General features: G+C 37.8%; 5 protein-coding genes and 1 pseudogene across 7 annotated transcripts; 3 read left to right on the forward strand and 3 right to left on the reverse strand.

The window, feature by feature from the left end:
• The first annotated feature begins 16063 nt into the window (after positions 1 to 16063).
• On the forward strand, positions 16064 to 18008 carry LOC143589825 (uncharacterized). The gene is made up of 3 exons (XM_077070476.1): positions 16064 to 16280; positions 16775 to 17168; positions 17606 to 18008. The coding sequence occupies exons 1-3, from the start codon at positions 16064 to 16066 to the stop codon at positions 18006 to 18008; spliced, it is 1014 nt and encodes a 337-aa protein (XP_076926591.1).
• A 17705-nt stretch (positions 18009 to 35713) lies between these two features.
• On the reverse strand, positions 35714 to 37006 carry LOC143589834 (protein ELF4-LIKE 4 pseudogene; annotated as a pseudogene). The gene is made up of 2 exons (XR_013145357.1): positions 36868 to 37006; positions 35714 to 36238 (listed from the first exon to the last, which is right to left on the reverse strand). The product of XR_013145357.1 is annotated as a protein ELF4-LIKE 4 pseudogene (transcript).
• Positions 37007 to 40794: 3788 nt separating this feature from the next.
• LOC143589370 (putative disease resistance protein RGA3) lies at positions 40795 to 43503 on the forward strand. The gene has a single exon (XM_077070150.1). The coding sequence runs from the start codon at positions 40816 to 40818 to the stop codon at positions 43501 to 43503; it is 2688 nt and encodes an 895-aa protein (XP_076926265.1). The 5' UTR covers positions 40795 to 40815.
• A 349-nt stretch (positions 43504 to 43852) lies between these two features.
• Positions 43853 to 45442, reverse strand: LOC143589379 (exocyst complex component EXO70B1-like). The gene has a single exon (XM_077070155.1). It carries the CDS (start codon positions 45440 to 45442, stop codon positions 43853 to 43855), a length of 1590 nt encoding a protein of 529 aa, XP_076926270.1.
• A 981-nt stretch (positions 45443 to 46423) lies between these two features.
• On the reverse strand, positions 46424 to 49487 carry LOC143589839 (uncharacterized). 2 transcript variants are annotated; one of them, XM_077070488.1, is made up of 7 exons: positions 49167 to 49487; positions 48898 to 49095; positions 48519 to 48791; positions 48329 to 48431; positions 47889 to 48007; positions 47350 to 47526; positions 46424 to 47202 (listed from the first exon to the last, which is right to left on the reverse strand). In XM_077070488.1, the coding sequence occupies exons 1-7, from the start codon at positions 49485 to 49487 to the stop codon at positions 46432 to 46434; spliced, it is 1962 nt and encodes a 653-aa protein (XP_076926603.1). In that variant the 3' UTR covers positions 46424 to 46431. The 2 variants fall into 2 exon arrangements, with proteins under 2 accessions (XP_076926603.1, XP_076926600.1); XM_077070485.1 differs by having other exon boundaries at positions 48519 to 48816; positions 48851 to 49095; positions 49167 to 49481.
• Positions 49488 to 67302: 17815 nt separating this feature from the next.
• Positions 67303 to 68391, forward strand: LOC143589854 (small ribosomal subunit protein uS14z/uS14y/uS14x). The gene is made up of 3 exons (XM_077070497.1): positions 67303 to 67452; positions 68166 to 68265; positions 68366 to 68391. The coding sequence occupies exons 1-3, from the start codon at positions 67391 to 67393 to the stop codon at positions 68372 to 68374; spliced, it is 171 nt and encodes a 56-aa protein (XP_076926612.1). The 5' UTR covers positions 67303 to 67390; the 3' UTR covers positions 68375 to 68391.
• Positions 68392 to 72089: the final 3698 nt, after the last annotated feature.

Raw genomic sequence — 72089 nt, forward strand, 5'->3', positions numbered from 1 at the left:
GAAGTTGCAGTATTCATTCTCAGTTCATAGAGGTTGCCATTTCTTGGAGCCATCATCATAATCATTTCGGTTGGAATCACAAACTCTGGCTTCAAAATCAGGCAATGTTCATCATTGAAGGCAACCTTGTATCCCTTGTCACATACTTGAGAAATGCTCAGCAAATTGTACTGTAGTCCTTCAACATGTAGAACATTCTCAAAGGATACTTTGCCATTTGTGAGTGTTCGTTTTCCAAACAATTTTTCCTCCATTTTCATCACTTTCAAATGCAACTGGTCCATCATATTTCTTCACATAATTAATCAATGCAGTCTTGTCACATGTCATGTGCCTTGAACATCCACTGTCCATATACCATAGATCGTTGCTACTCATGGACTGTTCCTGCACGCACATAAAAGGAGTCAGTATGATTCTGAGTTACAAACTTCATCAGTTTGTAATTCAGAGATAGTGGAAGATGCATCAGAAGTTGGAATTGGAACTTGTAGAGGATCTTCATACACAACTTCACAATTCTCATCAGTGTCTGATTCTGATCCAGAGTACACAGCAGACACCTTAATGCTACTGTCAACTTCCTCAATCACCTTATCCTTCCCTTCTTCTACTTCCTTTTTTGTCTTCCACTTGAATCCTCTTGGTTCAAATCCTTGTTTTAACAGAAACTTCTCATCACCATTCAGAACACCGGGTCTCCTCTTGGCTTTCTCTTCATTTAGTGGCCTTCTGTTCTTATCTGTTCTTGTCAGGATTTGGTCATTTTCTTTGATCTTCAAAATTGTTTTGAGCCTTTGTTCCAACATAGGCTGATGGTTCTTATCTTCAGATGGGTTTTTATTTCCATTCAAGTATCTCTCATATATTTCTTTGTAGCTTTTCATGTCAAAGCCACTAACCACATCTAGAATTTCAAAAATATCCTCAAGAATCCAACAAGAGTCAGTGTGATGCCCGTATGCATCACATTTCTTGCAGAATACTTTAGCAAAGCTTCCCATATCTTCAAGAAGTTTCTTGTCCTTGATCTTGTCACTTAGTTTAGGGAAGTCAAATCCTAAAGATGTCTTTGGATTCAAAGTGTTGGAGAAATCCATCTTGATTGGCTTGCTGATATCAATTGCTTGTGGATATTTTTCCTTGACAAAAACAATGTTCTTCAACTTGGATGGCATTCTTGAAGAGCTTCCCTCTTGTTCTTTTGAATATCTTCTTCTTGGAGCATAATCCACATCACCAATATCAAATAATTCATGATTGGAAAAGACTGGGTAGATTGGTGGATGACTCTGATCATAAGAGGATTTAATTGGTTGTTATGTTCTCTTCTTGATGACTGGCTGTGGTTCTGTTCTCTTCTTAATGACTGGCTGTGGTCTAGCACATATATCAAATGGAACATGTTCTCTTCTCATTCTCTCGTGGTGCTTTCTTACCTTTGATGTCATAGGTGGCAGAAGAGGAATTTTGTCACTATTCTTCTTATTTTTTCTTTTCTTCTTCCCCTTTGATGACTTAGAGCTTCCACAGCTACAATTGCTTTCTTCACTGGAGTATTCACTCCACTTCTTTTTCTCTCCTTGAAGCTATTCATCAATCACAATTTTTTGCTTATCAGTCTGCTTCATCACAAATTCTCCACCCTGATCTACAATCACATCATCATACTGCTTGATAAATTCAGGCTTATCATCAAACACATTTTTGAACTGTTTGAGATACTCACTCCTGCTCTCTTTATCAACTTTTAATGGATAACTGTCACAGAATGGTGGTGGTACCTTCTTGTACTTCTCTTCATCTATCATTTTTTCACTATGACCAACAATGTTTCCAGTAGAGACAAGGTTTTTCTAAAACTCCATTTCAATCGACAACTCTGCATTCTTGAGTTTTTCTTCAGCAAACATTTTCTTTAGTCCTTCTATCTCAATTCTCATTCTGGATTGAGCTTGATATGATACCATACAATCATCCTCCAATCCCTTGATTTGACTTTCATATGTTGCCTCACTAGCCTCATATACATTCAGAAAGACATCCTTCCTTCCACATTCAGTTTTCCATTTTCCAACCTCCTGATTTAATTCATCAATTGTAGCAAGAAGATCAGAAATAGAAGTGTCAGAATGTACCTGAGAGTTGGAAGATTCAGCCTTGTCATGAATTTTGGCCATGAAAGCAACATTTGCTTTCTCCATCTCTGCAGCATGATTACTCTAGTCAAACTCTCCATCCTGAGCCACTCTTGTAACATCTACATTCCCTTGATCCCTTTGCTGGTTCACAACATTTTGAGTTGGTCTGTTTTGGTTTGTGTGAATCTGCATCTGATTATTTCTCTGAGGTTGAAAGGTGTGTTGCTGATTTCTGTTTTGGTGTTGATATGGGTTTTGGTTGGAGATTTGAGTTCTTTGCTGGAAGTTTTGGTTCTGATTTTGGTAGAATTGAGTCTAGTTCAATTGGTTTCCTGCTTGTTTAGGCAAATTACACTCTCTTGCAAAGTGACCGGGCTGTTGACAGTTGTAGCAAATGGCCTTAGATTTATCAAATCCAATTCTCTCATTAGGTCCATTGAAACTTGTCCTACCAGTCCTGTTGTATAATCTTTTGCTTCTTACTGCCAGCATGGCTGCCTGCCACTTGATATCCATATCTTCCAAGTCATCAGCATCAATTTGTTCAAGATCTTTCTGCACAATGCTTGTATTGATGAGATTTTTGGCTACAAATGCATGATATGAATCAGTGAACATTGAAAACGAGGCTTGATAATATGTTCCATTGGCATTGTTGCTGTGTAAGAAAGCAGATTGTCCACCAGCAGTAGATGGAGCCTCATCCTCAATCTATTGGACGTTAAATCTTAACTGTCCACTGCAGGTTGAGCCTGTGTCTGATGGTTCTTCAATGATTGGTTGAGATTTGATTGTGAGGTTTCCCATCGGTGCTACTAGAGAATTGTTCATTTGAAAAATGGGTTTATCCTTCTTAATCATGTGATTCTCAATCATTTCATGCTCAACAGCCTTAAGAAAGGCAATCACATCATCCAGTTTGAAGCTAGGAAAACTTGCCTTTTCCTTGATAAACTTGCTTGCAGTGTACCATTCGCCAGATAGAGATGAAGAAGCTTCTTGTTAAGCTCAAAATCAGAAATCTGCAAATCAGTGGTCCTAATTTCATTCACAATGGTCATAAACCTTTGTAACACTGACTTCAACCTTTCTCCTTCTTTAAACTTAAATCTGTCCAACTGCTGCTTCAGTCGGTCTTTCTTAATATCTCTCAATTCAGTGTTTCCTTCAAACATCCTCCTGAAGTTGATTTTCTACTCATGTTGCAACCATCATAGTCACTATCTGTGTAGACCATCAAGTCAAAGGAAGGGTTCTTTGGATACCAAATCCCCAAATCTGGTTTTCCTTTGAGGTATCTAAAAATCCTCTTTACTGCTAGCATTTGTGAGACCTTGGGGTTAGCTTGGAATCTTGCACAGACACACACAGAAAACACAATATCTGGCCTAGATGCTGTAAGATACATCAGTGATCCTATCTTGGACCTATATTCATGCTGGTCCACTGACTCCCCCTTCTCATCAGGTACCATCTTCTCATGTGTGTCCATTGAACAGACACACAAATTGCATTCTCTTGCGAATTGTCCAGGTTGTTGACAGTTATAGTAGATGGCTTTTGATTTGTCAAAACCTATTTTCTCATTTGGTCCATTGAAGCTTGATCTTCCTGTTCTGTTGTATAACCTCTTGCTTCTTACAGCTAACATGGCAACCTGCCATTTGATGTCCATATCTTTCAAGTCATCAGCATCAATTTGCTCAAGGTCTTCCTGCACAATGCTTGTGTTGATCAAGTTCTTGGCCACAAATGCATGACATGACTCAGTAAACATAGAGAACAATGCTTGGTAATCAGTTCCATGAGTTGTATTGTTCTCCACTTGCTGTTGAGGCTACATCATCTTCTATCAACTGAACATTAAATCTTGGCTGTCTACCACATGTTGAACTTGTCTCAGATGGGTCTTCAATGATTGGCTGCTGATTCTTGATTGAGAGATTTTCCATTGGAGCTACAAGAGCATTGTTCACTTGAAAACTGGGTTATTGACATAGGCTGTCGCGGTCTACTCAAAAACAATTATTTAAAGACTTAAATACCTATAATAAGTACGGGTAAGTAAGGTCGTCTCCACAGGAACTTAAAGAAAGTGCTAATTTTAAAACTACTAAATTAATTATTAAACTAAGGCGGACAGACGATGTCAAGCGGTTTTTAGAAAAGATTTAATTAAAACTAATTATTACTTAAAAAACATTTATAAATAAAATTAATAAAAGCATTCATTCTAGGTTCGGGTAATGTGACATTCAACTTAATCACATATTTACTTGTCTTGATTGCGCAGTAATTACTAGACCTAGTAGTTTAATTGTGATGACAAACGATACCCTAACCGAATTGTTGACATAATTGAACTCTATCTACACAATTACCAATTTATGTTTATGACAACTAATTAAGTAACATGAACTGATGATTATAAGTTCAATGACACAAGAGCCTAACCCTAAGTGTTGATGAACAAAACCAAACAAGTGATGCACTAATCAATAATCGCAAATATAAATTGTTTAAACAACCAAGCAATCAATTAAACAAGATAAAAGCAATAACTCAAATCAAGTTTATAACTTTAAGCATAGCAAATCTGGTCTCAAGAGGAATTACACAAAACCCTAGCCTAGAATAAACAAAGGCCTTAGCCGAACATAATCATAATGTCAAAACACTTATCTTTGATGAACATTCAAACCCGAGATGAACCGGAAGCCTTGGAATGATGGAATATCGTCCTAAGCAGCCTCTTTTGCCCCTAGAAGTCGTCTATACCCGAATGGGGAGGTTAAAGGGTTTATATAAGGCAAAACCTAAATTTTTGGCCGACTTAAGCATCTTCGCGTATCGCGAAGATATCCAGGCATGCTTCTTCGCGTATTGCGAAGGACAAAATAGTCGGTTTCAGATTCTGCAGCTTCGCGTATCGCGAAGCTGCCCTTCTTTGCATCTTCGCGTATCGTGAAGATGTAAAACTTCAAATTTTCATTTTTTTTTCTTGAATGCCTCGTTATGCATGCACGTCCAATCTCTCACTTCTCGATCTTCGTTCCAAGCCGGTAAATATCCTCGTTAAGCTCCATAGCCTCCAATGTCCTGAAACACGTAAACAATGCTTGAAGTACCAATGTTCATTCATTTTATTAATCTAAATATAACTAATTAATATATAAAACTACTAACTTTTACCCAACTATCATTTCCCCACACTTATCCTTTTTCGTCCCGAAAAAGATTTTGCAATGGAATCAGAATCAGAGATCATTCTCAAAATACTTCATAGATTATCTTGATTAAGCACAAAGAACACAAAAACCGCGATTGCGACCCACGCCTTAATACTTACCGGGAAAAATAAGGTGCGACCGTTTATTAGTTCATATGATTAAAATGGAGCCTACACCTCAAAGCCCTGAATCCGCCTTACCATGCTTCATTATAGTTTTACCGAATCAGACCACCCCAATTTGACTTAAACCTTAAGATTAGACGATCAAAATTTTGCACATGTGTACAACTTTTAAGCCCATATGTAATAGCTAAGACAATCTTGGATATTTTTATCGAACCAAAACCCAAACTTAAGCATTAAAGTCTACCAAAATGGCCATTAGATACGTTTAAAGTGCAATTAGGTAACCAACTAGTAAATAGCCCCCACTACATGACATACCCCCGTTATCAAGCAATACCCCGAAGTCCATCACCATACGTGAGTAGGCACGAATTCATCTGTAGGGCCTACATATGACGTGTCCCGTGTGGTGCGTTTCTTAATAGTAATGAGACGCGAGCGTGGATGATCAAGTCAGTAGTGAATTTGTACTTTGAAAGCACTTTTTTTGATCATGTTTATTGACTTATGAATTGGCAGATAAACTGCGGGTTTGCTCTTTTTAAGCTTTTTTAATATGAATAAATCCACTTAGGATTTACGCATACCAGATGATAAACCGCATACCGACCCATGGTCTCCGTTCCCCGGGGCATCCCATCAATACAGGATTTAAGGCCATAAAACCATACGCCTATGAAGTGTTAGCCACTTAACTAGCAGTATTTTCATTTATGTTTATATCACAAGCCATTTAGCATACTCTAATATTAAGCCTATCCAACCATTGCACTATAGACTATTCATATTAAAATATATTTTTAGTGATAAAATCTAATATAAAGGCTTGAGTATGGCCTAATCTTTCATTCCAGTCCTTACACAGGCTTAGCTAAACAAACAAAACCGTGAAGGCGTTTCCCACTAAAAATCAAGCATTTAAAGTTCAATTAAGTCAACAAACCAAATTATCCTTTCATTCTCACGACTGAGCCTACCAATACATCTCAAATTACGTGTGTTCCCGTTTTATTTATCTCTTATTATATAATAATTTTGAAAAATATTCCCCGATTTTTCTATCATTTTCCATTATTGTGCAAACAATCTTAATTCAAGGAACATTAAACTTTTTAAATTTCAATTTCTCCCCAAGCCCCACACTTGAGGCAAACATTGTCCTCAATGTTTAAAATTTAAGACATGAAATAGGGACGGGGTTAAAATTCACTTCAACAATTTTAAAAACCGGGCCTAATGTGATGGTGGTTATTAAATATACAAAAATACAATTACACCTTTAACACAAAAACTAATAAAACAAATAAGGTTATGAAAACGAAATCACCTGATAGAAAAGAAAACTCTCATGTGCAACTCTCGTGCCCTCGATGATGCTCTCGGTGAACCTACCTCTTCAACTCAAAACAAAATCTGCAAACTCTCACACGTGTAGAAGCAAGCTTCTCGTAAATATTAAAAATATAGGTATTTTAAACCGTTTGCAAAACCATTAATTTTAAATTACCAACCGAGCTTAATAAGTTTCATAACCAAATTTGTTAAATGAGCAAAAATGTTAAAAGACCTAACTCACTTTCATAGGAATCACGATTGCATTTAGCGTATGCAACAAGCCCTTTAAACCCCCCGGTAGCCCGTGTGGACGAGTATGGTCTCGTGAGGGTTTATAGTGAACTACACCCACAAAGTTCAACTACAACAAAATATACACATATCTGAATACAAGGCAAGGTTGCTTCCCGGTTAGCGCTAAGTTTTTGTTAAGGTCTTCAGCTAGACCGTTACCTCATTTGGAGTTTATGGTGGTCTAATGGAGTGCTTACCTTCCTCCACCTCGTTCTTCTTACTCCTCCAACATAGTGGTGCACTGTCCATGACACTCCATCTTGGCCCGAAGCATGCCAATCTTCTTTGTTCATTTTCAAACCCCGGTGGCTTCCTCACCTTCTCCTTCTTTGGCGATTCCTTCTTACTTGTCTTACTTGTCTCATCATGAACCACCTTTTTTCTTACAAGTTTGAAATCATCAGCTGACTTTGCCACCTCTTCAACACGTATCTCTACCGCATTTAGCTCCTCTTTTTCTCTCACCCGCTTCGACCTATCAAACACAAAACTTTCTTCTATAGTGTCATCCTCACTTACATGAGGAAGACACATGTTAGTAGCACCTGACCTAAAAGATTTATTTTCACAAGAATAATCAAATGAATTTGAAAAAATATGCAAAACTAACTTACGATTACCAAAGGTCATGCACACTGTTCCGTCTCGGCAATTGATTTGAGCATTTGATGTTGCCAAAAACGGTCTACCCAATATCACTCTCGGCTCTTCTTCATTCTCTACCGGCTCATAATCTAGAACAAGAAAATCTTCAGGATAGTAAAAATCACCAACCTTTACTGCAACTCCAACCAACTTCCCTCGGGGCCATCTTCTAGTGAAATCAGCTAACACCAATGTGGTGTTAACTTCTTGTAAAGGTCCAAACTCAAACCGGTCAAAAACACTCCCCGGTAGAACACTTACACTCACACCATACTCAATTAGCGCCTTGGTGGTCTTGAACTCTCCAATCTGAAAGGGAATAAGTGATGCCCCTGTTTCAAATTCTTCAACTGTGTCGCTCACCCATGATCTTCAATGGTGATTGCACTAATGTGTACGTTTTTACCATTTCATAAACAGCTACTCTGATGGCTCGGGTTCTTCACAATATCACTTGGTAGCTTGGATGGATACCTCTTCAAACTAGCCACTTCCTCAGTTAGCTGGCTCACCTGTTTATCCCTCGCAGCATTGGCTTTCTCTTGGAGCTCTAACCTTTGGTTTACACTTTTATTCTGAGCCTCCTGATCTATCTTCATCTGCTTCAAAAAGTTCATCACATCCTTAATCGACTCTTCCTGATTACCTGAAGAACTTCCTTGACCTTGAGCTGCCCCTTGACTTTGCTGACCTTGCTGATAACTCTTGTTATAACCCCCCGATTCTCTTTGATTGTACCCGCTGTAACCATTACCCCTCTCATTCCCATACTGCCTCTGATTTGATTGATAACCTGCTTTTTGGGAATTACCTTGAAAGTTCGGGTTTTGCTGCTTGCTCGGGTTTCCATAGCTAAAATTGGGGTGGTTTCGGAGGCCCAGGTGATAAGTGTTTGAATTCATATTATTATTGTACCTCTTCTCACCTTGAACAAAGTTCACCTCCTCTTCTTCCTCTTCCTCTTCGTCTTCCAACACGACCCCACAAATAGCCACTACATGGCATATTCCACCACAACCGTCACAAACTGGATACGTCTTTCCTAACTTGCCTTTCTCTTTCACTCCCACACCCATCAATTGATCCAACTTTCTCTCCAACCTAGCCATACGATCATCCGACTCACCACTATCCACGGCTTTCACAACCGCCCTTTTTACCATGCGATTCTACTGAGCTTGCCTCTTTAAGTTCATTGCATGTCTTTCCAAATGTTGCCAATCTTCATTCTCATCATTTATCAGAAACGACCAATTTGTGGTCAACTGAAGATCACGCACATCGTCACTCGACAATCCGTCATGAAAAGCTTTAATCAACTCCCACAATGCAATCCCATGATGCGGACAAGTTCTCAACAACCTCTTGAATCTAGTAAATGCATCATGAAACGTCTCACCCGAACTTTACTGAAAATTTATGATGGAGGTTCGGGCCTCGGAAGTTCTTTGCGGTGTGTAATACTCGTCTAAGAATTACTGAGCCAGGTCTTGCCACATATAGATACTTGCTGACGGTAAGGATAAGAACCACTGCTTTGCTAGATCTTTAAGGCTGAACTGGAACACGACTAGCTTGACTTCATCAGCAGTAAATCCTTAACTCGAGATGGTGGCACAAATCGCATTAAACTCACTCAAGTGCAAGTACGGTTCTTCTGATGCTTTCCCATGAAAAGTAGGCATCCCGGTCAGGTTGCTTTGCCTCACTGAAAACGTTATTCCTTCTCTAACCGGAATCACAATGGGAAGTGGGTTCGTGGCCACTTGTGGAATGAAGTGGCTTTGAACCCCCCGAACGGGCGGTGGAATGAATGCCCTCGGGACTCCATCGTCAAATTCATACTCGGGAAATTGTGGCTCGGAGGGATCTTATCTTCTTCTTTCTCGACGGTTTCCTGGTGGTTGAACGGGCTCGGGTGTTCGGTTTCTGGGAGGTTGTTGTTGTTTTCTTCTATAATACCGATCCCCTTGCACGTCTTCCATCTCCTCTTCATCCTCGAACTCATCAAAATCGTCAAATCCCATCCGCCTATCATACTCGAACTCGACTCTATTGTGCGGTGGTTCAGACTTGATTGAACGATCATCTCTCATTTGATATCTTCTTTGATCTCTCAGGTTTCGGTTTTGGTGAATGGGTGGGTTGAATGGTGGTAGGTCATGAATTGGTGGGTTTTGTGGAATGTTTTGTGGAATGTTTTGTGGGATATTTTGTGGAATGGGTTGTTCTCGATTGTGTGGCGGGTTAAGGTCATCGGGTTGAAACACAGGTGGAACAGGGTAGGGGTTATCTTCTTGATGATTCATGTCTTCTTCTTTCAGTTTTAAAGTTTCACCCCTTCTTTGTTTTGCTCGGTTTCTTCTCGCGGCTTTCTCAATCTCAGGATCAAACTGCAGCACCTCCTTGTCTCGAGCAAAACTCGTATGCATCAACCTGAAAGATTAACTGCACACCACAAACAAGCACACCCCTCGTAAAATCAACAAAGAAAAGAAAATTAAACTAAAATTAAACTAAATTACGCTAATTTAAACTAAACTAAACTAAACTAGCACTAAGCGCGTTGAGTCCCCGGAAACGGCGCCATTTTGAAGTAGGCTATCGCGGTCTACTCAAAAACAATTATTTAAAGACTTAAATACCTATAATAAGTACGGGTAAGTAAGGTCGTCTCCACAGGAACTCAAAGAAAGTGCTAATTTTAATACTACTAAATTAATTATTAAACTAAGACGGACAGACGATGTCAAGCGGTTTTTAGAAAAAGATTTAATTAAAACTAATTATTACTTAAAAACGATTTGAAAATAAAATTAATAAAAGCATTCATTCTAGGTTCGGGTAATGTGACATTCAACTTAATCACAAATTTACTTGTCTTGATTGCGCAGTAATTACTAGACCTAGTAGTTTGATTGTGATGACAAACGATAACCTAACCGAATTGTTGACACAATTGAACTCGATCTACACAATTACCTATTTATGTTTATGACAACTAATTAAGTAACATGAACCGATGATTATAAGTTCAATGACATAAGAGCCTAACCCTAAGTGTTGATGAACAAAACCAAACAACTGATGCACTAATCAATAATCGCAAATATAAATTGTTTAAACAACCAAGCAATCAATTAAACAAGATAAAAACAATAACTCAAATCCAGTTTATAACTTTAAGCATAGCAAATCTGGTCTCAAGAGAAATTACACAAAACCCTAGCCTATAATGAACAAAGGCCTTAGCCGAACATAATCATAATGTCAAAACACTTATCTTTGATGAACATTCAAACCCGAGATGAACCGGAAGCCTTGAATGATGGAAGATCGTCCTAAGCAGCCTATTTTGCCTCCGGAAGTCGTCTATAACCGAATGGGGAGGTTAAAGGGTTTATATAAGGCAAAACCTAAATTTTTGGCCGACTTAAGCATCTTCGCGTATCGCGAAGATGTCCAGGCATGCTTCTTCGCGTATCGCGAAGGACAAAATAGTCGGTTTCAGATTCTATACGCGAAGCTGCCCTTCTTTGCATCTTCGCGTATCGCGAAAATGTAAAACTTCATATTTTCATTTTTTCTTTTCTTGAATGCCTCGTTAAGCGTGCATGTCCAATCTCTCACTTCTCGATCTTCATTCTAAGCCCGTAAATATCCTCGTTAAGCTCCATAGCCTCCAATGTCCTGAAACACGTAAACAATGCTTGAAATACCAATGTTCATTCATTTTATTAATCTAAATATAATTAATTAATATATAAAACTACTAACTTTTACCCAACCATCACTTATCTTCTCTAATCATGTGGTTTTCGATCATTTCATGTTTTGCAGCCTTGAAAAAAGCTATTACATCATCCAACTTAAAGTTGGAAAAGCTTGCCTTTTCCTTGCTAAACTTGCTTGTTGAGTACCATTCACCAAATAAAGATGACAGAAGCTTCTTGTTCAGTTCAAAATCAGAGATTTGGAGGTCAGTTGTTCTTATATCATTCACAATCACCATAAATCTTTGCAGCACTGATTTTAATCTTTCATCATCTTTGAACTTGAATCCATCCAGCTGCTGCTTCAGTCTATCCTTCTTAATGTCTCTCAGTTCTATATTACCCTCTAACATATCAATAGCTGCACCATACATATCTTTAGCAGTTTTGTGATGATTGACAGTTGTCAATATTTACCAAGACCGACCTAGCTTCAGCATAGACAGTGCCTTATCATCCATTTTCTTCATTTTCAACTCAATAGTGGCATTGTTGTTCGGAGCAGTTGAAGGAACGTAATTTCCTCCTGTGATAGATGTCCAAAGTTCTGGGTCGTTATAGTTCACAGCTGCTTCAAAAAGCACCTTCCATTTAATATAGTTCTCTTGTCCCAGAAGTCTTGGAATCTTGTTTGTCGAAACTTCCTAGTCTTCCATTTCAGTAGATCTAAACTTTGATGCAGACAAACAGAGTAAAGCTTCAAGCTTTTTCACAAACCTTCGGTCCCTTGGCCTTCAGCGAGCTTCCACAGCTTTGATACCACTTGTCAGGACCGGGAGTCAGGTGCAAACCTTAGAAAGGTTGACAAGAACACACTGACTCAATAACCCAAAGGCCTATTGAATATCCCGGTGGAATCAGAATATCCAACGGATGGGAACGAAGGTGTGAAATGATAACTAACGAAACAACAATAAATATTCAGTGCAAGCAAATACAAAGAAAAAGATTTACTGTAATAAATGCATCATTCAATGAAACAGTAAAGGAATGTCTAGGGTTTAGTGTATGACCACGGTGGATGTACGAGGAATGTCTAGGGTTTCGTATTCCATGTCACGTCTGCCCTAAATGGAAACCTAAGACCCTATTTATAGACCCTGACATTCCTTCTAGAATCCCTATCTATTACATAATGAAAGACAAAAACAAATACAAGTGTAGGAGTCTTCGAGTAAGGTAAGTATCTTGCTCGAGCAGACTCACTATGCTAGGTATGCTCGATGAGTGTCTTCGAGCATACTTTACTTAGAATATCTTCAGTGAAAATATTCTCCTCCAGCAAGCTTCATTCCTCTTGACCAGTCCTTGCTTTGCTCGAACTGGTCCATCGAGCAAGCTCATTCTTCTTGATGTATCCAGTCTTGTCTAGAGATTAATTGAACAATCTTTAGCATGCTCGGATGTAAATCTTGCTCGAGGAACTGAACTATGCTCGAAGTCCTTGCTTTGAACATGACATCTTCTTATTGCATCCATGCTTGTCCCCATGTGCGCGACCATCATGTGCTCGTAACACTTGGTTGAAACTTGTATGATCAAGTTGTTTCCTCGATTGCAATCCATGCTCGATAAAAGGATACTCTTGCTTGTTGAAGTGTAGCTTGCTCGAAGCCTTAACACTTAGAAGAATCAACCAAAAATGGTTCTGAATACCTTACACTAGGTAGTAAAACCATGCTCAATAGTCTAGGCTTGCTCGAAGTCCATACTTAGCCGTTTCCTGAGAAGGTTGAGAAGATTCCAATCTTTCTTATCAACATTATATTATATTATATTATATTATATTATATTATATTATATTATATTATATTATATTATATTATATTATATTATATTATATTATATTATATTATATTATATTATATTATTTTATATTACACAGGTACCGACACAGGCTGATTACGACGTCCATCGCGGGTCGCAATCAGGGCGCGGAGCACTGCAGCCTACGCGACCTGTTTTTTTTAAGTGTCTGCTGACTCACAGGCACTACAACCTCGCTAGGGGGTTTGCAGACTATTTTGTCACCTACCAGTACAGGCAGGCACAAGGGTCCTTAATGGGTGGCGGGTACATCACCCAGCTTGCAATATCTCTGGGCCATGGAGCCTTGGTGGACGGCCTGGTTATCGAGCCGACCCCTCCGAGCGCGCTGGACCGCAGCCGTTGCGGCAGCATGCACATTGTGCGTACGTTCCCCGGGCCCAACGGCCAGTACGACCGACTGGTGGCCGGGCCGGGGGCACGTGGGCCTTACGTCCTGGTGCCTTTATTCGAGCCTCCCCCGCTCGCGGCACCAGAGGTGCATATTGTCCATGAGCCTGTCGACGCGGGGGAGGAGGCTGGCAGGGATTCAGACAACGATGGTGACGGACGTAAGGATCCGGGCGCACGTCAGGTACGTTTTAATATATTATCGTTTTATTGTTTCTTTTAATTCGTCTTCTTATTAAACGTATTTTTATTGTTTTGTTGCTAGGCGTTGCCGCAACACGTTCCACACACATATCACGCGATGCATCTGAATTCCGCCACCGACGCCAGGTTGCAGGCCCTTAAGTGGGGGATGAGGCAGATGTCGCGCCAGATCAGCTAGCTTGTTTGTAGTCGGGCAGCGGAGCTGTCTGGACAGCAATACCTCGTGCCACCGCCACCCCCTCCCAGTTTTGACCACGAGTCGAGCACGTCTGGCGTGAGACGCGGACGGGCCGACGACGTGGATGCTGCCGGTGATGAGGGTTCGGGGGCTAGGCGCAAGGGAGAGGACGACGCCGACGTTGACGACGTGGCGTTCGAGGGCCACGACGACGACTTGGGCATCGACATGGACTTTCTGTAGATTTTTATGTTTTAGTTGTCGTATTTACTATTTGTATATTTTATCAATATAACACTGATTTTTGGTATATATATATATATATATGTTAGTTGTTTTGACCAAAATAATAATTAATATTTAATAAATAATTAATATTTAATGATTATAATGATAAATAACAATAATAATAATAACAAAATAACAAAGAAAAAAATAAAAAAAAATAATAAGACAAAATTGGTGGTGTTTTCTAGAAACACCAACTCATACGCCGCGTATAGTTCTATACGCGGCGTATGAGTCGGTGTTTTAGCAATTAGAGGGGTGGCTGTAGAATATCCGTAAGGCTATGGTTATTCACACACCCTTGACATATCCACACACCCTTTAACGTGGAGTTCCATACGATCGTATAACCCCTATATGATCGTATGTAAAGTATATGGATAACCAAAGAATATCATATCTAAATTAATACTCAACAATAAAGGATTGTAAAGACAAAAGGTGTCACTTTTGTCAAGTTATAGTGAAAAGGCTGTCTAAAGTGTCCTAAACAAATATACAATGTAAAAGTATCCTTAGTGTGTTCAGAATTTAGGGATGGGCGTTTTATGATACCAATCTCATCCATGATTTAATTAATTGAGTATGAGAATGAATATTTGTTTTAAAACTAGCTAGGCGGAACATTCCCTTAATAAACCCTAACCACAAATACAACTTTATTTTAACGTCTTGTCTTATTATGGCTATGACACATTTTCTTTAAATTTTCACTATAGACTTGATAGTAAGTATGCATTATGACACTACATAATTTTATTTCATCTGTATATAAATGGCTTAGAGAGAACGGAGCGGGTGCGGGATGCCAGAAAGCCAGAGCGGTGTTCAAGTCCTCACAATCCCGTTCTAACTTTCAATTGCATTTTTTTCATCCCAATCCTCTCTCATCCAATTTGTCTACGTGACACATCATCCCGAACCATCTTTCTTCCACTCCCACCACCCTTATGTACACAAACACACACCTAATTATTCTGTAACTGTATCAAACGCTCAAACACTCGAATCCCTGCACATATATCTTTACCGTATGCATTAGGGCTCATATAAACACTGGCCAAGTACATATAACTTATTAAAGTGGAAGCTTGCTTTTTTCTTGGTGATGATCAATAAATCTGTATACAAAAAGTTGTCGTATGTAGTTATTATCTTACTAGAGAATCAATAAATCTTAAGTGGGTGTATGTATAATAAGTTAATAACTTCAACGCCATACTATAATATATTAATAGTTATTATATATAAATAAAAGTAAATAAATAAATAAAATGTATGTATGTGTGTTTGTACATGTGTTATATGGATTTCCGTAAAGGTGGCAGAAATATAGAGAGATGTAAGGCAGGCAAACAATGACAGAGAGCTGGCTGGTTGTATGTATAGTATTGTTTGCATAGTGCACTGCACACTCCTCAGCATCACAACAAATTAGCCAGTTCACTGCAGTGGTTGGACTCATTTGACACATACATCTCTCTCTATATATATATGTATCTATGTGTACATACATGTGTATTATTGTTATAAACACAAGAAGCTAGCTAGCAATCTCATATTATTATTATTATTATTTGAAAAACAAAGAGAGAGAGTATACTAGATGATGATGATGATGATGATGATGATGATGATGATGGGTACAAGCAGTAGTAGTAGTAATAATCAAACTCAAACTCCACCAAATGTGTTCACTGCTTCTCAATTGGAAGAACTAGAACAACAAGCCTTACTCTACAAATACATGGTTTCAGGTGTTCCAGTCCCTACTGATCTCATCTTGGCTGTCAGAAGAAGTTTGTATACCTCATCACCTTCTTCCTCACTCTCCCACCATCCCACCTGTAACCACTCTTCTTTTCTTATTATTATTATTATTATTATTATTATTATTATTATTCCAAACTACCCTTTTTTCTCTACGTGATGCGCGCAACTTGCGTTCAAAAATCACTACTTGTTATTCACTACTTATTATTATTATTATTATTATTATTATTATTATTCCAAACTACCCTTTTTTCTCTACGTGATATGCGCAACTTGCGTTCAAAAACTCACTACTTGTTATCATAGTTGCAGAAGTTGCTAGACGCTCCTAGAACGATTTTTACAACACTGTTTAATATTAATATTAGATAGTGTTATCACTTTAGGGTTTATTAGTAGTTAGGTTTTTTAATGATGTCTATATAATGTAACTCTATTATTATTATTATTCAAACTACTTTTTTCATAGTTGCAGAAGGCTTGTGTAACGATTTTTACAACACTGTATGTGTATGTATTGTAAGCACTCAATCTTTTAACAATAATAATATTAATTATATACATGCAGTGGGTGGAGTATGGGAAGGGCCAAGTTTTCCGTACAATCAGTTGTATCAGATGAGTGGATATGGCAGAAAGATAGATTTGGAGCCAGGAAGATGCAGAAGAACAGATGGTAAAAAATGGAGGTGTTCTAAAGAAGCTTATCCAGATTCTAAGTACTGTGAGAGACACATGCATAGAGGCAGAAACCGTTCAAGAAAGCCTGTGGAATTTACTTCTTCTTCATCTTCTTCAGTTACTGCAACAACTCTTAATGTTTCTTCATCATCATCACCATCATCAGCAATATCCAAATCAACTCTTAATGTTTCTTCTGATCCATACCCGTCATTCTCATCCGTTCACACCACTTTCTTGGATTCTTCACCTTATTCTCATCAAACCCTACAAGACTACAGGTTTTTTTTTCTTTTTTTTAATGTTAATATGACTTTGAATATTCATCTAAACGAGTAGTGGTGTTAATTTACATCGAAAAAAACGCAAACGGGCAACAAGCTACGTAGATAGCCTTTTTTCGATAGCGAAACTACATTAATACTAATCTTGGTGTTATAACAGTTTTCGGGTATTTTAAAAATATATATACATAATAGATTAATATCATGAACTTTATAAAATTTTTGTGCCCCCGAAAAAAAGGGTCACTGCCAGACGCCCACATCGCCTCCCCTATATCTAAACCTTGAGTATTTATCTAACGGGCAACAGGCTGCGTAACTAGTTATTTTTTGATAGCAAAACTATATTAATAGATCTTGGTGTACGTTATAATAGTTTGTTTTCTTTTGTATTTAATTAATTAATTAGTTGAACACATGATGTTAATTAGCAGGAACTTGCAAGGAATGAAGGATTTAGGTGAGGATGAAAGACCAGCAGCACCTTACTTCCAACTAAATGATCACCATCATCATCAAACCTACTCTCATTTCAGTTTTCAAAACCTAAAAGACCATCAAAAGAAAGAGGATCAAGAAACACAAGGGCAGCATTGTTTTGTCATGGGTACTGATTTCATAAAGCCATCACATGAAAGCAACAAATCATCAAGTATTCAAATTGACACAAAAGCTAATGCTACCACTAGCACTCAACAACCATTCCACCACTTCTTTTCATCACCAAAAACCACACTTAATAACCCTAACCCTAACCCTGACTGGGTTAATGTTGACACAAAAGCCCCTTTGTCCACCCAAGATCTTTTTCAATCCAAGCCAAGGCCTTACTGGTAGATCAGAGCTAAGTAGTAATAATTAGTAGGTTTTGTTTTCAAGAATGTTTTGTTAAATGCCATTGTTAACAGAACCATGCAAGTGCATTTGAATATATGGTAGGGCAGCAAACAGAAGAATTAGATGTCTGGAAATCACTTATCATTATCAAATATAATGTAACATGACATGCCCCCACTTTCATCAATATGAATATTTATATTATTACTACTATGATACTATCCGATCATACTGCTCTTTTACATTAGTATACATGCATGTGTGTGTATATAGTTGGTCAAAGATAAAGGCTGACTTAATCAATGCAGTCTAATATCAACATGAAATAGTAGTTCAAATTCAAGTGAAGAATATGCCAATACATATGTACAGTTTGAATGAAAGTGGAATTTTGTGTTAAATGTGGTGAAAAGTACAATCCTTTATTGAGGGACACTGAGATAACAACTGTCTCTTTAATGTCTAGCTATCTCCCACAAAACATTGGTTATCTTCATCTGTTCAATTTCACTAGGTAAGGCAAATTAAATTACTCCTCACATTTTGTGGTCAAAACTGATCATCAAATAGGTATAACAAACCAAACTGAACTATTACTGAAAACTAAGAACAAAACCGACTTTAACTGAAACCGAACTGAACCTTGTATGCTTAAGTTTTTCCAAATTTGATAACTTTATATCTAGCTTCGAACATTTAAACAACACAGCTTGAAACCGATATGTTTAAGCTTCGAAACTTCATAATTGAGCTTGAAACAACATAATCAAACCAACTTCAACTAGAAAAAAGGGAAAAAAACATAAAAAAACACATTGGACGAATTGACATATATTGAAAAAATTCTTGTGGACAATACCATATATATTAGACATTTTTATCATCTACACTTACAATTATAATGTCCATATATTATTCAAATTTTGAAAAAAAATGAGCGTCATAACTAATATAATGTTAGATTTAATATTCTAAACTATAATCTTAGCTACAAATAAAAAGTATTGTATACATTCAGATTATTGAGCTAATTTTTATTTTGAGAAAAATAAAAAGTATTAAAAGCATTAATTAAAATAATTGAATTAATCATTATATTTAGAAAAAATTAAATTTAGAACTATAAGCCATATTGAGCTGATTCCAAAAAAACGTAAGTTAAAACAGGGAGGGGACTTGATCACTGGTTGCACACATCACAAGCAAAGCATTCGATCAGTACACCAAAAGCGAATTTACTAACGATGTAATGAACTTAAAAATTTTATTAATACCACATATAATTTCTATTATGTTTTTCAAAATTGGAGCCTTAAAATTTTATGGGCCTAAAGGTCTAACTTTAAGTTGTTACATATGCGGGCCGGCGCTGACCACATCACAACCCCTTAGACACTGATTCGAGAAAACGGGTCCATACCATCAGTGGCAGATCTAGATAGAAATTTCAGAGATAACGTTCAACAAAAAAAATTATCGTATTTCATGCAATGTAAACGATTTTTTTTCTTACCGTATTTCATAACATAACCGAATTTTTTTTTTACCATATTTCATATAATAACTTTTTCTTAACTTATTGTTGGACATATATCATCATTTTATTGGAATTTTCGTTTACAAAGATTGCTAATAAGACGTTGTTTCATCTTCCAAGTTCTCTAATTTTAGAAGAAACAAAATTTAAACCCTAAATCCTTAATCAATTCCATGTTACATTGTCTAGATATCCAATAAACCATACATAATCAGTCATTCAAATATTCAATTGCAGATAAATAAATCCAAATTAACAATTTATGTAAACAAATTAACAATTACAATTTTAGATAAAGTAGAAGAATACCTTAACTAAATAAGTAGAAGTCGAACCGTGAAAGAGGGACGAAGGGAACACCGTTCATCGGCTACTTGGCTACAGCGTGGAGGTCCGGTGACCGGAGGAGGGCAGTAGGGGGTCGGGGCAGCATGGGGTGGAAGCAACGTGGGGTGGACAGCTGCTGAATGAAACTTTGTTTTGTTGAATGTTGAAGTCTGGCCTAGTCCAAGCGTCGTAAGGGAGCAACGAATAATAGTTTTATTTGTTTGGTTTTTAATTTGGTTGGACTTTAAACTTTAATTAGGCTTTGGTTGGATTTAGCTTTTAATTTGGTTGAGTTTTAAACAAATAGGGGTAACGTTATATTTTTTCAAGGGTAGCGAAATACGAAATATGACTAAATAAAAAAAAATTGCACTACCAACGAAAAATTGAAGGGTAGCTAATGTTACCCCTGGTTAGTTGCTATGTCCGCCACTGCATACCCTGGTAGTCTTAAGAATATTAAATAATGCAACCTTTACATTAATATATATATTAAAAGGGGGATTCAAATCTCCTCACAAAGTTACTATTTATTTTACTATTCAATATTTTAATATATAATTAATTATAACCATTAGATCAATATCCATAATTTCATAAATAAAAATGATGGTTTTTATTTTCTTTATTTTACTTTTGTTTAAACTAATTAAAATATTTAACAAACTATATTTAAACACTAAACTTAATGCGAGTGTCGGGCCGTCAGCTTTACATATTTTATTTGTCGGTTAATGATTTTTTTAAACTTTACTTTGATATTTTTTATAGTCTGTCTTTACATTGTCCGGAAATTTTTCATGATTTAAAAATATCTCGTTGTCACATGGTTTTATATTCGCGTTTCAACGTTTGATTCCTTGCATTTAAAGTATTTTTTTTTTTGGCTTTATGTTTATGAATTTGTGTTGGTATCACTGATACTAACCGAATTTGTGTTGGTTCGCAGCTGTAACACGCCGGCCTTTTGGTTCTACATATAATATAATTTATTGTATTTTGGCATTGACGGATTTATTTCTTTTGTTTAGTTTTGATGTCGTAACTTGATACAGACCGACTCGCGTCGACTAGCAACAAGTTTATAGTTTAACTTTTTCTACCTATGTGCTTTTATTCGATTTAACGGTCTCGTCACAAAGAGCGGGCCCTAAATCCTAGTTATGGTTAAAGTATTTTATGATTATTCAGATTATGTATGTAAACATTTTGTTAAGGGTCCTGCTAGGGACACCGCCCCAGCACCACCCCAGGCACCGCGTATAGGCCTATACGCGGCGTTTTAGGGTACAATTTGACGTCCTAGCATAGCCTGTCATAGGGTTGTCGGATCGTACGGGCTATACGCCGCGTATAGCCCTATACGTGGCGCCTAAGATGTTGTATATTTTTGAAGCCCGGCTCCCTCCCCTCCCTCTTTACCATTTCTTTTTTCCTTTATTTTTTTTTCTTAACCCTCACCCTCTTCATTCAACCAACACCAACAACCATATATGTTTCCGGAGTCAGACGAGGAGATGCCGGACGGGTAACGGTCAGTCGGAGTTGAACCATGTATGTTTCCGGAGTCGGACGAGGAGATGCCGGACGGCGCTAACGGTCAGTCGGAGTTAAACCAGGTTTCGTTTTATCTTTATTTTTTACATGTTATGACATAGTTGTAGATGTTAGGACAGAGATTTGGTGTATGCTTTACTTTAGAAATTTGTCTAGGCACCGACCGTTTGACGGTAACCCTAGTTCGCCGGGCCTCCTAAACTTAAAATAGATTTCCCGTATTTTTACCGTTAGCGCTAAAAATTTTTATTATATTATTACTACTAAAATATTAATATTATTATTAAGATATTGTTGTTATGAAAATATTATTGTTAGTAAAATAAAATACTATTATTGTATTTATTAAAATAGTATTATTATTATTATTATTAAAATAATAATATTTAAATACTATTTAAATATAAATTATTATATTTTTATTATTATTAAAATATTATTAAATAATTATAGTAAAATACTATTAAAATATTAAATATTATATTATTTCTATTTTTATTCTAAACATATAATTATTAGTATTAAAGCATTTAGTTTTCTATTATTATTAGTACTAAAATATTATTATTAGGTACCTGATGTACGCCAGAGAGTCAGATGTCGGGGTTAGGCGGTGACGCAAGACTTTCGGAGGTACGTTTGTATAGCGTATTATATAATATAATATAATATAATATAATATAATATAATATAATATAATATAATAATATTATTATATTATTATATTATATTATATTATGTTATATTGTATTATGTTATATTTATGTTAGTGAGTTTTTTTAGACAAGTCCACCAGTGTTGTCTTATTATGGTTTTTTTTTCCTTATTTTTATTACTTTTCTTTTCTGTTGTCATTATTAATGTTATTTATGATTATTATTAATATTAATAATATTTAATTATCAATAACATATTATTATTGGAAATTCGATAAAGGGCGTTTAGTAGCAGAACTTATTTGGGAAAATTGACAGTGCGAAACGAACTTTTAAATTATTGGCTGCTTTCGTTATGGGCATCTTCAATTAGTTACAGTGGCTTACTTGGGAAAACTGACATTTCCAAACGAACTTTCAATTTCTTGGCTGCTTTCGTTATCGACATCTCAAATCTGGCTCTTCGATTTCTTCGAACTCCAACGGTCTTGACCGCCGAACACCACCGACAACCGTAGTTGTGTTCACTTGAACACATATCAGTCGTTACTAAGCTTAAGTTTAGGCTTGTTATTAGTTTTATTTTTAGTTAGGGGTATTCTAAGTTGTTCATGTTGCGTATATTAAAGAATTATCGGCTTTTATATATACGTATATGTATATAGTAGATGTGTGGTATAAGAATTCATTGCGTCGAGATAACCAGCACCAGATCGAGACGTTAGTTTGATGAGTTTGAATCTCTCAGATCCGCGGTATCCGCTAACGGCAGCGAGAACGGGAGCCCCTACTTTGGACAGATAGGTGGAAATTCGGTCATTGCTCCAGCTCAACGAGCACCAGATTGAGATATTAGTTCGCACTTAGCTGAACCGGTTGACACGTATGCAGACGTGGGTTTAGGTTCGGTGCTGACCCGGATATTAATACGTATGTTTACAGCATTCGTTGACATGTTTGCATAATACACAATGAAAGCACAAACTCAAACAACAATCCATACAATAGGAATTGTCTTCGTTATTTTTCTCTTCTTCTTGTTTGACTGGTCGTTAAAGAGAATTGCTATTGTATGGATTATTGTTTGAGTTTGTGCTTTCATTGTGTATTATGAAAACGTGTTAATATCAGCGCCAGCACGGAGCCTAAATCCACGTCAGCATACGTGTCAACCGGTTCAGGTAGGTCCCGGCTAATATCTCAGTCTGGTGCTTGTTGAGCTGGAGCAATGACCGAATTTCCACTTATCTGTCCAAAATATGGGCTCACGTTCTCGCTGCCGTTAACGTATACCGCGGATCCGAGAGATTGAAACTCATCAAACTAGCGTCTCGATCTGGTGCTGGTTATCTCGACGCAATGAATTCTTATACCGCACATCTACTATATATATATACGTATAGCCGATAATTTTTTAATATACGCAACATGAACAACTTAGAATACCCATAACTAAAAATAAAACTAATAACAAGCCTAAGCTTAAGCTTAGTGACGACTGATATGTGTTTGAGTGAACACAACTACGGTTGCCGGTGGTGGCCGAAGGTCAAGAGCGTTGGAGTTTGAAGATATCGAAGAGGCGGATTTGAGGTGCTGATACTGAGAGCATCCAAGAAAGGGTTCGTTTGGCACCGTCAGTTTTTCCCAAGGTAATCACCGTAACTGATTCAAGATGTCCATAACGATAGCAGCCAATAAATTAAAGGGTCGTTTTGCAATGTCAATTTTCCCATATAAGGCCTGCTACCGAACACGCTTTGCCGAATTGTGAATAATAATATATATTCATAATTAAAATAATATTAATAATAATAATTATAAATAACAATAAATATCAAAAAAAGAGAAGAAAAAAAAAAGAAAAAAAAACGAAAAACATAACAAGACAAGCTGGTGGGTTTTTCTAGAAAAGCTCTCATATCTGCCGCGTATAGACCTTTACGAGGCATCTTTTTATGAATAAGGCGCCGCGTATAGGTCTATACGCGACGTCTTAGTCTGATTACAACCTGCCCTGCAAAGGCTGGGCTAGGTTGTCAACTCGTATCTTAGTCGCCACGTATAGACCTATACGTGGCGTCTTGATGTTGCTGAATTATTGGAGGCCGGCTCCCCTCCTTTCCTTTCTTTATTATAAATGTTGTTGTTGGACTATGTTTCATCGTTCAACGAAAAACAATACAACATTTGTACTATATATACCCAGAATGTCTTGGTTTAACCATTTATTTCCAGAGGAGGACCCGAGTTACGTTGCTAACGATCAGCCTGGCACGTCGTGGTTATTTAGTTTTCTATTATTTCCATTAACCATTTATTTCCAGAGGAGGACCCGAGTTACGTTGCTAACGATCAGCCTGGCACGTCGTGGTTATTTATGAATAAGGCGCCGCGTATAGGTCTATACGCGACGTCTTAGTCTGATTACAACCTGCCCTGCAAAGGCTGGGCTAGGTTGTCAACTCGTATCTTAGTCGCCACGTATAGACCTATACGTGGCGTCTTGATGTTGCTGAATTATTGGAGGCCGGCTCTCTCCTTTCCTTTCTTTATTATAAATGTTGTTGTTGGACTATGTTTCATCGTTCAACGAAAAACAATACAACATTTGTACTATATATACCCAGAATGTCTTGGTTTAACCATTTATTTCCAGAGGAGAACCCGAGTTACGTTGCTAAACATATAATTATTAGTATTGAAGCATTTAGTTTTCTATTATTATTAGTACTAAAATATTATTATTAGGTACCTGATGTACGCCAGAGAGTCAGATGTCGGGGTTAGGCGGTGACGCAAGACTTTCGGAGGTACGTTTGTATAGCGTATTGTATAATATAATATAATATAATATAATATAATATAATATAATAATATTATTATATTATTATATTATATTATATTATGTTATATTGTATTATGTTATATTTATGTTAGTGAGTTTTTTTAGACAAGTCCACCAGTGTTGTCTTATTATGGTTTTTTTTTCCTTATTTTTATTACTTTTCTTTTCTGTTGTCATTATTAATGTTATTTATGATTATTATTAATATTAATAATATTTAATTATCAATAACATATTATTATTGGAAATTCGATAAAGGGCGTTTAGTAGCAGAACTTATTTGGGAAAATTGACAGTGCGAAACGAACTTTTAAATTATTGGCTGCTTTCGTTATGGGCATCTTCAATTAGTTACAGTGGCTTACTTGGGAAAACTGACATTTCCAAACGAACTTTCAATTTCTTGGCTGCTTTCGTTATCGACATCTCAAATCTGGCTCTTCGATTTCTTCGAACTCCAACGGTCTTGACCGCCGAACACCACCGACAACCGTAGTTGTGTTCACTTGAACACATATCAGTCGTTACTAAGCTTAAGTTTAGGCTTGTTATTAGTTTTATTTTTAGTTAGGGGTATTCTAAGTTGTTCATGTTGCGTATATTAAAGAATTATCGGCTTTTATATATACGTATATGTATATAGTAGATGTGTGGTATAAGAATTCATTGCGTCGAGATAACCAGCACCAGATCGAGACGTTAGTTTGATGAGTTTGAATCTCTCAGATCCGCGGTATCCGCTAACGGCAGCGAGAACGGGAGCCCCTACTTTGGACAGATAGGTGGAAATTCGGTCATTGCTCCAGCTCAACGAGCACCAGATTGAGATATTAGTTCGCACTTAGCTGAACCGGTTGACACGTATGCAGACGTGGGTTTAGGTTCGGTGCTGACCCGGATATTAATACGTATGTTTACAGCATTCGTTGACATGTTTGCATAATACACAATGAAAGCACAAACTCAAACAACAATCCATACAATAGGAATTGTCTTCGTTATTTTTCTCTTCTTCTTGTTTGACTGGTCGTTAAAGAGAATTGCTATTGTATGGATTATTGTTTGAGTTTGTGCTTTCATTGTGTATTATGAAAACGTGTTAATATCAGCGCCAGCACGGAGCCTAAATCCACGTCAGCATACGTGTCAACCGGTTCAGGTAGGTCCCGGCTAATATCTCAGTCTGGTGCTTGTTGAGTTGGAGCAATGACCGAATTTCCACTTATCTGTCCAAAATATGGGCTCACGTTCTCGCTGCCGTTAACGTATACCGCGGATCCGAGAGATTGAAACTCATCAAACTAGCGTCTCGATCTGGTGCTGGTTATCTCGACGCAATGAATTCTTATACCGCACATCTACTATATATATATACGTATAGCCGATAATTTTTTAATATACGCAACATGAACAACTTAGAATACCCATAACTAAAAATAAAACTAATAACAAGCCTAAGCTTAAGCTTAGTGACGACTGATATGTGTTTGAGTGAACACAACTACGGTTGCCGGTGGTGGCCGAAGGTCAAGAGCGTTGGAGTTTGAAGATATCGAAGAGGCGGATTTGAGGTGCTGATACTGAGAGCATCCAAGAAAGGGTTCGTTTGGCACCGTCAGTTTTTCCCAAGGTAATCACCGTAACTGATTCAAGATGTCCATAACGATAGCAGCCAATAAATTAAAGGGTCGTTTTGCAATGTCAATTTTCCCATATAAGGCCTGCTACCGAACACGCTTTGCCGAATTGTGAATAATAATATATATTCATAATTAAAATAATATTAATAATAATAATTATAAATAACAATAAATATCAAAAAAAGAGAAGAAAAAAAAAAGAAAAAAAAACGAAAAACATAACAAGACAAGCTGGTGGGTTTTTCTAGAAAAGCTCTCATATCTGCCGCGTATAGACCTTTACGAGGCATCTTTTTATGAATAAGGCGCCGCGTATAGGTCTATACGCGACGTCTTAGTCTGATTACAACCTGCCCTGCAAAGGCTGGGCTAGGTTGTCAACTCGTATCTTAGTCGCCACGTATAGACCTATACGTGGCGTCTTGATGTTGCTGAATTATTGGAGGCCGGCTCCCCTCCTTTCCTTTCTTTATTATAAATGTTGTTGTTGGACTATGTTTCATCGTTCAACGAAAAACAATACAACATTTGTACTATATATACCCAGAATGTCTTGGTTTAACCATTTATTTCCAGAGGAGGACCCGAGTTACGTTGCTAACGATCAGCCTGGCACGTCGTGGTTACCCGACTTGAACCAGGTTTCGTTACATATTTATTTAGTATGAATTTGGTAGTTTTTTTTACTAACACATGCTGCATTACGTTTTGTTAGGAGTATGTCGAGTATGATACCCAGCCCGAACAGTTTTATGGTAACACTGGCTCGCCGGGCTTGCCAAACTTGAACCAGGTTTTGTTATACAGTCTTTTTGTAAATATACGGTTATCTTATTATTATTTTCATATTCTTATTTATTATTAAAATATTATATTTTATATTATTATAGGTATTATTATTATTATTAATTATTACCACTGGCACTGTTGTTTGAATTTCTAATTTATGTATGGTAGGAGTACTTCGTGTCGGATTACGGTAGACAACTTTCGTACCCGTCATCTGTCGCCTGGTCGGATTATGGAGGTCAGGCTACGTCATCGTACCAGCCACCAGTAGCAAATGATCCGTTTTATGGAACCGAGTCTTCATCGCACCACGGGCGAAATGATTATGTCGGGCCAAACCCAAATAACGAAGATGGGTACGATGACGACTACATACGCGAGGTGAAGGTTTCGTATAAAACAGATGCTATAAGACACCGTGTGTTTTGTTTAAGTTAATATTATTTGTTTGTATGTTATTTAATAAACGGCTTAAGAATTAGCGTAAAACTGTTTCAGATTTTTGAGAGCCGCGAGGAGCTGGAGAAATGGGTAAAAGTTAGAGGACGAGAGCATGGGTTTGTTGTTGTGGTCCAGCGGTCAAGGAAAAACGCCGTGGACCTTGCATGCAATCGTGGAGGCGAACCCAAAATAAAGGCGACGGTGAGACGTACCGGCATCATCAAAAAATGTTGTCCGTTTAAGATCCTGGGCAGGTAAGACTCGAGGGGTGCATGTTGGAGGGTTCAAGTGGTAAACGAGACTCACAACCACGATCCTGTTGAATTCGAGGAGGGGTGTACGTCTTTTAGAAAAATGAACACCGACCAGCTGGATATGGTTGAGAGTTTACACAGGGCTGGTGTGAAGCCGCAAGAAATCGAAGCAGCCCTCCGCGAAAAGTTTCCCGGTGTGCAACCTGCATTAAAAGATATATACAACCACACCGCCAAGATTAGGAGGGATGGGCTACTAAGCGAAACCCCTATGAAGGTAGTTCAAAACACTTGTAGTTTTAATGTGTACTTGTCGTGCTTGTAATATTTAGCAAAGTTTTATTTCTTCCAATGCAGGCGCTGGAAAACTTTCTCGCAGGCAACGGTTTCACGTTCTATACCCGGGAGAGTGTTACCGACGACAGGACGGAGGAAATTTTCTTCTGTCATAGTAAGTCGCATAAGATGTGGCGTGCGTTCCCCGAGGTGCTGGTGGTTGACACGACGTACAACACCAACATGTACGACTAGCCGTTGGTTCAGCTTATCGGTGTGACCTCGACATCACAGTCGTTTTGTATCGCCGCCGCGTTTGTGATTAGGGAACGGCAGAGGAACTTCGGCTGGGCTCTAGAGAAACTTAAACAAATGCTCTATGACTGTATGGAGCCACGCGTGATCCTGACTGATGCGGACCAGGCCCTCATGAACGCATGCGACGCGGTCTTCCCTAATGCCACCAAAAAATTTATGCATGTGGCACATATCCGAGAATATAAGGAGAAAATTTAAGGGCCTATATAGCACGGAAATGGGGACGGACTTTGCGTACTGGTGGAAGGTCCTGTATCAGTCGCCGACGATTCAGGAGTACGACCACCGTCGCCTCAACATGGAGCGTCATTTGATACGGGACGATAGAGTCGGTGAGTCCTTCGTATCACTTGACAGTTCTTAATAGCCTAAACATACGTGTTAATACGTTTCCTTTTATTTTTCAGAGGTCTAGCAATACATTCGCAAGAGCTGGCTGGATCCATACAAACACAAGTTTGTAGCCTGCTGGATCGACGAACGCAGAAACTACGGCGAAACTACGACGAACCGAGTTGAGAGCCAGCATGCAAATCTGAAAAGGTACCTCAACGGAAGCAACAACTCGCTCGACACAATTGCCAGGCAAATCCTTAAAATGGTCAACTCGCAGATGAAAGAAATCGGTAAATCTTTTGAAGCCTTCCGCTCGAAGGTCATGGAAGGACATCGACAGCATGTCTGGTTGAAGAAGCTAATAAACAGGGTGTCGATTCACGCTCTGGGTCTACTTGTGAACGAGTATGGGTTGATACACAAGATGCGTGACGGCGGCGCTTCATGCGACCACCATTTGTATTCTTCTTTGGGGCTGCCATGTGCGTGTCGGATTGAGAGATACATAGTTAACGACACGTGTATCCCAATAGAGGATGTTGACCCGTTCTGGAGGAGGCTTAATTTTGATCCAGCCTGTCCGCCGAACGAAGAGCCAGACTACGCAGCAGGTCTACGGGACATCACAGATACGCTATCGTCCATAGATGACCCTAATCAAAAGAAAAGTTTTTTCGCCAGGCTCTTGTCTGCTATTCCAGAGAGATCTAAAAAGAAGGAGCCAGAAAAAAGAGAGGATCCTCGGGGGTGTCCCAAAAAACCAGATCCCCCGAGGCACAGCGCATACACCCCCGCTCCAGATCTCCCCAGACACAGCTCCTACAACCCATCCTCGTCACAGGGGCCCAGCCAAGAAAACCCCTCCCCATCCTCGCTGACTCCTTCGTTGTCCCAGTCAGCGTCGCGGTTTAAAACTCCTCGTGGACGACCTACGGGAGCTCACCTCGGGTTTCCTTTGATGATTTCGCCTGCGCAAGTACCGGCGATAGAAACGTTTAGGAGCGTCATTCCTAGCTGAGCCCAGCCGTTCGTCACAGACATCAAAAACGTACGCCCAGACGGTAACTGCGGTTTTCGATCAATTGTAGTGGGTTTGGGGATACATGAGAAAGTTTGGCCGGATATTAGGCGGGCGATGCAGAACGAGCTGGAAACGAACGAAGGGTGGTGGAGGGCGATGTTCAACAAAGAGGATGACAGATTGTACGGCTGGGTTCATTCCAGCATTTCGTACTACAACACGGTCAAACCGGCGCCGCCGAGTCGTTGGTTCAGCTTACCCGGTCACGGGCACGTGGCTGCTCAGACATACGCGTGTGTGTTAGTCAACCTAGTTGGCAATCAGACCGAATCTTACTTCCCATTGAGACTCGGTCCTGACTTGGTTCCGGACCCACAGGTTATAGGCATCGCTAACTGGGGAGGTGATCACCGGATATATATAAACATGGTAGGGGATTTCCCAATGCCTAGGCCAAACCCTAATTGGGAAAGAAGCGCCGTACCTGCGGCGCTCGAATGGAAAACACGGTTCGGACAACGTTTGAAGGAGTACGAAGACATACGCCAGGGTTGGCGAAGGGAATCCTCTAACGTAGATATAGACAGCTTATAGAAGACATAGTATCAATGGACAAAAAAGTCTATAATAATAACAAATATTAAATAATAAATAATAAATAACAATAATTTTAATAATAATAAATAACAATAATTAAATAACAAACTAATATTAACATTAATAACTAAATAATATAAAAAAAATAATAAAATTAATAAAAATAATAATAGTAATAAAAATAATAATAATAAATAATAAATAATAATAACTAAATAACAAATTAATATTAATATTAATAACTAATAAATAATGATAATTAAATAAAAAAAATAGGCCTCAGACGCCACGTATAGACCTATACGTGGCGTCTAGGACCCCTTATATCAGCAGACGTCTGCTCAGCTACCAGACTTAGGCCTAAGACGCCACGTATAGGCCTATACGTGGCGTCTATACCCCATATTATCAGCAGACGCCTGCTCAGACGCCCACTTTCAAATTTCAAAACTCCCGCGCGAACGACCGAGCATCCACACACGAGCCTATATCGGACGGCGACCGAAATACCAAACGAGCCGACGAGATTTCACCCGACACCGACACCGACACGATATGGAGGTAATTTTTTAATATTATATTGGTGATGATGATTAGGTTAACATGATAATTAATATGTGTTGTTGATGATTTGATGATGTTGATTATGTTGTTTGGATGGATAAAACTGTCGGCCGGAGTCCGGACGTAAAACGGCCGGAGTCCGGCTGTCGGTTTACCTGGACTGTCAGAAGCGGCGTATAGCTCTATACGTCGCGTCTGATATAATTTTTTTCTGTTTATTTTTAATAATATTATTATTATTATTAATATTAATATTAATATAAATATTATTATGAATTTTATTTCTCAATATTTATTACTAGTATTTATTATTATTATTATTATTATTATTATTATTATTATTATTATACTTATTATTATTATTTGTTATAAATATTATTAATAATATTTATTATTACTATTTATTGTTATTATTAATATTTTTATTATAATTATTATAATTATAATAATAATTATTATTTGTTGTAAATATTATTATAAATATTATTATTATAATTGTTATTGTTTTAATAATTATTATTATTTTTTATTATTATAGTTTGTGGACGACGAGATTGAGCACGAGCTCGAGCAGCTCGGGCAGTGCGAGGAGGCAGGGCCGCGGGGCCCAGGGCCAGGGGCGGGGCCGCGGACCCCCGAGGGTAACAACGTGTTGCTCACCTCATGTGCAGTTCGTTGAGGGTTCGGACACCCACACACGACACATTCGCCTACGCCAGATGCACCCGTTTCCCAGCACGATTATTTCCTGGTCGTTTTTGGAGTCCTGTGACGCGCACCAACGGGCGGCTGAGTACATTAGACAGGATATGCCCTGGAGGCGATGCTTCAGTATGCCACTATCAGCTCACCGAGAGCTGACACTGGAGGTTTACTCCACGATACGCGTTACATAAGTTTACTCCACATTATTATATTATATTATATTATATTATATTATATTATATTATATTATATTATATTATATTATATTATATTATATTATATTATATTATATTATATTATATTATATTATATTATATTATATTATATTATTGCAGGCCCCGCGCGCCTGGTACGCCAGAGATTGAGATGAGGGTGCCAGGCGCCGATGCAACACAGTCGGAGGTTTACTTCCGCATGTTCGGGCATGACGTCCATCTCTCGATGGAGGAGTTCGCGGTTACTCTGGGCTTATACACCGCGCAGGAGGTACGCAGCCCGATATACACGGAGAGCATCCACCAGATGCCGGAGGACGAGCTGCGGGTATGGTGGCGGGCCATCAGCGATCACGACTTCGGTGATAGGATCTTGGGCACCAGTTCCAAGGTCTCGTTTATTAGGGACCCGCTGCACAGGTACGTTCTTATAATATAATATAATATAATATAATATAATATAATATAATATAATATAATATAATATAATATAATATAATATAATATAATATAATATAATATAATATAATTATTGTTAATAAATTATATTATCTTATATTACACAGGTACCTTCACAGGCTGATTGCGATGTCCATTGCGGGTCGCAATCAGGGCGCGGATCACTGCAGCCTACGCGACCTGTTTTTTTTAGGTGTCTGCTGACTCACAGGCACTGCAACCTCGCTAGGGGGTTTGCAGACTATTTTGTCGCCTACCAGTTCAGGCAGGGACGAGGGTCCTTGATGGGTGGCGGGTACGTCACCCAGCTTGCGATATCTCTGGGCCATGGAGACCTGGTGGACGGCCTGCGTATCACTCCTACCCGTCCCTGCCCGCTGGACCGCTAGCGTTGCGGCGGCATGCACATTGTGCGTTCGTTCCCAGGGCCCCACGGCCCGCGGGACCGACTGGTGGCCGGGGGGGGGGGCACGTGCGCCTTATGCCCCGGTGCCTTTAGTCGAGCCTCCCCCGATCGCGGCACCGGAGGTGGAGCTTGTACATGAGCCTGTCGACGCGGGGGAGGGGGCCGGTGGGGATCCTGACGACGGTGGTGCTGGACGTGAGGATCCGGGCGCATCTCATGTACGTTTTAATATATTATCGTTTTATCGTTTCTTTTAATTCGACTTCGTATTAAACGTATTTATGTGGTTTTGTTGTTAGGGGCCGACGCAGCACGTTCCACGCACATATCGCGCGGTGCGTTTGGGTCCCGCCACCGACGCTAGGTTGGAGGCCCTAGAGTTGGAGGTGAGGCGGATGTCGCGCCAGACGGACTGGCGGATGAGCAAGATGTCGCGCCAGATCGACTGGCTTGTTGCCAGTCGGGTAGCGGAGCTATCTGGACAGCAGTACACCGTGCCACCGCCACCGCCACCGCCACCGCCACCACCCCCCAGTTTTGACCACGAGGCGAGCACGTCTGGCGTGAGACGCGGATGGGGCGACGACGTGGATGCCCCGGACGGTTCGGGGCCGAGGCGCAGGGGAGAGGACGATGCCGACGTTGGCGACGCCTTCGGGGGGTTCGTGGGCCACGACGACGACATGGGCATGGACATGGGAGACTTCACGTAGATTTTATGTTTTAATTGTCGTATTTTCTTTTATTTGTACAGATTTAACAATGATTTTTGGTATATATATGCGTTAACTGTTTTTCACCGAAAGGTTATTAAATAATAAATAAATAATTAATTAATATATAATGATAATAATAATAATAACAAAATAACAAAGAAAAAAAATTAAAAAAAAAAACATAATAAGACAAAATTGGTTGGATTTTCTAGAAACACTAGCCTATACGCCGTGTATAGACCTATACGCGGTGTATAGGCCGATGCTTTAGCAATTGGGCGGTGTCCCTAAAAAATTCGTTTGTTAACTACTTTTGATTTTGATAGTCAGACCTCGTTTATAGACTTTTGATAATCAATATATGTTAATCAATCAATCAATCAATCATACAGGGTTACATTTATGAAATCTAGTGGCAGAAATTGAAATTTTGTAATAATATGAGTATATTTTTTTCAACATTGATTTCAACTACTCTTATCAAGTATCAACATTTTAAGGATTGAGGCCTAATATGAAACACAAGCATATGACCATCAACTTAAAGCCGGTCTAAAGTCTAAACTCTAAACTAGTCATCAGATGATTAGATAGATGTTGGTTTCGGCCTTTTGGGCGCCATTAAAAAAGAAATCATATTGGTTTTGGGCTCAGGCCCACTGGTGCACACATAAAAACAAACATCAATCAATTATTCAATTAAATTATAGGTTTGTAAATGTCTCCAACAAGCATACACCATTTAGCCATCAAAGGGAATTTAGTCCAATGGTATCTTGTTATAAGAAGCTCTATCCTTTGAAAGTAGAGGGTTCAAGTCCCGTCATGGACATTGATGCGGTATTATTAAGAGTATATTAGATTGTCGTTAAAAGAAAAACCAAAATGTCCTTCACTTCTATCTTGATTTCTTATAAAATACGATCACATGTCCTGCTTTTAGCCTGTCACCGCCCCTAATAGTTTATATGCACAGTCTAATAAAAGATTTTCTAGTTGAACTATTCTCATAAAAGATGAATAACTAAAAACAATCATAGATGTATTACCATGACTGTAAATTTAGCTGGACACCATTATTTTCAACTTTTGAGCAATGGGGACAAAGACAAACCATGAGTAGCAAAACTTAGAAATCAATATTGTCCGAATGATGAAAAAGGTACAATAAGTGCATCAAATCTATTTTCACTTCAATAATCAATGTTGATGCTAAGTTTCGGATTATTTTTCTTTTTTTGGGATTTTTGCAAATATAGCATACTTAGACCATGTGTTGCGGGCTAACTAGTATGTGCTAGTTAAAGCGTCATGTAGGCAATGAGGCTTTAACTAGCCAATTTTAACGCGTTGTGGAGATGTCGTTTAGGGGCTACTGCCATGCCCTTGGCACCCCTAGTTAGCCCACAACGAACAGACTTATTGAGGCTAAAATTAAACATGATAGTTGGATTTAAAATAGGATGACACATTTATGATGTAACAAGTATACTAAACTAAAAGATAACACATTGTAAAAGTAAAAGTTTAAGTGTTAATTATATATGTAATCTGAACTTAAAAGATTCCAATAGTTGTAAAACTTGGAACAGTAGCCGACCACTTGGTACAAACATAATGGTTGATCTAAAAGGGACAAAAGTGTCCAATGATTTCACAGGGGATCATTATTACCAAAAGCTACTTTAGAATCCACCTTCCCTCACAAAAGCATCTTCAATCCAAACAGAATCATCAACATTACAGCTCAGTTCCCTTGCTTTTTGCTGATTTTGAGCCTTTTTTTTTGTAACATATGTATGACCAAATTCAGTGTCCAAAACACCAATAATCAGATTCTTAATTCAACACAATGTTTTCATTAGATCTCCAAAACATCCAACCACTTATAAAGAGTATTATAATTATTACATAAACAAGAATGACACGGGTGGTTATTATTATTAATCCCCCTCTCGGGCGTCATTTCTTGTGAATTACAAGATTCTTTAGGGATCATTGAAATCCATGAAACGGAAAGTAACATAGACAAAGCAAAAACAATCTTGAATCATGTAAAAAAAGCTAACAAGGCACTTTAAACAAAAATTACAACATGGTTATGATGTTTAGTAGCTTGCATTGCCAATTATGAAACAAGATGAATCATCACAGCCAAAGACTCACACAAAGCATTTGCTTAGTTACCTTTAACCCGATCGCCCTCTCTTTTTGCCATCAGATCTTGTCGTGCCACCCGATTCTGATTCTGCATCCATTGATTTGCTAAACGAGTTTGAAAGATCACCGTAAAGATCAACCACCCGTTTAACATTGTTATTGAGCTCTCTAATTAAACCCACATTTCTTGTTAGGTTAACGGGTAGTTTAGTTTCTTGATTCTGGTTGATCTCGGTAATCAGCAGCCGGTTTTGGTCCAAAATGTTTTGAACTTGCACAAAGCTTTTTTGAAATGTCTGCAACACTTTCCCATCTACTCCTAATTGTGATCCATTCCCAATTCCTGAAAATATATCCCCATCCATTCTTTCTTCTTTGTCAAAATCAATTCCACCCAAGATTAAAGACCTGTAATTTTGTAAATATAAACAAGTATGCAAATGAGTCATAAAAAAAGATCATCTTTATGTAGGGGTGAGCAATAACCGAAAACGGAAAATTGGTTATCATTTCTTTTTGTACCATCTATTAACCAAAATTAACCGAACCGAAACGAACCATTTATATTTTCTTCATATATTTCAAGCTTTTATACCGACATTTCATGTATTCCATGTTTTATACCTCTATTTTTATGTATTCATACATACCTCTATTTCATGTATTTATACCTCAATTTCATATATTTATGCCTCAAGTTCTTGTATTTATAAGCAAAAAATTTAACCCAAGTTTGGTTTTGGTTATTAACTGATTTCTAAGCAAACATTTTAACCCAAATCTTTTTTTGGTTATTAACCTAACAAAACCGAAAACCGACAAACTAACCAAACAGATTGGTTAATAACCGAATCGAACCTAACCGTGCACACCCCTATCTTTATGGGTCCTGGCAATAGTTCAATTCATTTTTGGCCCCAAATTGGTGATTACAACTTAAAAATCATAATTATGGTATTTAAACTTCAAGATATAGAAAAGATGGCATTTCATCGAACACCTGGAAGGCAAGATTACAATTGGGTCGAACAATTTACCTGGGAAGTAAAGAATATTATTTGCAGAACAGAAAGAGGAAATCTTTAAGGCTGATATTAATCACAGATCCTGAAATCATTAGCAAGCAAGAAAGCATGTAGAGAGAGTGAGTCCTTTATATATGTATATGAGATTTGACAGTACACACGATGTGTGTTTATTTAATTAATGGACGAAAGAAAGAAACAAAGACGACGACTTTTGAAGCCAAGGTGATGAGATTGTCGCATACAAAGCCTTGGTATTCGAGACTATGGGTTTTAAATACCAATCAGAAATTGCTATGCGGTCGTAACTAGGGATGGTAACGGGTCAAGTTCGGGTCAGATAATGCTAATCTCATACCCGTATCCGGTTATAATTTTCAGTCTTATACCCGGCCCATTACCCGTCAGGTAATTATCCGTTGGGTATCGGTATACCCGTGGGTATCGCGTATACCCATTAAATTGTTAAAACAGAATTTATTAGGATTTTTAAGTTGATTTTTTATAATTATAATTATCATATATATTTTTATTTATATATGAACTATTACAAACTAAAATATAACATATTATATCTATATAAATGTTATCATAAATAAATAATACTACTATAAATTTATGTATAAACTTGATAACATATAAAACATAAATAATGCTTTTTAATACATATCTTAAATACAAAATGTTAGGAGAAAAATGAAATTAACAATAATAAATTTTAGGGTTTTTATTTCGGGTATATAGTTCGGGTAAACGGGTATGTCTTTTCGGGTAATCAGGTCGGGTACCACCAAATCTCATGCACGGCTTGTACCTGCAAAATTTTTTTAAAACTAATCCCATACCCGGCCCGAATGCTTTGTGTTTTGGGTATACCCGTCGGGTTTGGGTTATTTTGCCATCCCTAGTCATAACCTGTTTTTTTTTTTACAGTATTTGAAACAAACCCGTCGATAAAGACAACTTTTGAGTTAACTTAGAAACCGTCGTAGTCTACTGTCTTTGGAATAATCTCGTCGATGTCAACAGGTTTTACAATCCCGTCGAAAACCGTCTTTTCTCCAAACTTGTCGACAGGTATATAGCAATAGTCGTCGTTGTTGACGGGTTTCAACTAAAGGTTGTCGATTTAGACAGGTGTGTAAAACCTATCGACGAGAACATTCCAAAGACAGTCGATGGCTTCTAAGTTATCCCAAAACTTGCCCTGGATTGATGAGTTTGTTTCAAATAATGCCAGGAAAGATAGGTTATGACTACGTAGCAATTTCTGATTGGTATTTAAAAAACTATCATCGTAAATACCAAAGCGTCATAGGCGACAGATTTGTAATAAACATTTCTGGAATTTCATAAAAAATCTTAAAAGAATCTTTATCCTCAAATGGGATATTTTGGGATATTTTAGGAATTTTCTGGATAAAATTAAGCGCAATACATTGTCGGGTTGTTTACCGGACCGGATCTAGTCCGACCTAATCCCCAATTTTGTTTCTTGATTTTGACATAAAGTTAGATAATTATTATTGTAGTTGAAACAATGATTCACTTGTCTTTTAATGTGAGAGATCCAATCAATGTTGCATGTTCAGAGGTACTAGTTTATTTTTTTATTTTTTTGATCAGCAAAATTCATTAAAATTGAAGAGAGTACATAAACCAAACACCCAGCTGGAGACTGAGACAACCACCAAAACAAATCTTACTGGTTTTTTCTTTTGCAAAAACATATATAACTTAAGTTTTTGTTTAAGTTTTTGGTTTAGTTGATTTTTAAGAACTATTTTACCATTAAAAGATTAACAAAAACAATCATATATATAGATGTATGTATATTGGTTTTAAATAATACAAATATATTTTGCTCTTTCACAAAAACTACATTAGGCTAGATGTAACAGTGTGTAAAATAGGGCATGCCGCATAGGCACCACACACAGATAAACACCACCCCTATGGAGTGAAAGGGGCGTGGGGCGTAAACTTGGTCGTAGTCATGGGTGATGGAGCTTTATACCATATGTAACTATTATAAGGCAGATAAAGCCCCCACCCACTCCCCAACGGGCATTATAGGTGCATGAAGAGGCGTTGACGTCTTTACAATGACATCATATATGGTTTGGAATAGTAATGATTGAATGACATGTACCAAATACACATGTTTTTGACTAAAAAGAATGATGATAAATACCCCTTAAACCATTACATATGGTCTTTTGGAGATTCTTGTCATCGAATTTAATTATTCGACCAATCCATGAGCTCCACTTGTCCATTTCTTCATGTATTCATTCCGCACTTCTCATTTCACTTTTCACGTGATTATTACAAACGTGAGTATGAGGGTAGAACCAATCTTGCCTACATATTAGGTCTTTAGTTTCACGTTTCACATGACCATTACCCATAACTTATGGTTTGTAAAAGAAACACAAAGAATTGATGCTTTCCAAAAGTGCCAAAGGTTGTTTCCCTCACTCTTCTATATATGTCATGCTTGAAGTAGATGGTTTGAATCTGAGTGTTGTAATAACAAAGATAGACAACATAATTAGGGGGCTAGGACAAACTCTGAAAAACGTGATTAGGGGGCTACACAAGGATGAGTAACATACATGTTAGTTAATATACATGTGAGGAAATCATAGCGATTACTTCATGTGTAGTCATAGCTCTGTACATAAGAACGTTTTGCATTACGTGACGTCCATTCAGCTTTTCAGAGTTTTGCAAAAAAGTGGTGTAGTCAAAACTCTGTATCAATCATTACTCAATTGTTTTTTTTTTTCTTCCTATTTTGCATTTCTAATTTTTTGAATTAAAACTAAACAAATAATATTTTATTATGGACTATAATAAGGTAGTAGATAAACTTTGAGGATTAAACTGTAACTATATTGGTTGTCCATATCTGATATCTTCATCACTTTGCATCTTTCCAAAATCCACACAAACAAAAAGTTGAGGACAAAAAACAACCAATTCTTCTAGTTTCTTCTTGCTTTCTTTCTTTAACTTATTTAGTCAAAACTTATTATCCTTTTGGATAATTTATATCTGCCTTTTGTATACTTAAAACCCTAAATTGAAGGCACGATATCTATACTTGTAACTTGTAAACCTTGCTACTTAATATTATTGCTTTAGAGAATCATTAATTACAGTAGAAACTCTATAAAAAATACACTTGGGACCATCAAAATTTATTAATTAAAAGAGTTATTAATTAATTGATAAATTAATAATTATTAATTTATATATGAATTAATATTTTATTAATTTATAGTAGAATGTTCTGACTCACCCAGAAGAAAATGTAGTTGCACAGTTGTTAACTGATGAAGAAATTATTAAAAACGTTATTGGAATTAATAAAGATGATATCGATGAAGAAGATGATGAAAGTTCTACAATGGAGCCCCCTTCGCGAAACGAAGCTATTAAAGCGGCAATCACATTGAACAATTTCTTGTTGAGCTATGAGAAAACAACACCAGAAGTTCTTACCATGCTAAGGAAAATTAGAGACGAGATTTAAGGGGAAATTGATTTCAACAAAAAACAAAAGACAATTGAGTTATTTTTCAAGAAATCTTCATAAATCATTCATGTAATATGCTATATATAAGGAATTATTAATTTATATTTTATATGGAGTCTAAAGAAATTATCAAAAATGTATTATCTTATAATTTTAGCGAATTATTAATTTAGCATCCTATCCCCGAGTCGGGACCGGCAAAAAATATTATCTTAGAGAGTTTATTAAATAATCGATTATTAATTTATCGAGTTTCTACCGTACGTAATTGTATAAAAAAAGAAAGAATAAAAAAGAAAATAAAAGAGTATGTGGACCAAGTCAAACTTGTCAATAACTTATTCAAAGTAAACGATGATTACCTGACATTTCTAATCATTCATTCATTTAAACTCAGACCTTCAAACCAATCAACAATGGCTGAACATCTTGTCAGAACACTCATAACCAAAGCTACTTCAATTCTATTCCAACATGTTAAACATCATGTCACTCAACTTGTCAACGTTGAAGCTGAGAGAAACAAACTCATCAAGACACTTGCATCCATCCAATCCATACTCCATGATGCAGAAAACAAAGAGATTGAGGATCAACATATTAAAACATGGTTGAAAGATCTTAAACTTACATCCTACGTTATCGACGACACGCTGAATGATTGGAACATGGCTGTTGTTGAAGTCAACGGTAACACATCAAGGTCTAGTTTAACTAACAAGGCATGTCTAGCATTTATGCTCCCTTGTGTTTACTCTAAACAAATGAGTTCTCTTATGAAAGTAGCTATCAAAATCCGAAACATAAATCGAACGTTAGTTTCGATTGATGCTAGAAAGAATGCATTTCGGTTTGATTCAATTTCTTCTAGCCAAAATGGTGTAGAAGTCGGTCTCATTGAGCTTCATAATGTGAATGTTACTACTTCATATGATATCTTCAGTCGAGATGACGAAAAAGAATTTATTTTGAGTAAGTTAACTAGTGAAAATGGTTCACCAATTGTCTTTATATGGGGAATGGGTGGCATTGGGAAAACTACTCTTGCAAAGGTGATATTCAACAGTGTTGAGGTACAAAACCTGTTTGAAGTCAAGGTGTGGGTTAGCGGTTTTCGAATGCCAATCAACCAAATACGCGATTTGGTTAATCAAAAAAGGTTCATGTTGGTGCTAGATGATGTATGGGCAGAGGATTTTAATATATGGAAGCCATTATTATTAGGACTTAATGAAGGTGCATCCGGTAGCAAGATTATGATCACAAGCCGAAATGAAGAAGTTGGAAGGCGGGTTAATGCAATTAAGGATACTTTTATGCACCCTTTAAGAGTCTTATCTGATGAAGACTCTTGGATCGTTTTCAAAAGGTTTGCGTTCGCGGGTAAAAGCGAAGAGTTTTGTGAAAAGTTAAACGAGATTGGGAGGAAAGTGTCGGATAAATGCGGTGGTCTGCCTCTTGCTTTAGAGGCTGTAGGGAGTTTGATGGATTTAAAAGACAGTAAAGAGGAATGGGAACATGTATTAAACGACAAGATTTGGCGGTTGGAGTTAGGAGATCATGTTTCGAACCCATTAATGTTGAGTTACTACAACTTGCCATCAGTCATGAAAAGATGCTTCTGTTATTGTGCTAATTTCCCTAAAGGTACAAAGATAGATGCGGTTAACTTGATCCAAATGTGGATGGGCCAAGGATATCTTGGCTATGATCAAACCGTTGAAATGGAAATAATCGGACGTGGATACTTGAATAGTTTGGTTAGACGGTCTCTATTTCAAGAACCCGAAAGAGACAAAGATAGTGGAACCATTTTGAGGTTTAAAATGCATGACATGGTTCATGATGTTGCAAGTTACCTAATGGAAGACGAATGCTTAACTGTCACGGAAATGCCTAATGAAGTTAAAGAAACTCGTCATTTGACAGTCGCACTTGAGGACGACATTGCATTTCCCATTCCTCATAAACAGTTAGAAAAGCTTTACTCGTTTTCGATACAATCATTCCATGATTGTCCAGAGATGGTTGGTGCTGACTGTGTTACACTCCCGCACGAGTTTTTCAACAACTTCAAGTATCTGAAAACTTTAGACTTGAGTAGGAACATGTTGTTGGTGATTCCAAATGATATAAACAAGTTGAAAAGCTTGTGTTACCTTAACTTATCACATAATCCGTTTTACGAGTTACCCGAAACAGTTTGTGATTTACCAAATCTGCAAACTTTGAAACTAATCGCTTGTTATCATCTAACAAGACTACCTCAAAGCATAGGCAAGCTTGAAAAGTTAAGACATCTTGAGTTTGATGAATCTAGAAGCTTACTAACATTGCCAAAAGGGGTTGCAAAGCTAACCGCTCTTCGGACATTGAGTAAGTTTGTTATAGGCAACGGTGATGATGCAGTGTGTAGTTTTCGTGATCTTAAGAACTTGAATCATCTTCGGGGTTGTCTTGTAATTGAGGGATTGGAACAGACAGATGCAAGTGAGACTAAGGATGCTGAACTTGAAAAGAAGGAACATGTTTCTGATTTGCATATAAATTGCGGTTTCGAGTGGAGTGTGATTGATGGTTTTAAACTGAATTCAAATTTGGAGGTATTAAGAATAGATAAGTATGGTGGTCAAAGGTTTTCCAATTGGATGACAGATCTAACCAACTTAAAGAAGATTAGACTACATGAATGGGCTAATTGCATCGGTTTGCCACCTTTGGGGAAACTGCCATTGCTAAAGGTACTTCATATTGAAGATTTTAAGGCTATTACACATGTTGGCTCCAAGTTTGTTGGAGTGTTGTCCTCATCATCGACATCTACAACTGCATTCCCTAAGTTAGAGAAACTCAAATTCTCGCATATGGAAGACTGGCAAGTATGGAATATGAATTTGATGAATAGTATTAATGTCATGCCTTGCATTCGTTACCTGAATCTTTCACATTGCGACAAGTTACAGTCATTACCGCAGGAGGTTTTAGGCTTACCGATCAAGAAACTGCGCATCCGTAGGTGCGCCTTCTTGAAGCAAAGGTACCAAAACGAAAGTGGAGAGAACATGGAAATGGTGTCACACATCTCAAATGTGCGGATTCAGTAAATGTTGTTTGTTGCTTATTGTGTTTTGAAACACTTTTAAAGTTTGTATTTCAAACAGATTATTGTTAGTGGATTTAATATTAATAAATAATAACTTATATTAAATGTGAAATAAGATCTTTCAATAACTTCAATCTTGTTTCATTATCATGGATCAAAGTTACAATGAATGTTACAAATGAGCCTCTTTTATAGGCTATCTACGAACCGAAACATGTAGTTCAGTCAAAGTAACCGACATAATAACTAGAGGCTTAAATGAAAATGAAATAGCAGCCAAAAGGCCAAGACATTTATGAAACATTGCAAACACATATCTTCAGCTTAACTAAAAGTAGCTCAAGTGTGTTTCAAGGACTAGGAAAGAAACTTAGGATAGCACTTTTAAGTTGTTCAACAGAAAATTTTAAGTCAAGTGTTAAACGCGGTGACGTGTTTAATTGGGCAAGAAATAAAGAATATGATGGAACCAACATTTCTTCTATTGACGCGAGAATATCCTTCAAAAGCTGAAAATCGGGCACTCTTAGTTTTCCCAGATTGATTTGGAGCTTCTTGAACTCGCGATTAAAACTCTTTAATCTCTTCTGCAATGGCTTATTACCTCCAAGAATGCTCAACACTTTTGCAAAAGTCAATCTCAAATACTCGCCTTTCGCTTGATCAAACTTTGCAGACAGCTTCTCAAACCACTCGTCTCCGATCATTTCCTTCACTTCTTGCATTCCGTTAATCTTGTAAACAATATAAAAGAATCTGTTCATCAAATAAAAGTTAATATCAGCAGCATTTTTATATACTTTTGCTTCATCCTCCAACTTGGACACCAAGCACATTATAATCCACATCACATGATACGGCAACTTGTTTTGCAGTCGCGGATCCACAATCACGAAGTCCATCTCAACATCCGCCGTCAGTGGCGGCTTAGATAGATTCAGTTCCATTAAAGTTTGCTTGTTTTGACCGAGCCTGAACACGTAATCCATCACATACTTGCACAAACTATGAATCTTATCAACCGGAACGAGTTGAGACACGTCAGCAATAAGCAGATCCTTCTCAAACTTCTCAACAGCCATACTAGCAGCACCTGCTAGTTTAATAACTATCTGATCTGCATCAGTTCTAATTGATTCAAACAATTGTGTATTAAATAACTCATTCATCTCCGGTATAAGATCCTTAAATGTCTTGTAGAGTTCTAATATTCCAAACAGTCTCTCAGAAGCTATCTTGACACAGCTTAGATTCATGGCAATATCGAGCAATTGATTCGTGTAAACGTTGGTGATTCTCAGGAAACAATCATTATCCACATTGTCACCGAGATCTCCAAATATTTTCTCGCACAGTTGTTTCTCATACAAGAATATTTTTCTGAAACAGATCTTCGCTGATCTCATCCACACTTTGATTATCGACTCCAGCTCGTTCCACTCCATTTTCCTAGCATCTTCGTTGCTTAATTTCTGAATACTGAGCTTCTGATAACTCGAACCAATGCAGTGTTTTCGATTGCTAATGTATGCCTCTTTACACTCTAGAAGATATCCCGCGATGTTCATTCTGTTAACAATACTTCGAAGATCGTCGATCACCGTCACATTCAATGCACTAGCATATTGATAATCATCCACGTAACTGTTGGAACCGGTGTCCGTCATTGTAGTGCTGGAATCCAGATTATGATCAGTTGACTTGTTATTCATCTTTAATATGTTGTGCATCTCATGTGCAAGTATACTCATGGCGGTCTGGATCACGGATTTCGCTCTAGTTTGATCGTATGCGGTTCCACAACCGATCGAGGATTGGACTGCGTCAACTGCTTGTAAGAACTGGTCGATTTCGTGGCGTGTGCTGGTGAAGATGTATGACTTGTTGTTGGATGTGGAAGTGTGCTGTGAAATGAGTTTGATTGATGAGTCAAGTGTCATTGTGGTTTAGAGTTTATTGTGTGATTGAAGATATGTTTTGATGTATGAGAATTATTATTATTAAGAATAAAAGTTTAAGAAATTGAAGAAATGATTAGGATTTGAAGAATTTAATGGTTTATTTCTTCAGAAAGTTTGTAAAGTGTGGTTGTGTTGTGAGTTGACTTAATCTCTCTGCTGCTTCTAAGAAAGTCTACTTTAAGTAATCAAACTTTTTGGCTTATATAAATATTAGCCAAGCAAGTTACTCGCCGTCTTTTAAGACTACTTGGAATTAATAATTAAAGAGAGAAATATTAAGTAAATATACTTTCAAACGTGTGTAGTAATTTAAGTAAATAATATAAAATGTTTGTTTATGTAAAAGTGAACGAGTTGTAATTTTCTGATTTTTTTTATTTAGAAATTTATTTCCACTACGTTAACTGATTTTGTTAAAACCCGCAAATGAGCCTGACAATATATATAATTTATTACTAGTAAGGATATTTTTGTCGATTTACACTATATATCTTAACTGACAATGGCTACCGGTGTTAATAAAGTGGATGGAAATGACAACTTTTAGAAACCATGAAAAACTTGTTTATGACAGAGATGACAAAGGAGAGCATACACAAAAACGAAAATGATAGTTCACTCTATTTGGTATTTTTGTTATTTCATACTAACTTAACATACTATAACTAACGAAGCTAGTGATTTGGACTGAAATGACAAGAAAATAAAACTAAGAACGAAAATGGCATTTCTTTCACCTTTAATTTCAATCTCCTTTGGTTTAAAAATTATGCCAAGTGAATTGGGTAAAATAATCAAGTATACCTTATCTAAAACTAAGCATTCATGTTCTGCTCCTATTATCAAAATTGTAAATGCTAAATAACAAAGGAAAATCACATAAACTAAAAGCTACCAAAACAAATACCGAAAGCAACAAAACATTAGTTCCCCTATAAACACACCACTGTAAGGTGAACATAATGTTGCTACAACACAAGTTCAATTTCGCCCGAGCTACTACGACTCTTTAATGATGTATCGACTTTCTCGAGTTCCTGTATCAGTTTCTCAATCTGTCTTCTATAAACAGGCATAAAATGATCCGCAATCATACTACGCGATAATCTGATCTTACTGTACAACGATCGTGGAGTTAAAAATAATCCCACTTTCTCTTCCACCACGCGATCCTGATCCTGATCCTGATCCTGATCCTGCTCGCCATTATCGCTTTCACTCGAAGACACCTTGTCATCGGTCCCACTTTTCACAACTTGAGGGATTGTGACAATATGCATAATCTTACCAGCTGGAAAAAACCTATGCGCTTCTTTCGTTTCGGGTGTCGGGTTTTTCCCACCCTCCGCGATAGCTGCTGCTTCCTCCTCTTCCCTCATTTCCTTTGTCACGTCAGCCTCCTCCTGGCCTTCACTTTGGTCATACAGCTCGTGTTCAAGTTGTTCCCACAATTCAAATTCAGTCATTCTGTCTTCATGGGTGCCTGCCAAGTCAGCGTTGGCCTCGTCATCATGAGGATCATCGGAATGCCATGCGGTTGAAGCTTCTGATGAAGATACAGGGCATTCGAGAGCTGTTGAGATGCTTTCGGCTTCGATGTTGGAAGATGATGATTCTTGAGAATTCGAAGTTCCAGACACGGGGCGACGGCGGGGCCCCATGCATGACCATGATGATATGTCGACAGATGGGCGGGTCCATGCAGCTTGAGCCATGCTTTGGGCTCTCCTCATCACAACCTAAAATCACAATCATATGCAGCTTTCACTTTACATAAAAATAAATGAAGGTTGTCTTTTAAAAAGGTGTTTCGGGTCAACCAAACCAGACCAATACCAAAAATAATCATTTTAGTCAAACCGTTAGAAACGGGACATGGGGCTTACCTGCGTACCACTAGATACAGGACGGAGAATTTGACCAGCACCAGCAACTTTTGCTTTAGCACTTGCAATTGATGGAAGTCTAGAACCCAAAGCTGTTGCAGATCGATAAAAGGTTTTAAGAATCCTCGTGTGTTCAATCTGAGTCCTCAGATCGTTTAGCCAAGCTGATGCTGTAACCTATACATAAAACGTTGTTAGGCGCTGCACAAAACCTCTAAACACACTGACTTTAAATAGCAGAATTAGCGCGATGGGTGGGTCAGGAAATGGATCAAAATAATTTTGGTCAAAAAAGGTCCATTTTTAGTATGGATCGAAATGAATTGTGTTGACCAACAAAAACTCTTTTGCCATTTTTTAAAAAATGAATGCATTAAATATGATTAAAAAATGAATACTAATGTGTTAAATGAGAGGTTCTTGCCCATGACATTATCAAAATAACTATAATGATCCAAAGCAATCCTGAATTTTGATGTATAACAGAGCATCCTAAGATCAAATCTACAATCTTTAGTATTCAAAATGACCAAATTTACCTCTGCCCGTAAATCATCCACTGAAGCAGCTGAAAATGTAGGGACCAGATCAGCTCCATTAATAACAGATGTAATAAATTCATTGCCTGAATCGGCTAGCTCCCAAGTCATGCACGCACCTAAAAATATTAAGAACTGAATTACATCGACACCCAATAACTAGAAAATGTAAATAATTGGAATATATAGAGTTTATAGGAGGTGATTTGTACACACTTTACTTTTGACTATTTTACCCTAACGCCACTTTTACTCACTCCTCTTTACCATTTGACTTTTGAGGGTAAAATAGTCAAAATAAATTAAATTGGTGATTTGGTGTGGACAAATTACCTCCAACAGCTTATTTACAGAATGGTAAACAATTACAGCTGACCACAATATAATCAACATGAAGATAATAATAGTTTAGAAATTGGATTAAATGAATGATAATGAACCTGGAGCAAATGTAACACAAGTAGTTGTAGAAAATTCTTTCTGCTCCCGTAACACATAAGTTAGAAGTGCAGCAGTTCCACCGCCCAACGAGTGGCCAACTATCTGCATCAGATATTAATTTTAAATATTAAATGTGCATAAACCATATGTAAGATGAAAAAACTACTAGTGTAAGGTTATGCTGAATACCTGTAGCTTATAATCGGGATGATCTTGAAGCGCTTTTAGAAGAACGGGAGTTGCCAACTTGGCAATCCATCGTGCAGCTGCAACCATTCCACAGTGAGCATAACCCAAAATTACATCACTAACTCCACCCTCATGTACAACTGTATGATGAAATGGTACAACTGCTCCAGTGGCAGCAGTTAGTGTGTCCTTAATGCTATGAGTTCCACGAATCAATAAAAGAAACGTTTTTGTCTTGTGGTTGATTAATATTGTAAACGCTGGTTTCAAAATCTGCAATGAGAAACAAATAAATAAACTACCATGTCAAATTTATTCATAATAAAAATCACAAACAAACAGAAAAAAAAACATGCTTTGGTGTGCAGAGACAACTTACTCCAGCTTTAGGTTCCTGAATAAGAACGTCTTCAGTTAAAAAACCGGTTTCTTCTAAAAATACAGGAAACGTTTTTTTCGAAAAGTGCCAGCAAAGAGTCAACAAGTACAACAAATATCTAAGCTTGGAAACTATCTCGGGTCCCGCAAGCTGCAGGCTGTCTTTTCCACCAAATACACTACTAACATGCAAATTCCCCTGCAGAACATGAAACAAACATTATAGACCAACAACTAGCAATAAATATAACAAGACCGGTTGTGTTGAACCTGTCGTTTTAACAAGTAACTAATTCCAAAGGCCAAGTCTCCAATCGGCCACTTCCCCAGAGTTTCTGAATACGTAAACCGAAGCGTCTCGGACAACGTTGAAATCGTTTCCAACCACGTCGCAGGCGCCTGAATCAATCTATTAGAAACTCGTTCGACTCCCAAAGGCCCGTGATTTTGCACAAGACTTTCACTTTCATTTGCATTATCATTTTCATCATCATCATGTTGAGCTGTAACAGGTGCCTGCAGTTTCTTATTTAAAGTATAATACAAGAGAGCAGCCGCACCGGCTGCGGTCGCCATCGTTGCTGTTGCCATCGGATTATTAACACAATATCTGCTGCACAAAAACAAAAGATAATCTAAAAAACTGAAAACATGATTCTCCAAACTAAAAACTAAAAAACTCCTATGAAATTTAAGGCTATTTATTTATTTTTGACTATAACCAAACAATTAATTGCTAAACTAAAAAAATTACATTTTTGAATAGCAAATCCGATCCTACTTTCAATTTCGATGTGAACATTAGTTGTTTAAATAGATACATAAACTTTTAGCTTAAGAATGATAAAAAATATTATTGGAAGATAAGTAATTAATTTGTAGAATTGGGATTGGGATAAAGTAATATTGTAAAGGAAGAAATGAAATGCGTTTACTACAAGAAACGAATTTACTTAACGAAGTGATAACAAGTAATAAGTAATCGTGATAATATATAAACCCTAAAAACTTGAGTCAGTTTTATTATATTGAAACAATTATTATTAAGGAACAGATTGCTTACGAACCTGAGAAGACGTGTGTTGATGAGTTGCCAAAGAAGCAATCTGTTGGAGAAAGAGACTCATAAACCGACCTACCTAGGTTATGTTAGGCTATAATAATATGATGAAGGGATCGTGGGAGTTTGGAGTTGATGGATGTATGTGTGAAAACGAGAATATGAGATTGAGAGCTGGTCAATCAGTCTGACAGTTTCTAGACCTTTTGATTTTGGCTTACGCCTTCACAGACTTTGTTTGGGTTATAAATACACTATCCGTGTGTTTTGAGTTTGACTATCGTCTTTCATAGATTTACAGCAATTCGGACCCACAAGCACTCTCGTTTATTTAACCTAAATTCATGGTTATGGGTCTTACCAAAACCAGATAATTCTTTAACGGGTTATAACATCTTATTAAATTAAAAATTAATCTTACCAATTATTTGATATGAAAATCCTACAAAATAGAAATATACTAAAATTTAATATCCAATTTAAAAAGAAAAAGATATTATTTATAATTAATAAACAATTTTATTGTAAAAAACATAAGCGGGTCATGGGTCACCAAATCCAGATAGCTTTTAAACGGGTTATAACATATTATTTATTTATGAAAGCCTTTCATCATCAAACCCTAAGTATATTATTAACTTTCTTACAATAAAGAAAATTAAAATCCAAAAAATAAATATTAAAAAACGAAAAATGTAAAACAACCATTCTCCCAAGCAATCAGATTATCTTATTTGTAAATGAAGGTTTCTCACGCATTTGACCCGAATTCACGGGTAAAGGTCTCACCAAACCCAGATAGCTCTTAAATGGGTTATAACATCTTATTATATTAAAAAATAATCTCATCAAATATTTAATATGAAAATCCTATAATATAGAAATATACTAAAAATTAATATCATATTTTATTTAAAAAAAATTATTTATAATTAAGAAACAATTTTATAATAAAGAAAATAAACGGGTAATGGGTATCATCAAACCCAGATAGCTTTTAAATCCGATTATAACATATCATTTATTTGTAAAACCATTTCATCATCAAACCTCAAGTATATTAATTATTAACTTTCTTTCAATAAATAAAATTAAAATCCAAATATACATATATAAATATTAAAAACGAATAATGTGACATTCGTCAATTTTCGATCCATACTTGTATTTGTAAAGCCGCTTGTATTTGTAAACCCGACCCGTTGGGTCGTTTCGATGTATTGTATTATTTGTTTATCATTAATAGAAGCGTTCCCGACATTTATGTTAAAACGTTCGTTCATTTATTACTACGTTCCATTTCTCGAGACTTATCGATAACCCGCTTAAACGCGTAAATAATCCAAAACCGAAACTATATAATTAAATTATAAAGTTGGGGTTAAAAGTGTAAAACTTGGAAACTATAATTAAAAGGTATTTAAATTCCATTTAAAAGTCTTAAACTTCAAGGTCCAAAGTGTAACATACTTAAAATATATTAAAACCCTACCCCCCCCCTCATTCCATGTTTTTTCGGCCACCGCCGTCAGCAACAGCGCGCGGATTCCGGCCAACCCAAACGCCCCTAATTGCAATCCTTTAACCAAAATTATTATTCCAGAACATTCTCGCCAGCTAATTACACCAATATCTACTTCTAATTTTAGTTAACACGCGTTTACACCGACGATATTGACCCGCGAATCACGCCGGAAAATCCGGAAAATCAAATCGAAGTATTTAACGCATACACGCTCCCTTAGCTAGTATAAATAGGATCCTTACACTTGACACAATTCGCTCACACTTCTCAATCCCCCAATAATACACCGACTTATCTGTAATTGGGAGTTCTATTTCTGTTTTTCCGACGACCTTGTTCTCGGCCAATTCAAAACATTATAAGGTAATTAATATATGCTTGTTAACGTCGTTTAACCTATAATCAATAACCCTAACTTAATTGAGCAAACATTGAACGGAAACTGAGAATTGAATTATTAGGGTTTATGTTCTTGATATGAAAAAAAAGATGAACCTGGATATTACTATTAAATTTATTTTCTTATACCTTAACTGAATTGGTTGTTAGTCCACCTGGTTAGCACGTTAGCATAACAAAGATCAGACCCGGGTTCGAAATCCGAGTCACACACCCCTTTTTCTCTTTTTATATATAAGCTGCTACATTTTGTTATTATTATTAATATAAGCTATAAACTGTTAATATATAAATATATTAAAAACCCAACCTAAAATGGATGTTTTCCCCTAGAGTAGCTGGTTAAACACGAAGCTTATAACTCCAAGACCCGGGTTCGAAACCCGGGTCAGTCACATTTTTTTTAGTATTAATTAAATTCAATTTATTAATATTATTAAATCATTTTATCAAATAAAATCAAAATAAACTTATAAAAACTTTTTTAAAATTATATAAATTAACTATAAATTGTATCTCACCTTTTTACATTTAAAACCCAAGTTTCTCGTTTTCGTAAACCGTTATTAAAAACCGCTTATTAAATGTAACGTAAACTTTAAGTTCCTAAACATCGCCTCGTTAAAGCAACAACTTTATTTTCGACTTATAAACAATGGTTCAAGCATTTCGGAAGTATAAACTTTGTTTTCTCGCCATTAAAATGCTTAATTAATAAGAAAATAAGCAAAAATATAAAATAACACCTTACAAGTTATACAATAAAAACACCCCGTACAATTATCGATTAAGTCTCGTTTTTACTCAATTTAGTTAGCGCGGATCGCTTGCTTCGGTTTACGTGACGTGTTCGGTTGTGGTTATTCTCAAACGCTTTCAAGTACTTATTCCCTTTTCGCCTCAATCACTAAGGTGAGTTTTTCACCACCACTTTTTAAATGTTTTAATGATTGGGGTAGCATATGTATCCTTATAAAAATTCAAGTATTGTTTCTTCAATTACAAAACTACAATTTGTATATGGACTTGTGTGTTACTTGTATTACTTGCACGATTGGGAAGCCTCATTAAGTATGATCATACGCCCCCCCTTGCACTGCGGTCTATTTGTATCGAGTGGAAAATAGCCTTATTATCCAAGTACGTTGGTTGTTACCAATTAGAAAGGACCTTACTTGCACGATTATCCAAGTACGTTGGTTGTTACCAACTGGAAAGGACTTACTTGCTCATTTATCACTTGTCCATGAGTTGTACAGTTTTTATGTATGTATTTAAAACTGTGGAAACTCACCGGCTATTTATAGCTGACTTTATTTTATACATATGTTACAGGTACGATGATTAGAGGATGAAGTATGAAGGCACCTAGAATGCTTAGGATATTTAATAAATGAATTATTGTTTACCTTTGATTTAAACTTGTATTGTTGACTTGTTGAACTTGTGTACTTGGCAATTTAATGAGTTAATGTTATTATGGTCACTTAATAGTGCCACGTGTTTTTGAACAATCTGTACGTCACACTCGGGCGTTTCCGCTTAAGCCGGGGTGTTACAGATTGATATCAGAGCCGTGGCTATAAGATAGGGCATTAGACGTAGTGTTCTAGTTTAGCTATAGCTTAATTGTTTAAATTGTTTAGGTTGCATGATTAGAAAATTATGTGGGCCTTTATTTGATTGTTCGAACGCACTTACTATTATTGCTATATTGCTTAATTCGTTTACGCCTCATGTACACAAAAGCACACACAAGTCTAAGGCTTAGGCCTAAAAATCAAAATTTTCAAAGGATTTACAAACAAGTTTCGTTTGGGTGTTCCGATAATTCTTCTGCATAAAGATGATTCGTCATGGCGGGTATGTAGTAATTGGAAGGGGGACGTGTTTGTTTCCCAAACTCTTGACACCAAGGTTCATGAAACCTAAGGATAACCAATGCGTATATATCTAATTAGACGTTGGACCAGGTTGCTTACCTGGAGAGTTCGGGAAGGGCATGGAACTTATTAGGCCAAAATATACCACCCAAATGCCATATGAGTCACCACTTTATGTTTTCAACCGTGATCATGCCCTCTTTGTGATAAGGATATGGTTGCATCCCTTAGGATGTCATGCAAGTCATGGTGATTCATGCAACATGTGACTCCGACCCTCAATGTTTTACAATGTGTTTTAACCGAAAGCCTGTCAAGTCGTGGTGATACACGAATACCCAGCTTTTGGTTTGATTTATTTTCGAAATTTCGATTTTGTGTTGGAACATAAGAGTCCATGGTGGTTCATGAAAACTCTAAGTCCCTCACAACACTTATATTATATTTATGGTTTTCACATTTTTTTTACAAACTTTACAAAAAGATTTATTTTCTTTATATATATCATGCACTATTCAGAGTCCTACGATTTTTGTTACCCTTGTTCGCAGAATGGCTTCCCGTAACCTTAAGCGCCGATCATCTGGAACCTCTAGCCGCAAGATAACTTCTCAGATCACCAAGCACCTGACAGCGGTCCTCCCTAATATCATGACTCAGATGCACCAGAACATCTTGGCTAACGTTAACCCTCCTCCTCCTCCCCCGCCTTCAGCTCCTGTTGTAACCTAGAAGAACTTTACTGATGCCAAACCTACCAAGTGTAATGGAACTCAAGGTGCCACTGCCCTACTTCAGTGGTATGAAAAGATGAAAAGCGTGTTTTACCAAATTGAATGTCCTGATGATAAGCGAACCCGATTCGCTACAGGTATGTTTGAGGAAGGTGCACTTACATGGTGAGTCAAGGAAAAGACGAACCGCAGTACTGAAGCTGCCATGGCCTTGCCATGGAACGAATTGAAGGATCTCATGACCCAACAGTTTTGCCCTCCAAATGAGCTTATGAATTTAGAGGCTGAGTTTTGAAACCTTAAGCAAGAGGGTGGTGAGCACTCCGCTTACACCACTCGTTTTAACGAACTTAGTGTGTTGGTGCCGCATCTTGTTACCCCTACCTCGCGTGCCATCGAGAAGTACATTAGGGGACTACCGAGGTAGAATCAAGATAGTGTTTTCAGTAGTTTGCCTAAAGAACCTGGCGACGCAATCAACCTAGCCGCAACCTTAATTGATAACCATGTCAAAGCCGGGACTTTGACATTGAAATCATCCAAGAAACCGGTCGATAAACCTGTTGCTGAACCCAAACCTGAATCATCCAAACCCGCATACTCCTTCCAAAATCGCAACAAGAAGCGCAAGAACTATGTGCTAACCCAACAACCCCAACCTCAAGCCAATCCCGCACCACCTCTCAAGAAACCCTGGCGGACCTCACCCGTTTTGTAGCACTTGCCAACGTCACCATCCCGCCTATGCCTCTTGCCGACAGTGCACCCGTTGCAACCGTTATGGGCATCTTAGCCCCACTTGGCGTGAAACCACCATAGCGGCTCCCCTGTGGGCTGCTCCACCGAATCCCCTACTCGTACCATATGTCCAACCCATCAACTAAATGAGAGCTTTTATATAATTGTGGCGGCCTTGGCCACTTATACAACGCGTGTCCACGACTCGCAAACGTGAACACACTTCGGCTGGCTCCTGCTTCGCAATTCCAGCTCCAAGCTTATAAAGCCTACCAAGCGATTCAGCCACAAGCTCCTCAATTGTTGGCTAATCAAGCTCCACCACCGCTAGCTATTCAAGCACATGCTCCTCAAGATGGACAAGCCGCTCAAGCCATTGCAGCTCCTCAAGATAACCGTGGGCGTTCTTTCATGATGAATGCCCACCAAGCGCAACAAAACGGTGATGTGGTGAACGGTACATTTCTTGTTGACGACCAATTTGCAACCATTTTATTTGATACCGGTGCCGATATGAGTTTCATATCCTTAGAATTTGAACTGTTGCTTGCTAAACCTCGGTCTAAACTTAAGAGCTCGTACACTGTTGAAGTAGCGAATGGTAAATCCGTGACGATCGATTCCGTTATTCGAAGTTGCAAGATGAATCTTAATGGCTACATATTCTCAATCGATCTCATCCCGATGCAATTAGGAAGTTTCGACATCATAGTAGGCATGGATTGTCTGTCCTCTCACCGTGCTGAAATCGTTTGCTTTCAGATACACCATTCTGTTGAGGAACATAAGGTGCACTGAATTCCCGATGAATTCCTTTCTGAATGCAAAAGAAATCCAATACATTATTCCTGAATTCAGTTCCGTTGTCACTACGAATTCGTCTCACTTTTAGTTTGTAAAATGGTTCGATTTTTGTGATAAGATTCTGGATTAAGACAGAAGTCTGATCCTTCGATCCCATAAATAACGCCCATGAGTAACGTGAGAAATCATCCGTTACTACTAAACAGTAAAAATCTCCATCAATACTGGCACGATTCACCGGACCGAAGAGATCCATATGAAGTCGTTCCAGAGGAGTAACAATCGTGTTTAGTGATTTGCTTGGATGTGATTTCTTCTTTTGTTTCCCCTTCTTGCAGGCGACGCAGTGATCATTGAACTTGAATTTATTGAGGGACACACCATCCACTAAATCGTTTGACATAAGAAAGTTCATCTTTCGTAAGTGAATGTGTCCCATGCGTCCATGCCAAAGAATAGAATCCTTTTTAGTAGCTTTTGATACGAAGCAAGTAACTGAGGGTGAAACCGGTACATCATAACTCATGTCAAGTATATAAATATCATTTGATCGAGGTGATCTAATGACAACCATGTCTTCAGGAATCGTGTATCCTGGTTGAAGGATGACACATTCATTGTCGGTGAAAATAGTGGTAAATTTCTTATCACAAATCTGTGACACGCTCAACATATTATGATCTACCTTTTCACAATAATTAACTTTTTCAAACGTCACTTTCCCGTTTGAAACCTCTCCCTCCTTCGTAATCATTCCACCATGGTTACCAGCAAACGCAACATAACCTCCTTGAATATCTTTGACGTTATTCAGAAGATCCAGATTGCTGTTGATATGCCGAGAACATCCACTATCCAATATCCATTTGTAATTAGACACGGACCTAGATGTCTGCACAAACAAGTAAAATGATTAGTTCAAACAAGTAGCCCAAGCCTCAGTCTTGGGCTCTCCCATTGCTACTTTTGGAGAATATGATAACTTAACACTTGTATTCGGTACTTGAGAATAAGTGACAAGTTTCTTGTTTTTCTTCTTTAAGTATCCATCACATATTCTACCCGAATTAGTGTTTGAACAAATAGGTTGAGCACGGTCAACACATTTGTTTGATACATTAAATGATTCAATCCTAACAAATTTCCTAGGATTGACTTCAGAATACATTATGATACTTTCATCAACTTGTTCTTCTTTTGTTCTGAAGTTCATATCCGTGTTACTATTTAATGACACTTTGATCTCATCAACCTTTGCTTTACAATTTTTAGAAACGTGTCCCGGTTCTCCACATTTAAAGCATAAACGCAAGTCTAAAGTCTTATGTAGTGATCTACTTGTTTGACTTTCAAGCACGGGTTGAGACTTAGAATCTTCAAAAGACACTTTCTTAGTACCAGCAGATGTAAATCCCTTTTTATTTTGGAAAAATTCCAGGTTGGTAGAATTTGATAAATTCTCCATCCCAGATGATTTGACAAATTTTATGGGTTTAATTGTGGTGCTTTTTGTCTTTTTTGAACATGTTTATATTTGCTTTTGTTAAATTGTTGTTCAAGTTTGGTAACTTTTGAAGTATCATCTTGGAAAACACTTTCTATCATTTCCGGATTTAGAAGATTCAACGGAATTCCTTATCCGAAAAAACTTTTGAAAGACCTTTTAATTTAAAAATCTTTCCACTTGAAGATTTCAGTTTAGGATTAATGAATCTCATCAACTCCTCATCAGACACCGAAGGCTTGTCTGATTGAGATACATTAGATGTTACCTTAGAAATTACCTTAGGAATTTCTGAAGTGTTTGATGAAACACCCGAAGGCTTTGAACCATTCGTTGCTTGTTCAAAATCTTCGGGTTCACACAGAATGTGATTGTCAACAGGTATATCGTTGTTTTTGACAATCTCATCTGGTTCGGACAACGCCTCGATTGAACCATCCAAGTCATTTTTGGTAAAAACATTTTTACTTTTAATATGAATCGGTTCACGAATAGTTTCAATTTTATCAACATTTTTAGATTTAACAATAGGCATATATGAACATTTTTCCACATCGGGAATGCTACTGTAATCATGCTTAAAAGGAGGTGGAATTTCGACATATCCCAAACCTGTTTTTCCACTTTCTTATGTGAATGTTTAAGTTCCATTACTTCATTTTCGAGATTGGAAATACAGGTTCGGAGTCGAAGAATCTCCTTAAAATGTTGATCAAATTCGATGATCTTACACTGAACCTTAGCTTTAAGATCATGATTGCTTTCAGACAGTTTTTGAATTTTAAGAGTTGATTGCTCTAATAATTTTGTTTTCTGTTTGTCGCATTCATTGATCATAAAGTGATCTTTTGTGAGAGTATTGTTCTGATTTAATGTTGTTTCAAGTTTGACTTTTAATACAACACACTCAGCACAATCAATCACTTCAGATGAAGGTTCAGATACATTAGTTTGAGGTTGAAAACATACCTCGTCAATCTTAGCCATGCTTGCATAAGATTCAACTTGATCAGGGATTGATTCAGTTTGAGAAGACAGGCTTTGATTAGTATCTGTCTCAGAATCAGATGAATCAATTCCCTTAGATACATTATCACTGCTAGCATCTTCGAATTTCTCAACTGGTTCAACAATTGCCATATTAGCTTGATTTCCCAACAGACGTTGAGACCAATCAACAGCTTCATTAACCACCAGAGCTTGAGTAGCAGGAGACTTATCTTGTTCACCACCAGATACAGTCGTTTTACTCTTATCCCCACCAGATGAATTCTTCCCTGAAGGTCTTTCTGAATTGCGTGGCCCAGAATAATCTTTTCTTGGCTTATCACATTCTTTGGCAAAATGGCCAAAGTCCCCGCGATTATAACATTTCACCTTCAGTTTATCAAATCCGACCCTTTTATTCAAAGCAGGAAGATCTTTCCCAGTACGTTGCATGAATCTCTTTACCTTTCTAACGATCATAGCCATGTTCCACTTGAGATCCATTAATTTAAGATCATCCAGGTCAATTTGATCATAATCTTCATCTGTTAATTCACTTGTGGCAATCTTGTTTCCAACAAGCTGTTCATATGAAGTCATGAAAGCACACAAGAATACAAACTGTTGTTCAGCCTCTTGCAGATTTACTTTAGTCAAGCTTGATGATGGAGCACTTGTGTTTGCATTAGCTCCATTTGACATAAAGCATACATTAGGAGAACAGTTTACATTAGGATTTTCTTCTTGAGCTTGGGCAAAGAAAGCATTGATTGGTACAGAACTTGAAGAATGATTTGCTGGCAAGGCACCCCCATAGAGTGAAGGGTTTTGAGTTAAATAATGTTGGTTTTGATTTTCCTTCAATGAGTTTTGACATTTGATATCAAATTCCCTTTCCTCAATCTTGTTAATAAATTGCACTGCAGTAAGCTCGGTGTTTTGAAAGCAACCGTTTTCTTCAATACAAACAGAAAAGTTGAATATGAAGAAGGTAACACATTCTTCAGTTTATCAATCTTATCTGTTTCGGTTGGCTCAAGATTTACACTGGACATCTCCACAATCAGATGACTAAATTGGTTAATCATCTCTTCAACTGTCTCGTTTTTTATCAAAATAAAATTTCTAAATTGAAATTTTACGAGAGTCTTCTTACTCTCAAGAGTGTTTCCCAAACTTCTTGTCTTCAGAGTTGTGAACAATGAAGCACAGATTTTAATGGTACCGTATTGATGAAAAATTTGTTCTGGTAAAGCCATAGTGAGAGTTGAGTAGGCTTTAGCTTCATTCTCAAAATCTTTTAACTCTTGAGTCTCATAATCTTTGAATGCTTTCGGAGTCCACCCCATGTTGTCACTTCCTATCAAAGGTGCTGCATACACATCGTCGAGAAAACGTACACTACTAGGATGCACAGATCCCAAATGAGCACAGAACCTCGGTTCCCAGCGAGCAAAGTCTGACAATTTTAACAATTTGGGACATTTGTTATGACTTCTGATTTCATTGTCCATGGTTAGCAACTGTTGCATTAACGCGTTCTGAGAGGCTAATGCATAGTAAGAAACGTTTTGCGAAGCCATAATGAAACAACTGGTTAAACTTCAAGGGTCAATTTTGTCAATTCTTTAAAGTATATTGTTTACTGTTCACACGATTGGGGTATAGTAACGAATGAGAGAGTTACTTTAACGAATATGTGATATTCGTTAAATTGAGAATTACTTTAACAAATGTGTGATATTCGTTAAAGATTTTCACGAATGAATTGTTTAACGAATGGATCAATATTCGTTTAGCGAATGAGTTTTAGCGACAGAGATATAACGAATGTGTTTTAGTGAATCTGGTTGAAACGGAAGCGAATGGTTTGACGAATGGGCAGTTAGATTTGAACGAATGGGTCATTAGGACTTTAACGAATCAGTCTTCATCATAACGAATGAGTCTTCATCATAACGAATGAGTGTTCAAATCTCCTTCATTTCTGAAAACCAATTTCAAACTTAAAATCCGTCCAAATCAAGCTTAAATCACCCTAAACCTTTATCAAACTGTTACTAAACCAAATCCGAACTCACTGTACTAGTCCAAACTTACGAACAACCATCAAACTGATGCAATTTCTCGGTCCATATTCATACTAATCCGAACACATTCAACCATCAATCTGCTTGTCAAACCTCAATTCAAAATGAAATGAACCTCTAACTATCAATTCTAATCTTTTAACATCTTCACAAACGAATCAATACACTTATCGTTTTCTGACATAACTTTACCGCACACATCAAAATCCTAAATTTTTCCCTGCGGTATCCCCACACTTAGCTTTTGCTATGATGGTACGCTTGAAATACAATTAGTAATAAAAAAAAGCAAACTAAAAATATACAAAATGTACAATTACCACCCTCTTGACAATTTTTTTTTGGCATTCAAGGTGGGCGGCTGACCCGTTCCTGTGCAGTCATTTCATTACTTGCACGGTCCTCCTCAAGAGGTTGCATCCAACTTTTTGGCACGCCATAATCCAGCTCAAACCTTGCCAACCTCCATTTCGCATCATATTTAGGTGGTTTCTTTACCTCTTTCATTTTCGTCTTCTTTTCCTTTCTTGTTGTTACTTATTTACTATCTCTAACTCCATGCAATATCTCATTCTGTCCTTTCACCTCTATGCTACCCTTTAGCTCATTCCTGTCAATCACAAAACATTTCTCTTGTGTGTGATCCTTGCTTAAGGATGCACACTTGTCAATAAAAGGGTTAGTGGCGTTTTCAAACAATGGTAACCGTTTATCACGGTTCCCACACTTAATTCCCAAAACCCCCTTAGCACAATCAATTACCGCATGTGCTGTGGCGAGGAAAGGCCTACCCAGTATGACTTCAGATTGTGCAATATTTCCTTTAGCATAATCAAGTACAAGGAAATCAACTGGGTAGCTAAATTCATCCACCTTAACCATTACATTAGTAACCATGCCTCGAGGGAGTGTATGAGTTTGATTCACCAACACCACAGTGGTTCTAACGGGCCAAACTCATACTAATCATATAAACTGTCGGGCATGATACTAACACATGCTCCAAGATCTAGAAGTGTCCGATCAGTTTTAAATTCCCCAATTTGAATTGATAAAAATGGCACTCTCGGGTCTTGGAGTTTACTTGAAAGGGTATTATCCTCCACCTCCTCATCTATCCTGTTGTTCAACTTACCATTTAAACATTTTTCACAATTGCAATTTTCACAAAAATACAATTCATCTGTTTATAGTTTCAATTCATTTTGGAAAATTGTTTCATTTTGACCAACACCGTCATTTTCATCACTAACATCATTCACCACTGCCTCAACAAACTGTGGCGGTGAATCAACTTCAACACAAGTAATTTCAAAATGAGGTAAAAGACTTACCTCATTGATGTGCACATTATTTCCTTTCTTAGAGCTTGAACTGGAATGTTGCGGGTTTACTGTGGTATCGCTCGGTAAATGGCACGTGTTTTTCTGAAATCTCGCCACATCTGTTGTGAGTTGACCAATCTGTTTCGACATTGCTTCTGAAGACTTATCCCTCAACTCGAACTGTTTCTGCGTTTCCTTCTGATTATCTGGCACAAGCTTCAACAATGCATCGAGTTTTGAATATACCGACTCGTCTGTATTACCCGAATTACCTGAATTACCCTTTTGCTGGTCCTGATTTTGATTACCCGACGAACTGTCACCCCGGTAACCATCTCTGTTATACTCCCAACTACTATTCTGATTGTATGAACCCTACTGATAACCACTCTGGCGGTAGCTGTTCTACTATCGGTTCTGACTGGACCCCTGAAAGTTCAGGTTTGACTGACCCGCGACATTCCCGTAACTGAAGTTCGGGTGGTTCCTCAGGCCCTGGTGATAGGTGTTTGAATTAAACCCTTGGCCTTTGGAATCCCCGCACGCATAACTAACTTCCTCGTCGGGATACTCGTTCTCATCAAACTCGGGGCAATTTTCTGTCTTATGCCCCAACTCACCACACTCTGCACAAACCGGGAACTTCACTCCGACTTTACTAACCTCTTTCTTTTTCTCTCGTCTATAACCCGCGAGTTCTTATTCCAACTCTGCAATTTTGTCTGACTCGCTCGAGGCTGATTTAACCGATCTAGTGGCCCCGTGTTTTCGTCTTCGATCTACAGCTACCTCTGACTTGGAATCTTCACACATAAACTCCAAAAAATCCCAATCATCTTCCACGGGTTGATTCAACAACTGACTATTACAAAAGGCTTTCAAATGCTTTCTGTCTTCATATGTCAACCCGTCAACGAAATACTTAACCAATTCCCACAACTCGATCTGATGGTGCGGGCACTTCCTAATCATTTCCTTATAACGAGTAAAGGCCTCGTGAAATAACTCACCCGGTAACTATGAAAAATGTCGAATCTCCATTCGGGCCTCGATGGTATTTGATTGTGAATAATACTCGTTAAGGAAAACTTGTTGCATCTCACCCCAGTTCTCAATACTGTGCATCGGTAGCGAGTTGAACCAGTGTTTTGCTTTGTCTTTTAGTGAAAACTGGAACAACCGCAACCGAACCTCATCCTGATCGTATTTACCGTCACCGATAGACCCGCAAATAGCTGAAAAATCTGACAAGTGTGAATACGGGCCTTCAGATCCCAGTTCGTGAAAGTGGGGAACTATGTTAATGTAGGACGGACGGGATTTGAATGTCGGTTGTCCTTGTATGTGAACCTGTGGGACAATCAGTGAGGCACCATCTGAAATAGCCGGTCTGAACCGACTGTTAACACCCTGAACCGGAGGCCCATAATTCCTTCGTCTGGCCCTCAGTTCCTCAAAACCTGCCCGGTTAACCTGAATTGGATGTCTTCGTTCCTCCCGATATCTTCCAGCACCATCTCTATCTCGGTTTCTGTTCCTCCACCTGTCACCTCTCACCATAACCGGTTCCTCAACCTTCTCATCTACGTTTCTCAGCTCAAGCCCGTCATTCCGTCTAACCCTCCAATCATCCCCATTACTACCATCATTCCTCGGTTCTCGTTCCTCCTCATCTCCCTCTTCTTCGTCTTCAGCATGAATACTGACATGATCAAAATCCCGTATAATTGGCTGTCGGTGACGAGGGGTATTGTTCGGGGCTGATGGCCCGGGTCTGTTAAGGTTTTGGTTTCGGTTTCTAGATTGCCGAGCTGAATTTTGTGGTTGTGGATTGGTGTTTATCGGTGGTGGCTGGTCATTATTTTGTGGATTTGGTTATTTGGTGGATTAGGTTCGGGTTGGAAAACATTGTTCTCGGGTGGTGGGTTTTGGTTTTGATTCTGGTTCTGGTTCTGACCTTCCATGGCTGGCTGTCTGATCTGAGCACGGTTCTGCCGAGCTATACGTTCGCCTTCTGGCTCGTAAATCAGTGAAGAACCTCTTCCTGAATGGCGGGTGTGCATAAACCTGTTACCTACACAAACAACACACCCCGCGTAAAATGGGAAAATAAAACTAAACTAAAATTAAAAACAAAAACTAAATTAAACTAAACTAGACAAAGAAATTAATTAATCACAAAAACACTAAGCACACTAACTCTGTGGCAACGGCTTTATTTTGATGCTAGACTGTCGCTATCTAGTCAAAAACAATTAAATCTAGTGTCCTAATCACCTAAGCAAGCTAGGGTAAGTAGGGTGTCGAACCACGAGGAGTATGTGGTCAGTGTGAAGTGAAACTGATTCCTAACATTATGAAGTAGTTCAATTAACAATTGTGATCATACTAGCAAACGATTTGAGTTTTAAAATAAACAAGCAAGTAATCAAAGATTCAATCAATAACAAACAAATCACACCCGGGAATTCAAGTAAGCAAACTAACAGTAAACTCATGCACTTAACAGATAAACTATCTTGTGTCAACTACAGACTGACTAACCGGTTAAACCTTAGGCATCCACACTCGTTAACACACAGCACTGGTTATCAAATGGTCCCTACCATTGTGACTCAACTAAGGGCAAACCTATGCTTTCTCACAATTAACAGATCAAAACAATCATACGAGCAATTATTATAGCAACTGACAAACTAATCGTTCTGATAAACAAAAACCTAAACTGACTGAATGTACAGACATACTAAACATCAATGCTCATAGATTAACATCAAGAGAATTACAATTAGTTGTTCTAGTACATGAGAAATAAACTGGAAGATTACAAACTATACATCCCGGGTATGACTCGAAGGATCTAGCCGCATCTTGGCATCTCTCTGTCTTCGATTATGATGATTTGGATCATATCTATGGCCTTGAGACGAATAGGAATGAAGATTTTCTCCTCTTGCTGCTCTAGAAACTGCCTGGAACTCAATGATGGCGTCCAGGGTCATCAAAACAAGTTATACTAAGAAACCCTAACTTTCCCGTCGGTGGGGACCATCGCGTAGCGCGATGACCCTCCTCCCTTGACCATCTTGCTACGCGATTGTCCTAGATGACTTAATATCTGGATTCCTCTCGCTGAGAACCTGAAATTCATATATTATGGGTCTTGTAACTCATTTTCTAGCCCAGGATATGCTCGTTTTACTTCCTGGTCGCTTTTTATGAACCCATCTTGTTCAGTTTTAGCATTGGCTTTAGGTGTCTTATCCAAACTCTTCCCGGATCCTTCTAACACTTCCTAAGACTTCAATTTATGCTCCGGTCTTCCGAAGATATCATTCCATGCTCGTACAAGTCTCCAATTTAGCATCTTTAACGATCAATGACCTGAAATACAAAAGCACGTATGAAGTACCAAAGTTCTAACAATATATTAAACAAAACTACATAATTAACACAATAATATATATATACAAAATATCCGAACATCAGGTTTCGAGTATCCTAGAGAAACAAAATTATTTTCAACACTACGATGTTAAAACTGAAAATACATATCTTCTTTTCTCGTAACATAAATGACTAAATAACAAAGAAATATAACTTGATAAAAAAATTTAAAAGAAGAGTAAAAAAAACTAAAACTATAATCGTCTCCAGTCAATTGTGTTGTGGTTGTTCAATTACGGTTACCATTAGTCATAAACGCAAATTATAAATTAATAATAAGCATTTGATCTGTAACAGGTGGAATGCCAATAGTCGATTAAGGTCAGATTTTAATAACTTTAGTGGAGGCTTAGCCTATTATAACTAAAAATATATTTAGCTTAAAACTTAAAGTTTATTCGAGTTTTTCGGGTTGACTGAAACACATAAATCAGACTCAAGAACCAACCTGAATTACTTCGATTGGGGTAAGTATTTTCTCGGGTTTGGGTTTTTCGAGTCGGCTTAGTTTAGGGTTTGGTTACGGGTTTTCTCGGGTTGGGTTTCAGGTAAAACTGAGAACCCTAATTTTATATATGATGCTATCTTTATGTCATTAATAGTGCAACATTTTATCATCTTTTGTTATAATTCACTATTTCATTAAAAGATATTACAACTTATAAAATCACCAGATGCATCTTTGTTGTTTTCGTGATTATGAAGAAATTGTGTATGTATACACCACGTATTCGTATGAATTGACCATTAAAAATATATTTTCAACTTACAAAACCATTTAATTTGATAAATATAGGTTAAAAAAATAGTCATTTAATATGTATATTTTAATTGTATTTTTTTATAAGCATCTCGTACAGTACACAGATTCTAAAGCTAGCTAGTTATATTAATATATACACATATGATTTCAGTTATGTTTATTATATTTTTTTTCTTTTCTTAACGTAAGTTCAATAATTTATTTAATTATTACTTTAAGTTCGCAAAGTACACATTTGATTTTTCTAATGTCATGCTTAATTTTTATTTAGTACTTTTAATATTTAGCATTATTATATTTACTCGTTATTCACTTAAAACCTTTAAAATCTAAGTATAAGCTATTTAAGAGTAATATTTAACAAAAATTAGCTCAAAAATATTAAAAAGTGTATGGAATCATAATATTATTTATGTATAATTTAAAGCACATCATACTGGTAGTGGTAGTGGTAGTGGTAATAAAGGGATGATCATTCTATTTCTATATGGTAAACAAACATGATAATGAAATGGTAATGATCCATTTCATTTCTTTATCATTCCATTCCCACATTCATTCCATTTCCTTGTCCATTCCATTAAGTCATACCAAACATACCCTTAAAATAGACATGTTTAAAAGCAAGAAAATGTATGAGCGAGTTTTAGTAGTCTCAATTAAATAAAAAAGAATGTGCTTTAAGAGTTTGTATTATGTCTTTTTTAATGTGTTAGAATAAAGAAAGAAGGCGCCGACTTTTAGTTCTCGCCTTTGTCCTCTCCTTTCGGTCAAAACCCCTCTCACGACTTACCCTTAAACTATCTATATTTAATCTAGTTTTTTTTTTGGGTTGTTTCAAGATTGATACATGAACTAGAGTGTGGCTTTATTGTAACCGAGCCAAGCTTGATTTGAAATTACATGAGTCAAGCTGGCTTATTTTTGTAATCAAGCCGAACTCGACTCAAGCTTGCGCGATTCAATCTTAGGCTTGTTTAACTTCAAGATTGAGCTCAAACGTAGCTAAGTTTCCTCGTTTAATTTCAAGCTTGAACCTATCTTGACTCAACTCATGAGCAGCATAGAGGGGGCTATGGGCCTCATTTTGCGTTTGGATAATTTATAATAACTATTGGGCCGTGGGCTAAAACGAATATAAAACGCAAATCCATAAGCTCATTTCGTGCAAAATCTAGGGTTTGCAATTCATCTCATCTAGTTTAAGAGCTCATCGCCTCCATACACGAGCCACCATGGGTCACTCGAACATCTGGAACTCGCACCCCAAAACTTACGGCCCTGGATCTCGTACCTGGTTCGTTCACAGATCCTTTATCTTTCAGCCTATTCATGTTTTAGCTCGTATTGTACTATAAGTTATGCCATTCAATAGATTTATTACATTGATATATGTTTTTAGTTCTGCTGCTAACAAGCTGTATGTTTATATATGCTAAATCATGTTATATCTGGATCTATATACTGTGTATTGGTTTTATGTTTTGTGTAGTGGTGTAAATGAGCCTGGTTTGAGCTCGACTAGGCTCGAGCTCAGCTTGCTTAACTTATACCGTCTTATAGAGAGCATGAGCTCAGGTAATTTCAAACTTCATTTATAAAGGCTCAAGCTTGGCTAGTGAGTTTCTCGAGCCACAGTGTTTTACTATTTATTAGGTAGCTTTTTTATATATTTATATTTATAATTATTTTTTATTTTAGTTTTCTATTTAACATATGATATATTATTTAGTTGTTTTTTAATATGCAATATTTATTATTAAATGAATATTATAAATAAAAGTTATTCAAGCAATAGGCTCGTTTAGGTGCGAGAGTCAGCTCAAGCTTGATAAGTGAAGCTTGGGCACAGGCTTGTTTATTAAACAAGCTTATTAATGGGCTTGAGCTTGTTTAAGTTCAATTTGATTTGAGCTTACTTGCGAGTCGATCCTGAGTAGCTCGCGAACAGCTGTGCTTGTTGTTTACACTTTACACCTCTCGGTTTGACTTGTGATTCTTCGGTTGCAGCCGGGTATGTGGTAACTCTCATGGGCTGATCAGGAAGTATGGGCTTATGTGCTGCAGGCAGTGCTTCCACAGTAATGCAAAGGAGATTGGTTTCATCAAGGTTATTATTATTTTTTATTTTTATTTTTATTTTTTGCACTTCGGTTTTTATTTGTTTCAATTAAATTTTGTTAATTTGTTTGTTTTTTTTCTCAATGCAGTATCGTTGATTTCACAACCAAAGGAGGTTGTGCTTGAGTTTGTGTTAGCAATTTTCAATTAAAAGATGATATCAAGATCTTGTTAGCATTATTGATGCGAAATGGATTTTTGTTTTATCCTTTTACTTTTGTTTATGGTTTATGTATGACAGACTGAAAGTGTTTACTTTTTTTCTTGATTATGCACTTCAGTTTTAGATATGTTTTGGGATCTAACGATTTAAACTTTTAAGTGTTGAGTTTGTTTCTTTTTTGGTCCTCTTAGAGGAGTTGTTGAAGTCGATCCATGAGTAGTGGCGAAGCTTGAGCTTAGTAACAGTGGTGACTGAAGTCATGGACCTAAAAATTTTCGGTTTGAGTCGGGTGGTGATTTGGTTCGGGTCGCCGATCCGGTTTCGGTTGGGTCAAACAATATAATATCTAAATATTTAAATTTTCTTCGTTCATACAAATGATTGTTCTTATAATAAAAAAAATAATAAAAAAACTAGATAATTTTTAACCAAAATAGACTTAAAATATTCATGATAATGCGAGAGGAAGGGTGCGGTTACTTGATGTTGTGGTGTGTGTGGTGTCTTCAAGGTTGAAGGCGTTGTCCTGTATGTGGTGGCTGGTGGTCTTCAGGATGGTTGCCGATAATGGCGGAAGACAGTGTGTGCTTAGTGGTGGCCGGTGGTCTCTAGTGACTTGATAAGAGCAGTGAATTTGAGTTTTGAACCAAATGAATGGTAGATGGTTTTCAAACCCTAACCCAATAACAAACCTGTTTTTTTGTTGTTGTTTAAACAAGTGTATCACCATTACAAATTAATAGCCCTCTTTAATGAGTTTTATCGAAACAAAGCTTTTAGTATTTGTCTTTAAAAATACGAGGTTTTATTATATATATAAAAATATCAAATACTGAGATATTATTAAAAAAAAAAGGTTCAGTGGTGACCGATAGCTTTTTGGAGAAATACCTCGGGGGTGACCACGCTCAATACCTATAAAAGTTTTCGGACAAAAATCACGAAATTTACCTATTGACTGAAAAACGGTAGTGACGGGGTCACCCCAATCCCCATAAAGCTTCGCCCTTGTCCATGAGGCCATTCCATGTCGTATGCTTTTTTTTTTGTCAGCGGGTGGCTTATAGCGTAAAGGCTTACACACTTAAGTAGTGCCAATGATTAGGATGACACTCATTTGACTATCGAAGGCCAGATTGTGTCACAAACAACTAGGGTTATTGAAGAAACACTAACCGAACCCCGGGCAGATTACTGGTAACCTGGGGGTTAGATAGATGTTTCCCACGAGGGGTTAGACCCTGAGAAGATGGTTCTTCTGATAACCTGCAAAACAGACACCGTGAGCTTGTCACTGAGAAGGGGGGGGGGGGTTCCTCCTTGTGACCACCCTCCGGCGTGAGAATCAGACTAGATTGCTCTTTAAATATAAATGTATATTAAGAGATTGCTAGAGCAGATATCAGGTATAATATGATGATACAAAATAAGATGAGATGGTCATACCATTTGGGGTATTTATAGCCGAAGGTAGGTTTCCAAAGAGGTATGGCCGGCTGCAACAGTGTTCCTGTTCCACCAACAGTGGCCTACGCACGTGCCCTGCTGGTAGTTGGTGGGTAGGCAGCGGCTGATAGTGACCAGGCCTGCTGTGTACTATTCCTTTTCCACCAACTGGCGGCTACGCACGTGGTATGGCAGTAGTTGGTGAGTAGGCAGCGGCTAATAGTGACACAGTACAGGAGCATGCTGCTCGCCATACTGTGTCAGTAAGCTGTCGTCTCTTTAGTCAGATCTTTTTCCCATACCTCGTCAGGTACAGTACAGAAGATCTTCCTGTATCGTACGGACTGGCTTATTTGGGCGGGAGTATTCCCCCTCCCGCCCTTGCGCGGGATTGTTCCCGGCTTTGCTCATTCCTTCAGGTGACACTGAGTGATTGAGAGCTAAGTGCCTTGTGCGTGTAGCCTTGCTGCGCGGGTGGCCTTCCCTGATGGCTTGTATCCGAGGCTGCGGGGACAGGCGGAGTCCTTCACCATTGGGAGGCATTTCCTGCGGGACCAGCTTGCGTACTGCGCGTAAGGACGTCACGTCTCTGAGCATGGTTGGTCCTGCGGATCCAGTTGGTTTCTGCGCAGACGTTCCTCTTCAAGGTGAGTCTTGCGGGTCCAACTGGGCTCTGCTGGGACCTACCTCTTCAAGTCCCACCAGTCCAATGTTCTTCTCATGAGTGTTTAATAAAGTGAAGTGAACTTTTGGACTTAAGCAAAGGGTTTTTGAAAAGGGTTTTTTAAGGTTTTCCATGGGGATTCCTCCCGCGGAAGTCCTTATCACTTGCAGAAATTCCCGAGTTTCCTGCTTGGTCTTTGGGTATGATGCGGGCAGGTCTGTAACCTCCTCGCAAGTCAGGAGCGTTGAGTCCCACTTGTGTGGATTCTCCATGAGGTTTTGGTAGTTTTGAACATAGTGATCAATTATGTTAAAACCACCAATTCCATCCTGGAGCTTCAAACAACGTAGTTCTCGACGTTCCCGCTATGCGGGGATGTTATTTCCGTTTCCGCAAGCATTGCCCAGAAGATCCTTCTTGGTTTCAATTCCCAGCGGAGCGCTAGGTATGTGAAGGGTTTTGCCTTAACACTGTACCTGCGCTCGTCTTACGGTTACTTTACTTCCAAGGTATTCCTGGCGTCAATTCCCTGCGGGTGCTAGGTATGTGAAGGGTTTTGCCTTTACACTGTACCCGCACCTGTCTTATAGTTACTTGGTTGCCGAGGTATTTGGTTTCAATTCCCTGCGGGTGCTAGGTATGTGAAGGGTTTTGCCTTGACACTGTACCCGCATCCGTCTTACGGTTACTTGTTCGCCAAGGTTTTCTTGGCTTCAATTCCCTGCGGGTGCTAGGTATGTGAAGGGTTTTGCCTTAACACTGTACCCGCCTCCGTCTTACGGTTACTTGTTTGCCAAGGTAAGGGGTATTTTCCCGCCTACTTTTTGATCTTTTTGAATTTTGAATTTTGAAATTCGAAGAGTTGGTGGAAAGAAGAACAGTCCAAAACTCTGAAACGTCGTGCGACGGTTTCTTCTGACTGTGTCAGATCGTGCAGGAAGTTATGGTGACGTGACAGTACATGGTCATTCCAGACGCTTTTTCAGGCGCGTGGGCGCGATTTTTCGGGCGCGTGGCCGCGAAATTAATGGTATGCTTCCTGTCAACAGCTGTTGCCAGCTTGCTTTTTGCCACGTGTCATAGTTTCATTGCACCTTCGTTTTCTCTCTCTTCCGCATTAATTTCATCGCATTAATTGCGATTAGTATATAAAGGGGTAGAGGGCTCTTTGTAATCCACACTTTCACTCTTCTCATCTTTTAAGCGATTTCCGGCGAATACTCCCCTTTTCAGGCAAGCATTCTCTCGAAATCGCTTTCTTCTTTCCTTCACAAGATGTCGTCTCGTGATGTTGAATCTGCAGCCGATGACAAGAGTACTGCTGGCGAGTGCCAGTGTGCTCTGCCTGGCGATCTGTACCGGTATGTTGTCAGGAAGTTCATGCTCGAGACTCTCGAGCCTGAGTTTCCTGAACCCCATCAGACTGTGTACGATGCCCCCAGAGGCAAGATCGGGGTTTATGCTGCATTCTTTGTCTATGGGAATCTTAGGTTCCCATTGACAAAGTTTGTTTACCGTGTCCTTGAGAGGCACGGTGTTT

This window comes from Bidens hawaiensis, unplaced genomic scaffold, assembly GCF_021521415.1.
Source record: "Bidens hawaiensis isolate Kalapana, Puna unplaced genomic scaffold, B.hawaiensis_p1.1 tig00001597_1, whole genome shotgun sequence".
Lineage (NCBI taxonomy): Eukaryota > Viridiplantae > Streptophyta > Magnoliopsida > Asterales > Asteraceae > Bidens > Bidens hawaiensis.

Bases quoted from the DNA above. Each gene is read 5' to 3' on its own strand.
- LOC143589379 (XM_077070155.1), bottom strand. From the start codon at position 45,442: ATGACACTTGACTCATCAATCAAACTCATTTCACAGCACACTTCCACA.
- LOC143589854 (XM_077070497.1), top strand. From the start codon at position 67,391: ATGGGTCACTCGAACATCTGGAACTCGCACCCCAAAACTTACGGCCCT. The intron at 67,453-68,165 runs GTTCGTTCACAG...CTTCGGTTGCAG, and splicing joins GGCCCTGGATCTCGTACCTG to CCGGGTATGTGGTAACTCTC.
- LOC143589839 (XM_077070485.1), bottom strand. From the start codon at position 49,472: ATGGCGACCGCAGCCGGTGCGGCTGCTCTCTTGTATTATACTTTAAAT. The intron at 48,008-48,328 runs GTTCATTATCAT...TAATATTTTTAG, and splicing joins TTGTGTTACATTTGCTCCAG to GTGCGTGCATGACTTGGGAG. The intron at 47,527-47,888 runs GTAAATTTGGTC...TTTTATGTATAG, and splicing joins TGGATGATTTACGGGCAGAG to GTTACAGCATCAGCTTGGCT.
- LOC143589825 (XM_077070476.1), top strand. From the start codon at position 16,064: ATGATGATGATGGGTACAAGCAGTAGTAGTAGTAATAATCAAACTCAA. The intron at 16,281-16,774 runs GTAACCACTCTT...ATATACATGCAG, and splicing joins ACTCTCCCACCATCCCACCT to TGGGTGGAGTATGGGAAGGG. The intron at 17,169-17,605 runs GTTTTTTTTTCT...GTTAATTAGCAG, and splicing joins CAAACCCTACAAGACTACAG to GAACTTGCAAGGAATGAAGG.
- LOC143589370 (XM_077070150.1), top strand. From the start codon at position 40,816: ATGGCTGAACATCTTGTCAGAACACTCATAACCAAAGCTACTTCAATT.